Here is a 72,089-nt window from a genome sequence, read left to right on the forward strand (position 1 = left end):
CCCCATTCTGCTAGCACAGTCTGTAGTTGTTGGTCTTGAACCAGCTCATAAAACATATAGTCTCACTTGAAGATCTGTTGATCTTACATGAAGCTTATCCAAATAGTCCGCTAATTTCCAATGGCCTACAACAAATATCCTCTAGCTGTATAGTTTGTTAAACATTTTACGTGAAATATCTTACAGGAAGTACACTGGACTCTTATAGTGGATTCTTTGCATATATGTTCATTCTTGTCATCATCAGCCTATTTTGATGTCCACTGCAGGAAGAAGGCCTCTCCCTGCTATATCCAAATACTTGTCTTGGGCTAGCCAATTCCAACTTGCACCTCCAAGTTAGGATCAGCTTAAATCAAATATTCCATCTGTATTGGGTGGCATTCCCGAAAAGGTTACAAGGTCCGGAAAGTGCATGGTGCCACCGAAGAGACTGAACTTACAAATCCGATCACGGAAAGTAAGATCTAGTGCGTCATTGCATTTAATCCACGAGGTGCCACGAGCACAACTGACAACACTAATGCGGCTTACCCATCTAATAGAATGCACCATTATAGTGGTTCTGGGCATTTATGTATATATTGTGTCAATAAACAGCACCAGGCACTTCGTTCGTTGCCTGCCCAGCCGAAGGCCGTACCGTTCCTCTCGTCTCGACAGGTCTACAACTATCCTACAGGCTTACAGAGAGCTAAAAGAAAATATCAAGGGTCGACTTGGGCATGTTGGTAGTACATGTTCAAAATAAGAACACCACGAGAGACAGGGACAAATGAAGAAAGACACAGCACTGTGTTTGTCTTTCCTCATTTTTCCGGGTCTCACACGCTTCATTTTAAAAAAGACAATATGTTCAGAAAATTGTACTTTTTATTGGTGAATAGAAATTATGCACAGATGTACATCAACAAAGCATGGGCTAAACAATTGCCATGAGGTGACAAGGTACATTGACAAAATAGTTGCTTAGAGGTGAATAAGCAATTTTCTTAAAAACATCTAAAAAATGAGCAACATAGCCTATTTAAAATGCGCATCAGTCAGACCAAGCATTATGCAAACAAACACCGCAGATAATACAACATGTAAGCTAGCACTCAGTGGTAAAGTGTCATAAATGGGGATACAAGAGTACTTGCAAGGGTAGCCCTCCCCCCTATGTAATACCCTCTCCTGGAGGGCCTTTAGGGGTAACGTGAATAAACAAACTTGCATAACTGTGCAACCCAACAGTTAAGCCTACAAAAAATGCACCAATGTGTAGGTAAATGTCACTCAACCTTTGCAAGATAATGTGCATGTAGTGATATCATTGTTAAATTTTCTCACCACGCTTGTCTCTAAGTAAGCACTTTTTTTACATCAAAATCAAAAGTTATCACTCATGGTTCTCAAGTGCCTGTGCCTATAATTATGGATGCCTCAATGTACAAACGTTGCTGCTGAGCATGTTGAAGGGCATTCATTTTATTAGGCACTTCACGAAACCAAATAAATGCACAAGCTTGGGTTTGGATCACAGTGGTGCAGCAATGGGCTACAGCCCTACTGAGGAAGGAGAATGCCACATGCAGATTTGTACATGAATAGAACACATTAGCACGTTCAGCCTAGGCAGCAGAGTTTATCAACCACTCTCACTAACTATTGGTGCCATGGCTGGTCAATTCAATAAACAGTTGCACCTGACTGCTACCTCTCCTAAACCACCTTCACGGAATGGCGACTTCAGGCAACCGAGCCAACCATGCAAGCACAAGTACAGCCACTCAGTCACAGCAAGCGTGACGGCAGTCTTTCTGTACCAGCCGACTTCCCACAGCTCCACGGCCTCCAAGAGTTCTGCATCACCTAACGAGCCCTCTGGTTTAGCCAGCTGGACAGCCATTTCACTAACAATGTGACTGACTTACTGCTGCACTACCACCATGCATTACGGGAGCTTTCCGAGGGCCAGATTGTGGAACTGTGACTGCACCTCCTGTGCCAAACATCTGTAAGGACCTGCGGCACAGCGTAATCGGCTACTACACTTCGTCTTCCTCCCAGCACGCTGTCATGACCACTTTCACCCCATGACCAGTGGCCTCATTGCGTATTTTCACAATGCTTGCCCATGTTCACCCATGCTGGTTGTTATCGCATGCCAGTCCAGACCTTCAACCTCTCTTCATCCCATGAGTTGTCACACCAGCTCAGATAAGTCTGCACACCTGATGTTCCCACAAAAGGAAACTGAGCCAACCACAATTTCTTCCTTCCTTACAACCACAAATTCTTCCTTACACACTGCCACGGGCTCTCAGCCCAACCTGTCGTATCTGGTGACCTCACAACCATTTCAGAGGCTTTACCACTCGCTCTACTAGGTACACTTTCTCTACACGATAGTGCAAGGACCACTTTGAGCAACCACCACCACCGCCCAAAACTTTGTTGACATAGGAATTCTCCTAGCAAGCAGTAGCAAGTAGACCGTCTTCTGAAGAGCAGTGCTCTTGATCCCCACAGATGCCTGAACTGCAACAGTTTCACAGATGTAGCCTTGCCATGTATTCATTCAGCTTGAGTGTCAATTCTACCTCAGCACGAGTAAGGCACCACGCCACCATGCTGCAGCTGCAAGCCCTACACAACTGCCGCTTTTTCTGGTATCACTGCTGCCGCCAAATTCGTGTATCTCTATATTCATGTCCCCAGCAGCAAGTAAACCTGCTCTTGATAAATTGGGCAATGACAACTATCTGAATCCCTCACGAGACATGGATACTGCAGATACACCGAGATTACCACAACAAGACATCACTCCCGACGGCTTCTCGCACCAGCCACCTCCACCTGTCCTTCGCATTGTACCTGCACCTAAGCTTGTGAAATAGCATGAATCAGCTGCGACTGATCGTGCAGACACCAGCTTTTGCTGTACTACGCCAGTGCCATTAGAGCACCAATGGACAACACGGTCCTCAACATCAGCCCTTGCTGGACCCTTGCCCTCAGCATACACCTGCCCGGTGCACCTCGGCTCCGATTCCAAGATCCCTCACACTGGAAAAACAGATGTAATGAAGGCACTGAGCAGTGGGTATAGTGCTTGTGAAAGTGAAGACAACGAGAATTGCTGGCTTCCTCATTTCGCCATAGTACCGACCTGCTTAAGCCTACCGCTACAACCTAGAAGTGCTGCTAGGCAAACACCCCAGTTGTATTTGGTGGAGCTGCTGGGTTTCTCTTCGACATCCTGGAACTCCGCAGTCGGATGCTACCACCAGCTCTTTCAATGGATGAACCGGGACCGTCCCAGGCTGCTGTTCCCACGCTCCAACAAACACCATTGCGCCAGCGTCCATATCGTGTGTCAGCTGCTGAACGCCGTATCATCGGCCAGCACGTTGATGACATGCTGCAGCGTGGCATCATCCAGCCCTCTAACAGTCCATGGGCATCTCCGGTTGTCCTCGTTAAAAAAAAGATGGCTCCATTCCATTCGGTTCTTTGTCGACTATCGCCGCCTTAACAGAATAACACGCAAAGATATCTATCCTTTGCCGCGCATTGACGATGCCTTGGACAGTCTGCAGGGAGCGGAATTCTTTTCCTCGTTGGATCTGCGCTCCGGGTACTGGCAAGTGCCAATGGCCGAGGCCGATCGCCAAAAGACAGCTTTTGTAACACCTGATGGGCTATATGAATTTACCGTCATGCCGTTCGGCCTCTGCAACGCGCCTGCCACTTTCGAGCGAATGATAGACACCGTTCTTCGAGGGCTGAAGTGGAAAACGTGCCTCTGTTATTTAGATGATATTGTGGTTTTTTCCACCGACTTTCCGTCGCACCTCCGTCGGCTTGAGCAAGTCCTTGCGTGCCTCTCCACTGCAGGGCTGCAACTAAATCTGAAGAAATGCCACTTCGGCGCTCGCACGCTATTCTTCGCCACGTAGTTTCAAAGGATGGTATCCTCCCGGACCCCACGAAACTTAGCGCCGTATCCGAGTTTCCTAAACCAACCACCATGAAAGAGCTTCGCAGCTTCATCGGCCTTTGCTCATATTTCCGACGCTTCGTTCGTAACTTTGCCTCTATCATCGCCCCCTTGACGCAGCTTCTCACCGGAAGTTCTGACCGGTCAGCCTGGACCCCGGCGTGCAATGACGCATTCCAAGAACTGCGACGCGTTATCACCTCTCCTCCAGTACTGCGACACTTCGATCCCTCTGCTCCAACCGAAATCCATACAGACGCTAGCGGTGTCGGGCTCGGCACTGTTCTTGCACAACGCAAGGACGGCTTCGAAGAGTACGTCGTCGCGTATGCCAGCCGCACCATTACCAAAGCCGAGGCGAACTACTAGGTTACTGAGAAGGAATGTCTGGCGATCATTTGGGCTATAGGAAAATTTCGTCCTTATGTCTACGGGCGTCCATTTGACATCGTGACCGACCATCATGCCCTATGCTGGTTATCTTCACTAAAAGATCCAACGGGACGGCTCGCCCGTTGGGCATTGCGCCTACAAGAGTACGACATCCGCGTTGTTTATCGCTCAGGCCGAAAATATTCAGACGCAGACGCTCTATCCCCGTCACCCCGGCCCTCTGGTCCTGTCCACTTGTCTATTTCCACCTGCGGTGCCTTCGCCCTCAATATTTCCGACATGCCATCAGAGCAGCGCAAGGACCCATGGATCTATTTGCTTATTGACTTCCTGCCTAGACAGTTGCCACCGCCGACCTCTCGGACGCTCCGTCGTCAGGCCGCGCACTTCATCATTCGGGATAACTTGCTGTACCGACGCAACTACAATTCGAGCGGCCGCAGGAGGTTGCTTGTTATACCCTTTCGCTAAAGGAGTGTCGCATCATTCACCGCATTACCACGGCATATCATCCTCAAACTAATGGAATGACAGAACTTTTCAACTGCACCCTTGGCGACATGTTGCCCATGTATATTTCATCTGACCACTCGAATTGGGATCGCATTCTGCCTTTCGTCACCTACGCCTACAATACCGCCACGCAAAGCACCACTGGGTTCTCTCCTTTTTTTCTCCTCTACGGACACGTACCTTCTTTTACTATGGACACGATTTTACCTTACCGGCCGGACGCTTCGGAGTGGACGACTGTTTCTAGAGCGGCTGCTTACGCTGAAGAATGTCGCCAGCTCGCCCGTTCGTTCACATCCCAGGACCAGTGGCGCCAAAAGCATCGCCACAATTCATCCACTACGGCTACGTGCTTTGCTCCTGGCTCGCTGGTCTGGTTGTGGGTGCCCTCTACCCGTCCAGGCCTTTCCTCCAATCTGCTCTCCAAGTACCACGGTCCTTATCGGGTACTGAAACAAACATCCGCGGTCAACTACCTTATCGAGCCAATGGAACCGCCTTCCGACCAGCATCGTCGCGGCCAGGAAATTGTCCACGTCTCCCGGCTGTAGCAGTGCCATGACCCCCCTGTGTTCTCCTACCCTTAGGTCGCCAGGATGGCTCCTCTTTCGACGGGGAGTGATTGTACTGAAGGCACTGAGCAGTGGGTATAGTGCTTGTGAAAGTGAAGACAACAAGAATTGCTGGCTTCCCCGTTTCGCCATAGTACCGACCTGCTTAAGCCTACCGCTACAACCTAGAAGTAGTGCTGCTAGGCAAACACCCCCGTTGTAGTATATTCAACATAACACTGTCAGCGGGCAAGACTGCATGTTTCATGTATGGCCACAGGCTTGGTCTGCCCATGGCTATGTCCTCCTGCAGGCCCGCAGCTGACAACCTTCAGATAGCAACTACCACCGGCATGTACTTCCTGAAACGATGCAACACTGCCCATCCCCAGCACCACTCTCAGCCTTGACCTCTAAAGAACTGTACGTACCATTCACCCCAACATGAACTCAACCAGGACAGCCCAACTGGCCCTATGAACTGCCACCGTGTGTACGTACTCTCTTATTTGCGTGTTTCTTCAGTATATCTCATTCAATCACACTGCATGCTAGGGGAAGTACATTAGCAGGAATGCGCCAATCAGCTACGTTATTGCCAAGGATGAAGAAAGCTGTATGCAAATTCGTACATGTATAAAATGCTAGCACAACTGGCCTGTGCAGCTGCACTTGCGAAATGCTCTTAGCTTCAGGGCTGGTTGGCTTCAGCGAACCGTGACCGTGACATCTCCCTCTGCTCAAATCCCTCCACATGCTTTTCAACCCTGTCTTGATTAGCAGCCTATGGCATTATTCTACATGTCGTAAGAGGAGGGAATGGCTGCACTCTTTGCGTGCATCATAAGCGATTCATAATCCCATACAACCAGTAATGGCTTTCATGACATTCTCACACCCAGTTTTCTCATCTGCCATGGTCCCATTTGTTACATGTGGTGGCATAAAAGCCAGCTCTGCTTGCCATTCTAGACAGCTCACAATGAAAGGCATGGCACACTTGATGACATTGCTACCGAGCAGCCACTAGTGAACCTTATGGAGATGCATGCGCTCGCCTGCCTTACCACAAATTTGCATAGTAATAGAGGCACACAGCACCTACACTTTGCTGCACCTTTGTCAAGAGTGCTGGAACATAAGCTGCTACATTTGCCACCCCGATTAGGTCCTCTTGTCGAAATGCTTACTTCAAGTTTCTTTTATCCGACCACTCCAAGTTCCAAGGTGATTTCCGTAACAGACACTGACGAGGACACAGACAAAAAGCAACAAAGGCTTGATGAGGTCTTCACGCCCTATTACATGGCAAGCATGATGTATGGTGCTCACAGCTTGAAGCTCAACACTGCAAGCGTGTGGCCGCCGGTATATGCAATGACGCGTGGGAGCAGGGTGTTGCAGTGTGGTATACCGCGAGGGTGAGAGCGTTTTGTGCATAGGCTTACTGCTTCCAGGTGCCAATGAATGAGACTGTGGTTCCCCACAGCGCCCCACTAATGCTGCATGCCTGGCGCGCTAGAGTGTGCTGCCAATTTCGCGACACTGTGTGCTCGCATGCTCTTGTTACACATGCCCTTCCAATACGGCAGATATTCTGTGCACATAAGGCACATTTACATTCATCTTAATAAAATGAATGTCTGCACGAAGGAAGAGCAAATGTTATTCTTTCTTTTTTTTCTAGAAGGTTACATTCGGGAATAAAGTTTGCTATTTCTTTGTGCAGACGTTCGTTCTATTCAGATGAACGTAAATGTGCCTTACGTGGACAACACGTGTGCCGCACAGGAAGGGCACGTATAAGAAGAGTGCGTGAGCGAATAATGTCGTGAAAACGTCGGCACGCAAGCACGCTCCAGCACACCAGGCTTGCAGCACCCCTCTGGCACTGGAGAGAACCACAGTCCCATTATAGGCAGCCAGAAGCAGTAAGCATACGCATGCACAAAACACTCTCTCTCTCGTGATGTACCACAATGCAACACCTTGCTTCCACGAGCAGTGCTGCATGTACTGGCGGCCACGCTCTCACAGTGTCGTGTTTCAATCCGTGAGCACTGTACATATCTAGATAATTCAATGCAAGAAAAGAGGCATTTTTTATACAGGTGCAAACAAGAAATACAACTTGTGGAATATCGGTTAATATACATTACATATTGATCGATTCTCATTTTATAAACGGACAACTAGAAGTAAATGATACAATAAACAAAAAACAGCAATATAAAACTAGCTAGTCTGCAAAATCTCAGGACACACCATGCAATGCCGCATAGAAACGAAGTAGCAATACAGCAGTGCAAGGCACTGGGAAAAAACAACATTACAACAGTTTGGACAAAGCATACCAAGACAGGCACACTTCACTAACGACAGCTTTCACATGTCATTACTAGCACACAATAACAGTGAAAAATACATAATAAAATAAACAGTCCAATGGTTTGTGCAAAGTGTTCTACTATAGACACTTTGCAAACAATGTCAGCAGACATGACTATTGTTCAGTTTTGAAGCATGTTGATGACCAGATGCAAAATAAAAATAAATAAAAATGCCGCATCAGTGATCGAGAAAGGGGGAAGAAATTAATTATACGCTCACTTTACTTAAGCTTGCGGCCAGACCAACAAGCTCCAATTCAAAGCTATCAATGAGGTAGAAAAACTCAAATTTATGACCAGAGCACATGCACGTAACAAAGCAGCTCCCTTCTCAGCAGCAGTCTACAAGACTTGGCACAGAACCATTGCAATTAGATTCCTACAAGAACATGGATGTGCAGATGCCAAAAGAAGGACATGCCTGCCTCTAGAGCCACCAACATCAACAGTATACTGGGCGCAGTTTTCAAGCAATCCATGGCTGCATGGTGAAATAGAAAAGATTCCTTAGAACTAGAAAGGGCAGCTAAACTTTGGCCGTGCTAAAGAACTGCGCAACTGAGCATTGCACATAGCGCTAGCCAATAGCCATGACAGCCTGCCTGCTTGCCACTGCCAGTCAAAATAAACAAACTGTAATTCACCCACAATGACAGAAAACAGCACCCCTGACAGATAAGTGGCCAACATGCATGCAGCATCAGCGGAGAACATTCCTAACAAAAGCTGAAAATGCTTTTGCAGCTTTTAGTCTGTGGTGCTCTCCCAATTTTTGTTACATGGGAAAAATAAAGGCAATTTTCAATTTTCATATGTCACGATGTTAACCTTTTCACCATGTCCAAAAGAAATATATGCTTCGGTTATACCACTCAGCAATAAAAGCTAAGAGTAGAGCAGACGCCTAATAGTTTGCTTTCTATTTTTTTGCACAGGTTCACTTCACTTAATCTACGTGCCTGTAATGCCCACAATGGGCAAGAACAAACAGATTGCCACAAATAAATATTGCATGTGCAGGAAAAAATATGTGTGCTGGAACAAACGTAAGAGATTGTCCTCATTTATCATAAGATGGTTCCTTGTGCTTTAGTTTCACATGGAAGCAGTATTACAAGCTAGCCTAGCAATAAGTCAATATGAAGTGGGACACAAACAAAAGTATTGCTGTCATTTGCATCTACAGCTTCTAGACCATTCATGACAGGAGCTTCTGTGCAAACATTCTGGCAATGTCATTCTTGTCTACGACCTCCAGGGCAAAGTTAGCATAGAGGGTAAAAACTTAGTCACAGTCGTCTTGAACAACTTCTCGTGATCACTGGGGCCTGAATACTTAAGACTTAATGCTGTCGCAGCACTTCAGCAACATTTTTGTCAATATCACACACCAAAGCTTATGATGCCACATTGATAGCAAAATGGCATCTAACAGCAAGAATAATTAGAAATCTAAGCTTTCAAATCCGGTACACAGTCGACGGCGACTCCATTACATGTTGAAACCCAAGCACATTAACCTTGCGACTTGTTGACAATGTGCAAAACAAGAATATTAACTGATAAATTTTTCGTTTATTTTTTACTTTTTTTTTGCATGTGGCACACGACTGGGGCTCTCGGCCAATGGAGCTAGTTATTTGTATAAAAGCAAGCCACTGAAATTCTACAGCAAAGTAAGGGGCTCTTAAATGCAAAACAACAAATTTGCTATGACAGGCAAAATGTGTACTTTTACTGCGAGGGATATGCCCGTGCTTTACTTCACAGACAGGAGTCACTGCTTTATTCCTATATCCTTTATCCCAAGCCACTGTTTTAGTAAGGCAAACAGGTTTTGTCACATTTTAAGACTTCCAGAAGTGCATACACTGCCATTGCGATTTTTCTGCATAGGTGCTTCGACATGGCTCATAGGTGCTTCGACAGAGAGAGCGCTGCCAGCCTGGATTGAAATACGAGGGGGCACAGAAACTATACAAGAGACTATGGCGTAAATTATGCAGAATGAAGTCCCCACTGCTCTCTCAGTTCAAACATTGCTAGTGTTGATGCACACCAAGAGAGTTCATAGGATTAACTACTGCAGGCATGAACACTTTCAGCTAGCTGTACACATTTCATAACCTCGCCATTTCACTACAAAAGGATTCCTTTAGAAGATCAGTAGTCACTTCCCGTAGGCCTTGTACATCTACAGGTGGAATGAAAACTTCTCTACAGAGTTCCCAACATCACAGATGTAGGATGAGCTGCCTACAGTGAAGAATACACACTGTGCCTGCAAGTCGTCACTGCTGTACAGGCAGTGATTTTCTAAGGGTGGTGGGTGTTGGCAGTGCATAATGTGAGGTACATCAAAAGCACAAGCACCAATGAGCATGTGCTGACAATGAAAGTATATGGAGCTTGTGTCCGCATAAATTCCCAAGACATACACGTACTTCCTATCCTTCATACTGACATAATATGAAGAGGTTTTTCGCGGAACTAAATAGTCTGCAGCATGTACGACTACTGTGCCAACCTGTGCTCGGAAGTACCTTGAAACTTCAGGCACTCTCTCAAATTTAGAAATAAACAATTCCTGCAGAGTTTCTGACATCCCTGAAAATGGCTGGGGCACACCAAGAACGCATGTCTGAAAGCATGCCTTGTATTGAATTTCCATCTTCGCTTTCGCGGATGCTATGCGAGCAGACATAGTCACTGTTCTTTCCAAGTTACGATACATCTCTCGCATAATGCACCTCTCAGCCACCTGCATTGGCACGAACTTTGCTGCAGAAATAAGACGCAATACAAAGCCATTGCCATCTTCAAAGGGAAATGTCGATGTTGCCCAAAGTGGACCAAACATGCGGGTTGACTTCGGCAAGTGTAGCAGTTGGTGGACATTAAATGTCATTGAAGATTCTCCATAAAGTCTTGACATATGAGCAACAAATCTCAGCAACAGCTCTTCTGCCTCATTTATGCCGCTCGCAGTAACAATATCTTTAAGCAATAAAAAAACCGCTTTTGAAAGCAGAGAAAAATGGGCCAGGAAACTTTGTGCACGCACACCTGAAAGGCATGGAATACTGAAAAATAAAAGCCAATGCCGCCATTCAACAGCCTTCCAAAAAGAACGCTCCGAGAGCGGTCGTGGTGTTCGACCGAATGTTATTGGTGGCTTGATGCTACACAACCTCCCATCCAGCAATTTCAGCTCTCTGCCAATGTAGTAGGCAGATCCTACAGATGAAAGCCACAACTCAGTCAGCTGTTTTGTTACACCTTCTAAAACACAATGCATATAGTCTGGGGGCAAGCCCCACACAAGGTCTAGAGTTTTTAGCTTCATCAAAGGAGATGGCCCCTTAATACCGGCGACTGTAGTTCTCTGGTGTAAAGCTTGAAGCATCGCCTTGAAAACACCTTCATGCGTTCTTTCTGGGGCTGGCTCCGCATGGCACAAGTACTTCAGTGTTCCTGCAAATATAAGCGCACAAATGCAAACGTCATCTCCTGAACGCATCAGAATAAGCTATGAATTACATCATATGGCAGTATCAGCATTCAGCTTTAGTAAGTCTCCTCACATACATTGAGAAGTATTCCTGCAAAATAAGTGGCTCAGCAATCGGCCTTTGTCCATATAGCATAACTAAACCAGATAAAATATGCTGATTGTAGCTATTAAAATCGGTAAAGCATGCAGAGCATACCACCTAAACAGATATGATGTGATACCACTACTACTGGTGGCAGCACAGAGCATTGCAGCAATGGTGCTTTTGGCAGTACAGTGGGAAAATGATCAGCGATGTAATAAGAGGGTTAAATGAATGCTTGATGCACTCTGCAGTTAATCCACCACTGTTTAAACCAGAATAATTTTTATGTTTCTATAAGTGGTTTAGCACACTAGCTCAAAAAGACAAGCATGCACATATAAATTTATGTATGCTATTTAGGCAGAAAGCTACCATGCCCAAGTAATTAACCACTTATTTTTCATTTACATTTAAACCATTTAAAACATTACCCTTCAGTGCATTCCCACTTTAGTCGCATACATGTGGCAGCTAAATCTGCAGTAAAAAACTGTTAAAGGAAACAACAGAGATAGACTCCGATTCAGTGGCGCAAGCCAATGTAGTGCCTTTAGGGATGAGAATCTTTTCGGATGTCATGTTTGTAGCGTAGAGAAGTGCAGAGCCATGACAAAACCGAACCAGACCCGTTGCAAAGGCTATCCCTCTTGCGAGACCGCTTGCAGATGGTAATACGAGCACATTGCCGCAGTCAATGACATCAGACGCGATAGTAACAATGCTTTGATGGCAAGGAGGTAGTGCGGTATCTTCTGCAGCAAGCAAGTGAAGTGGAGCATCATTTGCATGAAGTGAATAGACCGTGTTGGTCGTGTGGAGAACGTGTTGTCCGCAGCAGATGGAGGCGGAGGCCGTAGAAAGAAAATCCCATCCCAATATGAGCTGCTGGGCACACGAACTTAGCACTGCAAATTGTACGTAATGCAGAAGTCTATCGATGGAAATACGAGCAGTGCACATGGCGGTAGGTCAAATGGCGGCCCCTTGAGCAGTGTGTAACGTAGGTCCATCATAGGGGGTCGTAACTTTTCGAAGTCTCGAAAACAATTCACGGTGAATAACTGAAATACTAGCACCAGTGTCTATCAAAGCTTCTGCTTGTACACCTTCTACTACAACCAATATCATGTTCCACGGACGCGATGGAGGAATTTCTGTCCTGTCGTTAGATGGAGCTTTTCCTCCAAAGCCAGACGACGCTCAGGGAAATGAGAAGCAGGTCCAAGTGGGGACGTAGAGCGGCGAAAGGGTGAAGGCGAGCGGTGTCTCGCAGGACAGTACGTCGGAGCAGTCTTGGATGCTACAGTAGGCGATGGAGAGCGGCCGCGCGGTGGAGCATAAGGATGGCGTTGGTCATGGAGGCTCCCTAGACAATGGAAAGTAGCTCCGGGCGAAAAGTCATCCCGTTCGTATACGTCATATCCGGGACACTCGTCTTGCTGGCGCTTGTGGCAAAAACGTGCTATGTGGCCACGATAGCCGCAGTAATAGCAGATGGGACGAGGAGGATGCCACTGCAGATAGCTGGTTTGGCTAGTTGCGCTGGTGGTCATGGAAGCCATGTGGGCCGGTGTTGGTTTTGGAGACATCGGTGGAACGATAACTGGAGTAACTGCAGCAACTTATGCGTACATTGGCGCGGCCCTAGGGTTTAGAGGGTCCGTGTACGCTGCACCAGCCATGGACGCCAATTCCTCCTTGACAACATCTCACAGATTGGTATCGGAGGCATGAGAAGGCATAGGCCCTGCGGCGAAACCAAGATACTGTAGCTCTTCTCGAATTATTGCCCGGATCATTGCTCATGACGTGGGGTCATCGGTGGTAGTGTTTGCAGTGGTGTCTGGCTGCAACCGTACTGATTCGAGCTCGTCAAGGCACTGGCAAGTAGCGATGATATCAGCGACGGTAGCGGGGTTCATAATGGCTAAAGCATTGAAAGCAATAGCTGCAATGCCTTTGAGGATGTGGCGAACCCAGTCTGATTCGGTCATAGCCATGTTCACACGTCGACAAAGGGCAAACACATCCTCAATGTACAACGCACACGAGTCCCCGAGTTGTTGCTCGCAAGTGTGGAGCGTCTTTTTTGCGAGGGCGGAATGAGCAGCCGGTGTGCCGAATATTTGGCGGAGCTGCTGTTTGAAAGTGCCCCAGTTTGTGAAATCAACCTCATGGTTGAAAAACCAAGTCTTCGCTACTCCTGTTAGATAAAACGCAATGTGACGTAGCTTGGACGCATCGTCCCAACGGTTAGCCGAACTCACTCGGTCGTAGTTGTCCAGCCAATCCTCAGCGTCTTCAACGCGAAGTCCAGCAAACAGATGGGGATCACGCTGGTGCCTACTGACAATCCAATACGGAGAGGCTGGGGTAGCCAACACCGAGATGGTGAAAGTAGAAGTGCCTGTTGGCTCGTCCTGCGACATGCTGGCGGACAGCTGGCACAATCAGCGACCTCATCGAAGCTCCAGGAGGTTGAGCGGGGAGTCAAAGGACGGAGGACTGAAGAGCACACTCCACCACTTGTGACGCAGCAGTTATCACAATGCTTATTCCACGTCAAAGATGCGGTGAACCACAGCAAGGATCACACTCAAGAGCAAGCCCCACAAACGATGAAGGGGAACCCCATATGAACCCCACCTAATGATGATCGTGTACAGATGACAAAGAATAGCTTATAAATACCCACAATATTTACGGATATGCTGCAACACTTATGTCACAATAGTAACAAATAAATAGATGAGCAGCATGCTTCAAACAGCTAATTGCGAACAACACTAGCCCAATTTTTACCTGTTTAGTTTTGCAAGCGGAAATCCAGGCAACCACATAATCACTACACTACTTTAACAATTTCTTTGTCTACTTGAAAGATGTTCAATTTTACTATACTTTTGGACTGCAGATTTATAAAAACCAACAGCGTCACAATAAAGGTCCCAACTACCACTATTCATCTTCAGCGTCTCATGTATGCAGTGCGACTAATCCAGGACTATATAGGGCCGACAACAAAACACAGCACAATACAAAATGAACACAGCGTATTGCTGTACTTTTATCACTTTGCTGTGCAATACCAACTGCTTTTCGTAAATGAGGGAATAAATTGAAAACAGACTGCATTACACTATAACCTCTTTGCGCAAACGAAATGAGAAGGTTGGGAAACAGTTTGGTTTGTCTACCACACACAAAACAAAGTGGTGTCCTTAAACATTTCACGGTCATCACTCAATGTCTGTGTGATGTTTTGTGGTCATGTTAACGGCAAACGAAAGTTTCTCTTTTGAGCTTATGAATAAGCACATGAATGGGCAAGTGATTGAGACCATTTTCCGGATGCCTGCAAATCTCAGAGGTCAAGTTTTAATTGAGATGTTTTTTGTTAAGTTTTGTTAAGCATCGTGCACCAATGCTCATGGTTTGAACTTGGTGAACAAAATAAAAATGATAGGCAACCCTAATCTTCGACTTGGATGTCTCTTAGTGGCACTCGCACCTCGGCGTTGGCGTCCTTTAGCGCAACTTTCGGTGAATGCAATGCACGAACCAAACTAAGAGGCAACCATTTTCCGTTAATCAGCCAGTTAAATATGCCACCTTCTTGTGTGTGACATCATTACTTCCACTATTAAATTCCGCGTTCCTAGAAATTTTGCCAAATTCATGCTCACATGACCGACCTCTAAAAGTCTGATTCTGTGCTTTGCTATGCGGTAATCAGTGATTTATAATTCATTCTAATTATTCGAGACGTTTCAGTAACAACTTGTTTCCAAACTTATGCTTTGATATATCTATAATTGAACCCATGAATTTTGTACTGTACCATGTTTTTTTCAATTTTTTTTATATTCAATTTCGTTCCCGGTCATAACAGGAGGTGACCGAAGTGCTGCACAAGAAACAAGAGTGTCACTCGGTGCTCGTGCTGCTAAAATGTATCGCTTTTTTTCCGCAATTTCTGCTTGATTTATTTTGACATTGCATAGCAATGGAAACGAGCATCAAGCACCAGCATATAAAGCAAAATATAAACAAAGTAATAAAACAAGAGAACCAATGTTCTGCTGAGACTCAAAGCTGGGTCTTTTTTAGTGGGAAGCAACCATTCAACCCAACAACATAACTGATCGCAGCACAACTATTGGCATTACCCTCTTTTGGCTTATTTTTTGGAAGTTTCTTCTGGATCACCCCAGCATGGCACATTGAAAACAAAAGTACAATGCATGAAGGAAGAAAAATTCAACGACGATCAGGATACTCCCTAATGCAGAATTGGAGCACAGCTCTATACGTGTTTTCATTTCGCAATATATTGGCTGGCACAGACAATCAGTCTTGTGCAGCCTACTGCACACAGTGTGAAGTATGGCGCGACTGCCTTGCTAATTTAGAGATTGCAGGAGCCAGCGTGTGTGTGTCGCGTGCACACGATAAACAGTAGCAGCGGCCGGCAGACCTCCTAGACGATGCGCACTACTTACTCTGTCACCGACTCGTAGCCATCATCGCTACACTACACTTTTCTTCTCATGCCTTCGCCATACCCTCCTCCACAGCCTTCCTCCTCACATCTCATCCCCTGCTGCAGTCGGTATACACTCTTTCATCCTTCGCTGCGGTCATTTGCTCAGTTACGCCAACGCCGACACTCGCCACAGAACAAGCGCCTAAGAGCTGCACTCTGCGATGAAGACGAGCCCTTCCTGAACAGAAACCATCTGCAACTTGTAGAGCAGTAGCTCCTCTATGCATGCCCTTTCTGATCTCCGCGCTAAGCACGCCTACTCCACGCTTTGCACCATGCCATCCAAAGCCACATCAGAGAGCAACCATTGCGATTTGCTGCATAAACGAGGGCAACAAGACCTAAAATTACATGCGAGTTTCGCCACACTTTTTGCAATGCATCTAGAATTATTGTCAGCTTACCAAGACCATTGAGCTTGTGATTGCAGCAGCACAGGTGCTCAGATGCATCAATATTGCAAGCGGCACTGCTTAAACTCCTGTTCCATGCACAGGCAAAAGCACTTATCTTTTCTACTGACCTACACACTAGTCCTAAAAAGGGCTTTCAAGTACCTCCTGAAAAAAAAATGGACACGGGAATTGGCTCAGGAATGCTAATGTTCCTGTGGCTTCATAGCATTCTGTCATATTGCCATCCCTGATGGGTTCAGCTGAACTGTATATTCTGCAAGTTATAAATTTGTACATCGTCTGGCTGACGCCACAAATTAATCCAGAAGACGGAGGCAACAGCATGAGCGCTTGTCCCGTTGTCTCACTCAAGTCCGTGTCCTATAGCGCTATGATTCCCATTGATGCATCTAACCAACTAGCCCAAAGAACCATACTTCTAAGCCACAAATAACTTGCTCATACAGAGGTAAATTATGTTAAATTCTGCTACCAGTTCTCTAAAAGAAATTTTCTATAGAAAATGTCCTGTAAAAAACAATATATACACTGCTTTGAGCAAAACTAGTCAAAAATTTCCCAATGTGGCATAAGAACATCGCAACTATCCAGACCATTTAGTAGATGGGAACATACGCAACAAAACTTCACCCACCCAGCTTTTCCATCTGTCAAGACATATCTCCAGCTCTAGCATTAGTGCTGGACAAATAAATACACTTTCTAGGATAGATGTGTAAACTTAAGCTTGCACTCAATTTGCCCTCCACTTGCTGGTTCATAGTACTCACTTAATATTTTTGCTTCTGTTGCCAATAAGAGTTTGACAACAGCAATTCAAAGTGCTTTGTAGGTATGGGCACTAAGTACCATGAATGCACTCACCTTCTACAGCTGTGCCTCTCTCCAAACACCAACTGCAGCCAAAGTAGCCGTTGAATTGCTTCATGTTCAGAACTGCAGCTCTAGCTGGCGAATCAACACAGCAAGTAACTACATGGACCGCTGATTTAATTCGTCTTCCACCATGGGACCATGTAAGAGTTCTGATTTTGGCAAGCTGTTCAACAAATTTGCCAATGAAAAGATGCATTGGAGGGTGAACTTTTGAAAACCACAAAGCGCCAATTGCTATATTTTGCCACCGGACTTGCGCAGGAAGCTCGTTCAAAAGAATTTGAATTGGCCAAATTGAATATTTACTCGATTCGAAAACTGGTGCACCATCTGTATTGAAGCACAGCGTCAAATCTGACCAACTCATATTAAACTGTTTCCTTATGCTTCTATACAAATCACCGTCGGTGATGTGACTGTATGTTCCTGGTATACAGCGTCGCGATGCCAGCAACTGCAAGTTTTGAAGCAGTGCACCACCAACATTCTTCAATATATCCAGCATCCGCTGCCTCATATCAAACATCAAGAAGAAATTCCCAGAATGCTTCAGGCTCTGAAGCGTCTTCTCTGTGCCACATGACTGACAAGTCACTGATACATTTTCTTCAGATTTTGAGAACTTCCCCAAATATTCATGACAAGTTTGACAAAAAAAATGTAGCTTTATCAGCTCTTTTTTGTCTTTCCAGAGCTTTCGGAAGAAATATGTGCTTCCAGGCACTACACTGCTTCCTAACAGGGCATTTATCAAAATTAGCAGACCTCTAATTTGAGCCCACGTCAGTCCAGCACTGACAACATAAGCTAAGATGAGCAACAGTGCCTCTGCCTTTGTCGTCGACTGCGAAGGGAGCGTTTCCTTTGAGAGCTTCAAGAAGTACTGCTCAGAGGCATCATTCAAACCGAACTGTTCTGTGTCACAATCTTCTTCGGCGGCACTGTCACCTTCACTGTCATGTTGAACCTGTCTATGGTCGGCCTCTTCTTCAGTTTCAGAGCTGACATCCTGCATGGCAACACTGGGAGCAGGAACAGAGCATTCATCTTCGTCTCTCTCATCTCTTTCACATGTGTTGCTGGCATAAGGCATCGGCGGTTCATCATCAAGGCAACTAGAAGCCATGTCTGGTGACATGCTCAGGTTGCCATCCCTAGATGCATTTTCAGAAACACTGGCTGCTTGATGATCTGGAGAGTCCTTCGCGCACACAATGGTCGCTGCCTGCTTGTTTGGTGCAACAACCTGGGAAAAAAGGCCTTCCAGTTTTAATTAAGTGGCAATAAGTTTTACTGCAGATAAATTACTGTGGCAGTGATGTGTAATAAACAGAAGTATCACCGACTGGTAATAAACAACGCAAAGTAATATAATTGATGTCCAAAACATTAAAAAGGGGTCACACAATGGAAGGCTCGCTCCGTGCTGAGGCGTCCCTTGTTCAGCCATTATTAGTAATTGATATCACATTATGTGTATACTACAACATGCCTGCCATATAATCAGTTGCAAAATACTCAATTCAGGTGGTTCGTAGGGCATCTTAGAAGCAGAATATTTTAATTGCACTGTACACAGAATTGTATGAGAACACGGCACTTAAAATAACCTGGATTAATTTTAATTGCTGCGCTGAAGTTTACAGCAACATGAGCAAAGGATGAAATTATGACAACACAGAGAAAACATCCGGTCATTGGAAGCAACACAGTGATGCTGTTTTGTTGCATCATGTGCATTAGTTTAATAGACAACTAATCCTGTTTTCCAGTAATACAAATGGCTGCTGACAAATCTCAATGCCAAGGATACAGAAAGCTCCCCTAAGCTATCAAGCTAACAAAATGCAATAGATTATATTCCATCACAATTGTGTGCTTATTTATTTGTTAAATCAAGGAGTGCACAAGTGCTTAGAAATGCAAGGATCTGACGGCAAGGGAAAGAATCCAGCGAGTTGGCACAGTTCTGAAAAAAGGAATTGATACACTGGCCTCTTGGGTCGATGTGGCAGTAGCATGTGAAAGAAATGTATTATATTTGAGGGCAACAATTACCTACATTGTCACATGCTCAGTTATTGTTTATGTTCATTTGCCTACACAAGCAATCGAAATAACTTTTGGCCAGGGATAACTTTTGCAACTGCGTTGTCCATTCTAGATTTGTTACCTGAATATAAGGCACAGCAGTAATTCTTCTGTGGTAGTTCAACGCGTTCACGCCCAGCCTTTTGTTTAGAGCTTGAGAAAAAGCGACGAAATTCGCTGCGGCTCAGCTACGTCGTGCTTTTAAGTGACGCATTCTCTCTTTTGACCCTGGTGGTCGTCTGATGCTCTCGCAGTTGCTTTCACCGTTCTAGACTAGAGCCTTGATCGAGCTCTGTACGAAAAACTACACAGGACGGTTTTTACTTTCTGCCTGCATCGTAAAGCGGCGCCGCGGCAATCATCATGGGAGGCCTGGATTAGGGGCCCCTCCAACAGTCCTCGTACTAGTCAATAAAGATGTTTACATTTATCTGCACAGAACTCGATCTTGTGCTCGGCTGCAGAACGCCACAGCCACTAAACCAAAGTGGCATGTCAAAAACTGCACCCCCCACTAAATAAAAAAATAATAACTTGTTATAATCACCGAATTATCAGCATTGTACGTACCTTGCTAGCGCTCCGTGTTTTCGTTCGCTTGGCAATGCTGCTGAGGGTCTGCTTTGGCACTCCATCAGTTGAGTTCGGTTCCAAGTACCGCCTGTAGCGGCCTCGCGTCTTCTGCGACATGCTGAGCGCGCAAACAGTAGCAGAGAGCAGGCTGGGCGTGAGGCACGCTTATTAATGCTGCTGCAAATACTTGCGGGAAAACACAAGAATCCAAGTATTATATTACTAAGAGCTAGGTTCCACCTTGGGAATACCACAAACCTTAGTCGAAACCCCAAAAGGAGGCATGAACAAAGCAAATCGCGCGGCCGACTATCCAAGCTTATGGAGCTATGCGTGAGCAATGGATATATATTGTGTCTTGTGAGATGGAAAACATCGGTGGTCGCCACCTGGCCGCTGGTTTTTTTTCTTTGATGTTAAACATAAACATGTTTCGCGGCCTGCCGTCAGCTCTAGAAAGCAGCGTTTCAGGGAGGGCTTCCGCATGTTTCCCGCTCCTAGGACAGGCGAATGCCCTCCTTGAAAAGCTGTTTTCTGCAGCTGACGGCAGGCGGTGACACAAGTTTATGCTTGCACAGTCACGTCAACAGCTTGCATTCTCATATGCGCAGCATATTTGCACTTTTTTCATGAAAAGCAAATAAGTAAATGTGCGAAGTGTTATACTAAATGAATTCGATGCAAAAATGCGATCGCTCTGCGAAATTTGAGCAAGAACAGTGCAAGAGTGAGCGCAAAACCTTTTTGAGAACACACGCAGCGAAATATTCAGGACCCTGTACTTAGGCTGATGAGGCCACTTAAAATAGGCGTTTCTCTCTGTTACGCTCGTCCAGTATACCTGTGTTGAAACCAACAATCGGCATGTCGTATAAGCTCACGTCGACTCAACAGCCGGAATAGAAATCATGCCGTTGTCGGCACGCGATGGTCGTCACCGTCGTCTTGCTGATGTCGTAATACGCACGCTCCTGTCAGACACAGAGTTATTCGTATAACACAAATATGTACCTGGTAACGCTTTGCGTAATCACAAACGAGTCCGCTACATGCAAATGTTTCGCATGCCATTGATTCCCACAGTGCGTGGGATGAACCAGCCCGATTCAGCACACTTGTGGATATCAGTGTAATTATCCACACTATACCGAAATTATAAGTCATCCTTTATAGTTTTTTACATGACTTTTGATCTGCGTCCTGTAGATTATACGATGTTGGCGGAAATCCCAAAAGTCGAGATACATGTGCAGGGTACTCTAAACGCTTTCCACCACTTTTGCCGATCGTCATAAGTTGCAGCACTCTAATACGTACATATCACTACAGCGCACACTCGTATAAGCAATTCTCCCCAACACAAGTTCCATCATTAAAGAAATAGGGGGAGTCGGAACCGGCACAGCAGCATATGCATTGCTATATCCCGCTGTATAAACAGCTTCCTGAATGTCCACTTGTATAAGTCGTAGGACATATACCTCCGTATCACACAGAAGTATTCGCATGTTTTGTGCAAACACTCAAGCATAAAGCACTATGCATTATTGCTCTTGGCTTGCAAGAGTTAAGCTTGGTTCATATTTTGAAATGTTAGTTGTTCGCTCTAGAATATTGAATATCTCTTAAATATTGAACCCTTTTCAAAAAATAAACCAGTTGTCAGTAGCGTTTCCTCGTCGTCGTGTCGTCTTTTCACCTTGTGTCCGTCCTTTTTAGCGCTAACATCAGTTTTAAGGAATCGCTCTAGAAGCTTGTGCAGGACCATATATGGAAAAGTTACAGGTTATAACAACCGTCAAATCCCCGAAGCTAGACTAGCCCGTGCGCTGTAACTACAACCGCGGGACTGGGAATTAAGCCAGTGTTTTTTCGGGAGGACAACGAACTAGAAGACCGCAATATCAATTAAGGAAATTAAAAAAAATATAAGAAAAAAACGCAGGAACAAGAAAGAAAGGAAGGGAAGCAGGAAGAAAAGATGTGTTTGAGGATGGCAACTGGGCGCATCCAATGCGGCGTAGGTCGACAGTCACTCGTGCTTCAAGCGCTGCACGCTTCACAATTAAAATATTTCGACGATTCACCATCGAAACACCATGCAGCTTACCAAAGGTGAAATAATGCAGAAAAGAGCAAGCAAGTTGTGACTGCAAATGTGTGCCAAGCATAAAAGTTGCCTTCACTTTTGTGTCCAGCTGCATCAGTGTACACGCGCAGCGTCCTAAAAAGTGTTCACTGCCAGCTTTCAAAGGAGTAATTTCACGACGTGGCACTTCCACAGAATAATTGCATTTTCCCTATTATTATTAGCTATTGTCGCTGTTGTCAATTGAGATAAACTTAAAAGTATAAAAAAATCATGGGATATATATATACAATGCCATATATACAGAAAGTGACCCGTTATGCAATATGATACGAATACCGAATGTAGAAAAAAATTTCATCTCGCATTTATTACACCCACTCAACTTGCATTTTTAATCTATCTTGCATGTAAGGCTCGGAAACTTCCCGTTCGTTATGCAAAATTAACTTTTGACGCAGATGTAATGAAAATCCGCATTAAGAAAAAGATAAAAAAAGTGCAGCCAACATTTCCTAACCTTATAACGGCATCATGGTGGCTCAATTAGTGGGGGCACCTGTTTCACTTTATTTAGCACGCGTTTTGAATGAAAAGGCTCTTTTGTGCGTCCTGCAAACAGTTACACTAGCACGAAATCAGTGTGGCGCTTTCGTATGTTCGCGCCTTAGATCACATGACATGGATAATGTCGTCAATACGACGTCACATCTCAAGCACGTGGTATAACGTGAACACGTGGATTTGACAAGTGCTACTCTCTGAGTGACAGTTCGCTTGGTTCGTTCGTGCCTCCTAGCTAGCCGCCACTGATCTAAGCTGCGTGAAGATGTTTGCGTACGTGCAATACATATTCGATGGCAAGACGGCTGTCGTGAAGCACTGCGCGATAAGCGACTTCAAGCCCAAGAACGTTGCCGATTTCCAGCCCACCAAATGTTACAGCGTTTACTGGCCTGGAGACGACAGCACAGACGGCGATTTTTATGAAGCGCGGATCCTGCATCTCACTGGTAAGTGACACGTCAAGCTCCTTTCACCATGATGTCATGGATCAAAGAACGTGCGTTGTGTATAGGCAGCGGCCGTAGCGACATAATTTAAGTCGGGAAGCAGCTTATCTAGACCTTTTCACATAGTGTGTTATGCCTCGAAAATGGCGGCAGCATTACCTGTATTTGCATTCACTTGGAGCCTTTAATTTTCAATGTACGCTATCGCACAATAATTGCATCATGAGCATTTCATGTAGGCGTGCTTCAAAACGGCTGTAGAGTCTCCAAAAGGCGGCGTCTTTTCTTGGATTGCAATGGCGTTGTCATGCTTGCAGGAACATTATGCATTAGGCCTTGTAGGATATTTGTGTCTGCGTGTGCTTGGGTTGCATCCCACATCGTTATATTATCTGCAGAATCGATGGAGGAGATGGAAGCATACATGGAAAAGCGCCCCAGGAAGGTTGTGGTGGACTTACCAAAAGGACGGAAAAGGAACAAAGAAAAGGTAATGCCTTGTTGATAATTGCATTTGCTGCATGCAAGGCAGAAGGCTAGAGCACTTTATGTTATGTGCTGAACTGCCTTACGTCTTGAAAAAGTAATGACAGTGATGTCCAACCTGCACGGAAGTCAATGTGATTGCATCACACATACTACAGTGAAAAGAATGGTAAAATAATTTAGGAACACCTGCAAGCATTCCGCGTGCTAATTAGTGATAGTGGAATGAGTCAGTAAGTGATGCACCACCATTCACTTAAACCAAGCACTTTCCACCTTCATAACACCCTGTAGATGTACTGCAAGCCAATTTCAAAAGCTTAACATCACCTCTAAGACAACAGTGTGCTGATAAGGCAAAAGCAGACAGTTGGGCAAGTTTGCATGATGACAAAAGAAACAGCTAGTAGAGATAAATGTGATGAAAGCGACAGGGTGGGGTGCCCACTCTGAACTTATAACTGTTTCAAAAGCTTAATTGTGACGTCTGCAGGAGAAAGAACAGAATGCAAACACAATTTTATTCTTAACGTTTAGTTGCTTCGGCAGCTGAGATTGGAACTTTTTTCATGGTAGGTCACAGTCCAAAGCCTTCACAGAATAATTTTACTATGTAAACTGCAAGCCGTTTTGTAATTGAAGCCTTATATATAGCATTGTGCATACATGACATACTCCATATTACCAAATAGTTGTCTAAATAGTAAAAAAAGGTTTCATGTTATGGTCCATGCAAGTTCTACCACATAAGCTGCTGCATGCACAGGTATATCAAAAGCAAAAGCAGTGATGAAAATAATGATATTTAAGATGCGCCACATACATCTTAAAACAGTTCTGGTTGAATCTGTGCTGCAAGTTTCAGTAACATTTAAAGTGCTTTATCTATATGTATATACATCATCATCATTAACCTATTTTAAGTCCACTGCAGGACGAAGGCCTCTCTCTCCGATCTCCAATTGCCCCTGTGCTGTGCTGATTCCAACTTGCACCTGCAAATTTGTTAATTTCATTACCCCACCTAGTCTTTTGTCGTCCTCAATTGCGTTTCCCTTCTCTTGGCACCCATTCTGTAACCCTTATGGTCCACCAGTTATCTAACCTATACATTACATGCCCCACCCAGCTCCATTTTTCTTCTCTTAATGTCAATTGAAATATTGGCTACGTCCATTTGCTCACTGATCCACACTGCTGTCTTCCTGTCTCTTAATGCTACACCTATAATTCTTTGTTCTATCGCTCTTTGTACGGTCCTTAACTTGTTTTCGAGCTTCTTTGTCAGTCTCCAAGTTCCTGCCCCATATGCTAGCACCAGTAGAATGCACTGATTGTACATCTTTCTTTTTAGTGATAAAGGTAAGCTTCCAGTAAGGATCTGAGTATGTGGGCCATATGCGCTCCAACGCAATTGTATTCTTCTGTGTATTTCTTTCTCATGATCGGGGTCCCCTGGGAGTAATTGTCCTAGGTAAACATATTCCTTCGCGGACTCTACAGGCTGACTGGCGATACTGAAATCTTGTTTCCTTGCCAGGCTATTGATGATAATCTTTGTTTTCTGCATATTAATTTTCAACCCACTATTGCAAACTCGCTGTTAAGGTGCTCAGTCATTTGTTGTAATACGTCCCCAGTGTTGCTGAACAGGACAATGTCATCTGCGAGCCGAAGGTTGCCGAGATGTTCGCCGTTGGTCCTTACTCCTAAGCCGTGCCAATTTACTAGCTTGAATACTTCTTCTAAGCATGCAGTGAATAGCATTGGAGAGATTGTGTCGCCTTTTCTGACCACTTTATCTTCCTACTCTTCTTGTGGAGAATTAGGGTAGCTGTGGAATCTTTATAGATATTTTCCAAGATATTTACGTAAGCCTGCTCTACTCCTTGATTAAGTAATGCCTCTATGGCTCCTGGTATCTCTACCGAATCAAGTGCCTCTTCGTAATCTATGAAAGCCATGTAGAGAGGCTGACTGTAATCTGCAGATTTCTCGATTACCTGATTGATTACATAGATGTGGTCCATTGTACAGGATCCCTTCCTGAAGCCAGCCTATTCCCTTGGTTGACTGAAGTGTTTCCCTTATTCTATTGGAAATTATCTTGGTTAATATTTTATACAATACTGGAAGTAAGCTAATGGGCCTGTAATCTTTCAATTCTTTAACGTCTCCTTTTTGTGGATTAGTATAATGTTGGCATTCTTCCAGTTCTACGGGACCCTTGAAATTGTGAGACATTTCGTATAAAGGGCCAAAAACTTTTCAAGCATGTCTCCTCCATCTTTGATTAAATGAACTGTTATTCCAACTTCTACTGCCACTTTCCCCCGTTCCCTGTCTTGCAAGGCCCTTCTAACTTCCTCGCAAGTTATAGGAGGTATGCACATGACGTCATCCGCTAGGAGCGCTAGCGGCATCCGCGGAGGCCGCCATAACTACGGTCGTAAGTTCGCGCTGCCTACGCGAGCAGGCCTGCGTCGCCAAGTGGCCCACCGATACGCACGAACCGTCAAACGACCTTTTAAATGTGCCTTTCTGACTTGGCTATCGAGTAGTTCGTCTAGGTCAAGGATGGGCCTAAGCACGTACGTGCGTGGGTTGAGTCAACCAGAAAAATCGCGTTATGAAAACTAAGTGCGCTCATGCGACTGGGTCGACGAGCTCGAACTCAAAGATCATCAGCTTCGGCGCGATGTCGGACTACTGCCTCGTGTGGACGTCGCAGACATCAAGGATTACACTGCGTATGCAACGAGCTCCGCGACCCGCGAGCAATCGAAGGCCTACAAGTCGATGGAAGGCCACAATGATTTGGCGAGCGGCTGGGTGCAGCAGCCGCACGTCAAAGTGCTCGCGTAACATGGTCGCCTTCACTACGGAATTTACTCCGCGTTGTCCACTTGCGTCTTCAAAGGATAGCGTTAAATTTGCTTTCATGAAAAAAGAAAAGACCCCCCCCCCCGAGAACCAAACACTGATTTTACACAGCCTTCGTAATTTTTATGCTACGTCAATTATTCTGGTCTTGCCAAAACAGTCTTTCTTTTTTTTGCCCTCCCAGGTTTGTCGATCACAGTCATTCTATGAAAAGCCACTCGCCCCCCCCCCACCATGGCTTCTCTCAAAAGAAAACGGCGAGGTGCTGGCGGCACACTGCGCCTGCAAGGCAGGCCTGGCCGAGGCGTCCTCGCACATAGCTGCTCTGCTCTTTTACATAAGGTTGCAGTTAAGAAGAGAGATAACCACGTGTCGAGAGGAACCCAATCTGAACGTATTCCTATCACCGAGTTTCTTTCTTGTGTGACTGCTGCGTCTGAACATAGCACAGTTCACCGCGACACCGAAGCTCAGTTGACGCACGGCCACGCCGGAGCGTAGTCAGTCCGGATACGTAAACTTTGTACGTAGACGTAGAACAGCACTGCGCACGAGACACTGCAACGTCCTGCTTATATATCAGTGACTGGATAAGAAAACAAGGCGAACGGCGAGCAAAAAGATAGGGATCAGATGTTCGCGCGAGTAAGACCGCTGCCATTTTTTTCGATGCTCCCGACCACCTTCCTCCGTGCTACCGACCGTCAATATGGCGCGGCTGCCCCAGCGACACTGTCGCCGCCTCGCGGGTCAAGCTCAGTGCATACCTCCTATAGAAGGAGCCTCTGTAACCTGATCATTACTACTGTCAATGGGAGCATCTTGGCTGCTCTGGGTATTGTATAGGTCGGCATAGAATTATTCCGCTGCATTTACTATATCTTCGATATTGCTGATGATATTACCCTGCTTATCTTTCAGTGCATGCATCTTGGCTTGTCCTATGCTGAGTTTTCTTCTCACTGATTTCCAGCTGAGTCCATTTATTCCTGCTTCTTCAGCCTTTCTTTTGTTATAATTTCGAATATGCTTTTCCTTGTAGATCAGTCTTGACAATTCCGCAAATTCTATCTGATCTCTTGAGTTGGACTGTTTCATTCTTTGTCATTCTTTTATTAGGTCCTTCGTTGCTTGGGAGAGCTTACCTATTGATTGCCTTAGTGCGTTGCCTCCCACTTCAATTGCTGCTTCTGAAGCCAGCCTAGTTACGGTCTCATTCATTACCTCCGAGTCATCTACATCTCGCTGGTCTAAGGTTGTGCTGCAAAAATAGGTGTAGCTGGGCTGGCAATGTAACGCGCAGGGCAAATAACCGGTATATATTAGATAACCGATAAATATATTATGAAGTGCCTTTTCGAAGTCATCACCCAGTAGCATGCTCACTCTGTTTATTCCAAATCTACCGTTAGCCCTCAATGATTTGCAGAAATTATTTTGTGTTGTGGCCATTTTGGCAGTCGTTTCGAGCAATTGGGTTCGTGGACTAGAACTTTGCTATCTGCCACACACGGTTTAAATAAAGTTCTTGTATAGTAATGGAAACACCTGGTGTATGTGAATTAGTTAGTTATTATTGGTGTTATGAGTGTGCCATTGAAATCCCAAATCGTCATCATAATAATATGAACATCTTTAACGAGCATGCAGAAAAATATGGAGTGCAAATTCTTGCTTTCTACTGTTTGTGAGTGTAACAACATCTGCACCACATCTACAGAAATATGATTCCAGCTTTGTTTTTATTGCTTTTCACATTGGGTTGATTTTTGTATATAGCTTTGTTTGTGTTTTACTTCTATTCTGTATTATGAAGGTAAATAAAGTCATGTGCTGCATTACACTTAACTTTTACATACTGTGCAGAAAGTGGTGTGCGTTCATTTTGCCAGGGCATCTATTGTGCCTTATTGAACTGCAGGTGGAGCAGTCCCAAAAAAAGTTGAGGACTGATGCACGCAAGAGGTCTGAGCTGGAGCTGGCGGACGAAGTCCTGCAGGACGACGAGTCCGACTTCGTCACCAGAAGTGCTTATACAGCTTTACAGCTGGAGCTGCAAGCTGTGCAGAGTGAGCTTGACAGCTTGCAAGAACAATTGAAGGAAAGCACTCATGTAGTCTCCTCGGCGCAGCAGGTTCCTCAAGATCAAAGCAGTGCCTTGCTAAGAGGCACTTGCATATGTGCCGAGAAGCACTATAAGGAGCTGAAGGAAGAAATGCAGCAGCTTCGTGCCATGAACATGGAGCTGCAAAAGACGCTCTCCTACAAGCTTTTTCAGAGTGGTGAGTGTTTTCATTTCTTGCATTTTGGATCATTACTGTACTGTTGGGAAGTTCCCACACCAAGGATGAAGTTGATCCCATTAAAATGTTTAGGGCCCCATGTGACATCCAGCATAAACAAATGCAGGATATTTCATAATTGTGGTTTAGTTGAGGCTATTGGTTCCTGTCTGTGTTGCCTGGTTCACTTCAGTTATATTTTCCCTGTATTATTGTTTTTCATGCTTTACTGGTTGCAGCTGTCTGGTGGCATATCACCCTGAGCAATGTCGGTCTGCCATGTGCCCAGGGTCGAGTGTACTAGAAAAGGCGTATCGACTAGGCTACTTCACTTAGTTAAGCGTGGTGTTGGGTGTGAGTAGTATGGGTAGCTCAGGATGGCAGACATGGCTTAGGGATGAATATTTAGGTTGGGAATTTTGTAGCAGTACGAGACATTGCACCAACGTTACTGCTTTCAAGACTGGACCATGCTTTAAAGTGTAGAATGTTGCATTTTAGGTGGAAATTAGTCATGACAGACTCTGCCATTGGTAGTTTTGCACTCATTTGACTTTTCTATGAAATATTCTTTCCATTGCGAAATTCCTGAAAAATACTTAAAAAAGGCAAGCTTGAGTAATTTGGAGCACTTTCATTGTGCATAGTGTGTAGTGTGACCTGGGAGGAGATATTCTGTAAGTGTCCACCTATTGGACATGTCCATTTCTTCTGCTGCTGAAGTTCTGATTGGCCAGGGGGCGCCTGTCTCCTTTTGATGCATAGCCCAGCCCAGCCAATCAGAACTTCAACAGCAGACACAACGGACATCTCTAGGTGGACACTTAGAGAATACCCCCCCCCCCTCCCCAAGCAGTATCGTCAAACCTCAATGTGGACCTAGTGCTTACTCCGGAAGGAAAGTTGGAACACAGGAATTGTAATTGATATTCAGGACAGTCCTGCGAATTCTCGGAACTGACATCTGATCACGCTAATGCAGCAAGAAGCACTGAAGCAATGTTTGAAATTTTGGTCAAGTGGAAACACGTAGGAAATGCTTGAGATCCTTTTGCTATGTGATCAACAAAAGTCGGACAAACGCTCTTATTATGGATTTGTAAAGTTTGTGCTTCTGTTGTTGGCAATATTTGTCAAACATTATATTCCTAAATCAAAATTTGTTTCCTATAATCATTAGAATTTTAACTCTCTTAAGTGCAGCGAATTTTATTAAAATTAGCCAAGCAGATGTGTCATCAAAACATATTTGCATTTTGCATGTATTTCAATAAAGAACTTGGTGTTGGCCACAAGCTAAAGTTTCTTCTTACGACTTAATCTTTCTGTGAACCTCTCTCTTGTTTAGAGTGCTGGATAGAAGAACAATACAGAGCACAATGGTAAGGCGATATGCCTTCTACAAAGAAGCTAAATGCAGCAAATTTGTGGTACAGCTGTGAAATTTGGTGCATCTGCTATGCACATGTTGCACCAGCCATGCTCTGTACACAGAAGTCGAGCTTGTTGGCATTTGCAGTGTTCATTGCCTTTTCAAGTCTAATTTGTTTCATTGTTTGTTCCCCAAGTGAAAATCTGAACAAAAAGAAAAGTACAGGTCGTTTTCTTCTTCAGTTTTCTTGGTGTCTCATAAAGGCAATTGCAAGTGGTTGTAAAAGTATATCATCTAGAGTTGGTGCCTTTGCAGAGAAAAAGCATACAGATGAACTGCAATAAATAAGTGCTTCAGTTAAGAATGTACTTTTCAAAGCATTGCACTTACACCAAAAAGGCACTGTAGGGGCAAATTTATTTGAATTATGAAGGATTAATATTTTATGACCAGAAACTTTACCTCCATGAAACAAACTATGCTAAGAGAAGAAGTGAAATTGTTTTGAGCTTTAATGCTGATTGCTACAAATGCTAGAAATGTTTGTGTTGCCACCACTTCAGTATAAGAGCTTCTAATAGGTTTTGACACTGTTGCGCAAGCACAGTCACTGTTATTGGAAGTTATTGCTCTGCAGATATGTTATTTCCTTGACTCATGTCAATACTGCTTAAACAAAGGAACATAAGGGATCAACTGTGCTTCCCGAACGCAAAAGCTGCAGCAGGAGAAATATTTGTGTTCATTGCTAGCATTGGCAAAACAAGCAGGAACAGCTGGCAGCATGTGTTGCTATGTTGTCTTAGTTTTCTACTCCATTCTCTGTTTTTGACTTGTGCTGTCTTGTCAATGGCTACCCGCCGTGGTTGCTCAGTGGCTATGGTGTTGGGCTGCTGAGCACGAGGTCGCGGGATCGAATCCCGGCCACGGCGGCCGCATTTCGATGGGGGCGAAATGCGAAAACACCCGTGTGCTTTGATTTAGGTGCACGTTAAAGAACCCCATGTGGTCAAAATTTCCGGAGTCCTCCACTACGGCGTGCCTCATAATCAGAAAGTGGTTTTGGCACGTAAAACCCCAAATATTATTATTATTATTCTTGTCAATGGGTGAATTAAACATTATATGTCTTTGTGGGGTACATATTATTTCATACAGAAGTTATCATTTGTCATTTACTGGTGCCAGTCGTGATAAGTTATGATATTTAGGTACTGGTAAATTGTTGACAGCTCAGATGCCTCCTTCAAAAACCTTTCAGAAAGCAGAGTTGTGTACGCCACATCATTTGATGTGTCGGTACGGGCGCAGCCGGACCCTGTCACCCCTTTGAGCATTGGAGGCAAGTTCTATGTTCTGCTGTGCGATCTAGTTTAATCTTCATTACAAGCATTATTTTGTTTTCCACAGTAAAGTGTATTGAAAACAGAACAAAGAATGACTCAAGAAAGTATTTTTTTCTGTATTTGATGTAGCATAAGGGCCATTAGGTATCATTATATTGGACTATAACATTCCAACTGGAGTGCTTGTATAGCATGCAATTATTACATCTTCAAAGCATCATTCAGCCTTATTTTATACCCTGTGCATATGTACTGTTAAAGAGACCGGGAAAAACTGTGTAGAACTCGGGAAATGCAGTTGAAATTAATATAGTCTATTTCATGAATACTTTGCGTTGAAAGAGTGCTTCAATGCGTTCAGTGGAAGCAGGCCTATCGGCATTCAAAAATCACCATTAATCCCCTTCGTGGTCCTTGTGCTCCTTCAATGCCATGCACTGCTAAGGCTATGCCAAGCACACTTGTGCTCAGCGAGCTGCAGTGAGCTCAGCTAGTGGGTTCATTGCAGTACCCTGGGGCAGCCGCAGTATCTACGCTATGTAGTAGATGCAGCAACATGTAATGCATATATGCAGCATTTGCTGCATGTACAACACTGGCTGGAATGTGCACTTGTGCTCATGTTCTCCAATCTGGCTGTGCAATGTCGCGTGGACCGGATTTGTCCTGAAACAGCTTGACCAAATAATAGTACCACATCGAACTTGTGCATTTTTAATTGAGCACTATCAATAGCTCAGTAGGAAGCGATGTCTGCCAAGGCATCTAGCCAGGAGGGGCCAGGAGTGAGCACGCGCTGCCAAACGCACGTGGGGTCTGACTCTAAGATTAATATGATCCAAGGCTAGTTCAATATTCAAAACAAATTGAGAGTAATGGGTTTCTTCATCAAAACTAATAGCTGGGTGAGTTGGTATGGTTTCATCTTAACAAAAAACCACTATGCTAAAGATGCGGACAAGCAAAGAAACAAGAGTTCCAAAACAGTCCTGTGTTTGTTGTTTCTTTGCTTGTCCATGTCTTTTTCATGCTGGTTTTTTGTGAAGATGAAAGTAATGAGACTGAGCGGCTACGACACTGACATGCTCAAGGAGTGTCCGAAAAATCAGACGAGAGGTTGCAAGGTGTCCAAACTTTTGGCAATTGTTATACATTATGGTCTATGGGGAGAATCTGGTAGTGCCTCGAAGCAGACCGAATAATCGAGCGTGTCCGAATTTTTGGAGTCCGGGAAATCAGTCGGCGACTGTATTTGCAACAGAGTCTGTAGATGCATAATTAACGAAAATTTGTTGATTAGATTTTTTTGTCACGTTCGTTGTGTACATTTACATTGGAAATTTGAAGACGGTCATATTTGAAGACAACTACATTTTGTTTGGTTCTTATATAGTACTTCTGTTCCTTTATATTCATAATGAAATTCGGCTCTCTCTGTGTGAATTTCGCATTAAAGGAGAGGGAGGAGTCGACACAAGGCAAACCCATCATGTGACATAGCTTATTGCGTATATCATGCCAGTGTAAAAGCCAGGCAAAGCTGATAACAGCTGTGCTCCTGGTCCCAGAATGCAAAAGAAGTTTTTGCGTCAAGCTACATCATATGCAGTCTTTTCCCTATCTATTAAGATTATCTCTGCCCCTGAAGGTAAGATTAGCATACTGAGTATGAAATTGATATCCGGGAACACAAGCGCTTTAGTAGAATCAAAGTGAAGTTCCCTTCACATACTATTGCCCGGAAATTTCTAACATAAGTATGTAACACAGTTGCAAAATAAAAAAAAGTTTACAAACTTTCGTTAACTATGTATTGGTTTGCTGAAATTGTGTCTGCTGTGAACGATACAAACCACTTCTGCAAACATTTGGGTAGCTTGTGTAAGGTATTTGTTAATCTGCACTTTATCTTCGCAAGCACTGTAATGTTAAATGCAATAAAGGCACTTGCTTTGTGATCACTTGAGTAATGATTTCGCATTGCAGGAATGTATTTGTAATAAGTGTTTGTTCCTATATGGTCTTTCAGCAGTTTGTGTTATTTTGATATTCTAGGGTCCACAACCCGTGTTGTGCCAGCACCAAGGGTGCACTGTCAGACGGGTAAGTCATTGTCCAATAATACAGGTGATTTGCATTATGCAGTACTCATACTGTTATGTAGTGTTCACTCAAGCCATGCATGCCCAGCACACTGATGGTACTTAAGCTACTGTAGAGGAAGGTTTTTTTTTCCCACGGGCGTCTAATTTCTTGACGTAACTCACAAGTATTCCCTTTCTGTAGGACGTGCAAGACTCCCACTTCAGAGGACCACCGTCCCAGAGGAGTTGGCCCAGAGAGGTAAGTAACGCCCATGTTTTAGCTTGGAGCTTACATTGTATTATGCAATGCTGAAGTGGTAGGTCAACATGGCAGACCAAACAGGCAGCTGTTTACTACTTTTTTCCAACTTTTGTGTGTCGCAGTCTCAACTTGTGCACATTTATTGTTTTTTGTGCATCCGTTACTGTTCTGCTCTTGTGTAAGGTTACTTGATTTTCCTGACTGCGAGCACAAAGGAGGAATCCGAGTGGGAGGCAGTTGAGGAAGGAGGAATGAGGGGCACATGCTATTTGCAACAAGTTTGCACTGTAGTGTGCTATATGTTAGTTTTCAGTGGTTACTTTTCCTTCCCTGGAGGGACACATATAGTACTTGCAATTCGGGGCACTTGAAAGAACTTTGGATGCCTACCTGCCAACTCTGCCTAATTTTCTATAAAGGACAGCTGCCATGCACAACTTCAATTTGTATAGCCTTGTACAAGTGATGCTCAGGTTGTGTGCTTTTCTTCCATTGGTGGCAAGTTTTTCGACTTTCATGTTGTTCTTTTTTAAAGGGGATGAATATTGTAACAAAGGCTTCCCCTTTATTTTAACTTTGCTTTTCAGTTCTAAATTTCATATGTTATCTGTATACTTTCTTCGTAGGGCTTTTACTAAGATGCAGAAGGATTGAAATTTGGGCCAGTTGGTACATAGTTGAAGGAAAAAAACAGTCACAAAACATGAAGGACGAGAAGAGAGGTTCACACCACAACGGCTGGACTATCAACTGAGCTTTATTAGAAATGGCGTAGTCCCAGTAAGGCCAGCAGGGTATGCACAACAGGATCACTAATCACAGAGCATGAAAAGTCAAGTTATCGCATCTATCCTGACCGACCTAAGAAGGCTTATTCTTTTTCAAGTAAGCGCACCGACGTTGTACTAATGACGGCTGCATTAGTACAACCTCGGTGCGCTTACTTGAAAAAGAATGTGCCTTTTTGGGTCGGTTACGATAAATCCGCAAACTTGACTTTTCATGCTCTGCGATTAGTGATCCTGTTGTTGTGCATGCCCTGCTGGCCTTACTGGGACTACGCCATTTCTAATAAAGCTCAGTTGATAGTTCAGCCATTGTGATATGAACCTCTCTTCTTGTCCTTTGTGTTTTGTTACTTTTTTTCCCTTCAACTAAGATCGAGCTGCATGGCTTAGCTGTACTGTACAAAATATAAATATCAGGAATATATTTCACATAAACAGTAGTGATGAAGCTATGGCGGAAAATTCAACATTCTCTTGTGTGAAAAGAAAACTACAGTGCAGTACATATTCTTTTTACATTTATACCTGTAATGGTGCTAGGTGTTTCTGAAATAAGTTTGGTAGCATATGCCACGTCATGTTACAGCTGAGCACAACAGCAGCACCATTGCCAAACCTGAAGGAAACTGTTGGCAGTGTGAAACACTGATGCACTTGTGCATTGATGTTTTGCATGCTTGATGATGTTTGTAAGAGGTGCTTGCTTATTTAAAGCGCAGCAGTTTCACTTTCAATGCACTCTTTCACTTTTGCAAGTCACACCATAATTGATCATGGCAAAAACATCTAATAACCTTGTAATTAGAAACATCTGTGAGGTACACCAAGAAAGTGCTTGAAATTTCCCATATTCAGTGCCTAACTTTCCCAGCTAAGAAAGTAAATATAGTAGAGGTAGCTTAGCGTGAATAGGCAAGTGAAAGCCATCAAGAAATTCGGCGATATGTTTAATGTCAGGTGAGTAGAGAAACTAAGGAAAATAGGCAACCATCAGCTAAATGGCAGGTGTCTGTAGTTGTTGAATATAAGTGCTATAATTATGCGAACATTTTTATTCCTCAGAATCTGCAACTGTCGTCCAAAAGGATGCTGCTGCTGCTGATTCTCCAGAATGTGGAACTGCTCAGAACTATGATGCTGCAGCATCAAATTTTGACAGATTAGAGGAGTTGGGTAAGGAATATGTATACGTTAAATGATTTGTTTCTACTTGATCTGTCTTCTGGTGTATGGGTACCTTTTTGTTTGATGAAATTGGGTGTTTGTGGCATTGTCATCATATTTGTTAGGGGAAATCTTACAAACAGTGTGTACTTGAAGGGAGTTGCAAGGTTTTTATCAATATGTATTGGTGGCTTAGGTTCATACAGGGAAGCAAAGGATAAGGGGTACTAAGATAAATATTCACATTCATTTATTTCTCATAGAAAGCTGGAATTCAAATTCTTTATGCGTTTTGTAGGTTTTACTCATTTAAGTTGATTACTGCTCAGATATGGGCTTATTGGTATGTCATAATGAAGGTTTTTTTGGTGTAGCGCAATTAGTACATGGATGTAGAGGAAGAACAAGACTGACTGTTTGTGGGTTCTTTTTGTTGTCTGTGCACTAGTTGCACTACACCAAAAAAGCACTCATGCAACTGCTAGCTTTTTGAAAAAAGGTTCTAAACAGCTTTCATGTATGTTACATGCTTCCAGTAGCATGTTCATGTAAGGCAATTGTGTATGAGGTGCTAGCGATATTACAATCCGTGCTGCCATGCATTGTATTTGACTTAGCTTTACTATGTTTGCTTATCTAACCAGTGTTGCAGAGATGCTTGTGCATAAAGCAGTTGGCATATGGCTCTTGAATGAATAACTTAGCTTTTAACCGGTATGAAATAAAGAAGCCACTGCTTTTCAAGCATGGTTCATGGGGACTTGTTTTTTCTAGGATGTAATTGAGGTAATTTTCATGTACGTTGCCTGTATTTTACAGAGCTCTCACACTCGGTAGTGGTGAATCTGCTGCATCGTTTTGTCACAGGTGCTTGCGAGTAGGTGTTTTCACTGCCAGCCTTCTAAAAAAAATAAGTAAATAGCACTGGAAGCAGCTGATTTGATAGAGATCATAATGTGACTGAGTTATTCATTCATTCTTCTGAAGATGCCGCCACCACAGCAATCTCTCCACTATTTCAATCTGTTTGAATGAGTGAGACCGGATCAGAGTATGGATTAAACTTTTGTTGTACATGCAGGCTGTGGAGTGAAAGGAGATGAAAATTCGTGGCATGTTTACAGCCTGGTGGAATTTTGTAAAGCCTTAAAGGAGTACTGACACAAAAAATTTCTGTCCTGTTTTTTCTGGTGCAATAAGTAGCTAATGACCCAGTAATCACGGCACGAAACATCATTGGTCTGGTGCAATAAGTAGTTAATGACCCAGTAATCACGGCACGAAACATCATTGGCTTCAGAGCGCGACAGGCAATTGTTTGGAGTCTTGTCTGTAGCGACCAGTCCAATTTTTGGTTTCAGAGAGCTGCAAGATAGGCCAAACAAGGAATGTAAAAACAGCTGGACACGTGATCGCACAAAACTGTGTCATGCTCGCGGGCGTGCGAGATTCATGATGCTAGTTGGTCTGATACGCCTGCACATGCTTTGCGAAGTCCTCGCTATCGTTGTTGTTCTCATTTTCATTGTCGTCCAGCGATGACTATTTCCTGGTTGCGGGAGTCGTCACCGTATCAGACGTGGTCGACCACTTTTGATTGGCTCCACTACAAAGCAGCGACTCGGAAAGTGTGGCTAGCAACAGCTATCATTATGCATACGCACTGCTACAATAAGTACGAAGCATTCGTCGAGGGCGCTTTGGGAATGAAGCATATTCCGGAGCACGAGACAAGACAGGATAAAAGTTGGCACAGCGTCAGGCTTGGGAACATAGTCTTGGCGGAAGATCATCGAACAGCTTTGGTTTTGTTTATACCAGGCATGTTCGAAATGAAACGAGCAAATCTCGCTGCTCTTCAGTGGGGTACATTCTAAGCGTCCAGTGGCATGCACAAACTTGGACCACTTCTGCGACTTATCACACCAATGGTACAGCAAATGAGCAAGCCAGGCGAGCTGGTGACCGCTGGCAAACGGCATATAGGCCTAGCTCCCTGGCTGTAGGATCCGAGGCCGATGGCCCTTGCGACCCCTTTGTAGCTTGTAATAAAGCAGCTATATTCGTCAATAGAATCAATGCCTACACATTTATGCCGCTCATAAGTGACAATACTATTAGTTTTCCCGATGCCATTGGTAGCGATGAGAAAACACGTTGGCCAGGCGAGCCGCTTTACAGAGACGATTGCTGTGGGGGTCGCGCTGACTGCTTGCGAGTCAAAATCACGCCAGTGATTTACTCTATTGCGCATCATTTTATAAGGTGCACACTTCTGAAGTCACTTTACTGCACGAGTTACTTTGTGTCGGAAAGAAATTTTAGCTGATTTTTGTGCCGCTGTTAGCGGCAAGAGATGTCAATGTCGCGACCAGGGATAAAAGAAGACACTGGGATGTTCAGAGCGGCGAGAAACTTGCTTGCTGGAGCCGTCGCGATGGCATCGCAAATTCGTAACGTAACATTTTCTCGGTTGTTTACGATCCTTCCTAGATATCGATGTCGCGAGGTGCTGCGTTTTGCACTTGGCTTCGCACACATACTGTAAAATTGGTTTTAAATATGTTCTAAGCTGTATTCGCCGGTGATATTTTGCAGGCGATGTGTGTGTGCCCACATAAATGAATCTTGCACATTAACCAGACTTGAAATTTTGTGTCGGTACTCCTTTGATGTCTGAAGCTGCTTAGGTCCCTCAAAATGTGTGATAAATTTGTGGTTATTTTGCAGAGTCTGTGGAAACCTTGGCACCAGCACCATCGGAAAATATAGGTAAGAAATAGTGTGCTACTGATAATGTGAAGCAAAAACATTGTTCAAGTTTATATCTTGTGTAGAACCTAGCTCAGTGCAGAGGATTTAACAGCTTTGTCTTCCTCGTACGAATAGGAAACACATGTTAGTCATCATCGTCATGATCAGCTTATTCAGGTTCTACACCTGGACCACCCTTCGTACCGGTGCCCAGTTCGCACTTGTCTCACCTCAGCCAAACCCATGTTGTGCTTGAATATTTGCGAATATCATTGCTCCAATGATTGGGAGAATAAGAAATGAGGCAGTAACACTGATCTGGACACCCTGCCACCAATAAGGGAATGGCCAAATTGCATTATATGTCACCTTAAAAGCACATTTCAATACAAACCATTCTGTGCTTCTGCAAGGTACATTCCTGGAAGTTTCTGTCTTGCCTTGTTTGGGGCCTCTTTCACAAAAATTGTCTAGTGGTGGTTACCCACTAGGGTTACCCAGTGCAACAGCCTGATGGTATATCCATTATGTTACAGGCACATGCATGGCATTAGAGAATAATTATGGGGTTTTAAGTGCTAAAACCACTTTCTGATTATGAGGCTCAACGTAGTGGAGGACTCCGGAAATTTCGACCTCCTGGGGTTCTTTAACAAGCACTTAAATCTAAGTACACGGGTGTTTTCGCATTTTGCCCCCATTGGAAAGCGGCCGCCGTGGCCGAGATTCGATCCCGCGGCCTTGTGCTCAGCAGCCAGACACCATAGCCACTGAGCAACCACGACGGGTCATTAGAGAATAGCCGCCTACCACAATTCCTCACATGTGCAAGCTACTGCTTTAAAATGCTTGGCATACATCGCATTGCATAGCAAGTTTGCTCCATCATGCAAGCATGCACCACTTTTTTTGGTCCTTCCCTTGCCGAAGCTGACGCATGCCGTGACATTGCATCACTTTTGTGATTGCCGCAGTTCATCCACCTGTGAGGTTATTCTTGGTCGTACCGGAATAAGTTGAATGTTTCATCTCTAGAGAGCAAGAAATCAGTTGCCTTGCCATCCTTTGCTGTTGCCACAAACACACACCCTATACAGACATTTGCACCATTTTCATGGAACCCCAAATGATGCTCTGCGGCCCTAAAGTTGTTATGGAGGTTGGTTGATACTTGAAACCTGCCACGGTGGCGTTGTGGCTTTGGTGTTGTGCTGCAAAGTCCGAGGTTGTGGGATCAAATCCCAGCAGTGGAGGCTGCATCTTGATGAGGGCAAAAAGCAAAAACACCCTTGTACCAAGCATTGGGTGCATGTTGAAGAACCCCAGGTAGTCAAAACAAACCCAGTCTCCCACTATGGCGTGCCTCATAATCTGATCATGGTTTTGGCACGTAAAAGCACTACAACCTAATTTTCTTTTATACTTGAGGAAGGTGGCATGGCATTGCATGGCAAATAAAATGCAGAGAACATATGGTGGGGCAGCATGGGCACTACACTTGCTACTGATTTATTGCAGTCTTGCTGGCATGTTTTTTCTAGTCTTGTAGGGGCTGTGATGAATTGGTTGTGGGTGGCGCCTATGCTCTCCAATGTGTTCTTTGTTCCATTTGCACTACATTAGTGTCCCTATATGCTAGATGGCTAGTTACCTAGCTGTGTAATGCTTTGCCTAACATTGATTCACACAATGTGTGGGATCTGTATAATTGGCCGCCTCAGAGGTCTGTAAAGATTAGGACACAAAGGACAGAAAGTTTATGTACTTGAGCATCCTTGGTTTTATTAAAGGCAAGCTTTACGAATTTATTTATCCTTTAGGCCCTGAAGTGATGTGAAAGTTTCGTTTCCTTATTTCTTGAATAATTTTTAGCTTCAGTTCGTTTAATGTTTATTAAAAAATTGTACACTTGGTAGGGTAAATACTCTGCTGACTGTGACTGCTTCCATTTTCTTACCACCCTTTGTATTACTACAACAGGGTACTAGTTATTTGTTCTATGCAATATATTATTTAGTCCTAGGAATTCTATTATACCAATTTCTTTGTTCTAGCTTACACTGTTTGTAATTTGTGCGTTGGAAATCTCATTTTGTTGTGCAGGCCATCTTCATTGTGAGGAGGTTGCAGATTTTGAGTACGGCAACTCGGAGTTCGTAATAGGCTCCAGAAGAGATGACGGAAAGGTAATCACACCAAATTTATTGGCTGCAGATATTGCCTGAATGTTGTCACAAAGTGATAAATTGACAAAGTTATAAATTATTCTGTGACAGTTCGCAGGTATGCATTTGAAAGTCCTACCTGTATCTGCCTCGGTAAGACAGTTGTTGGGCGATTTTCAACTACTGCACTGCCTAGCTCAGTGGTTGCAAGCCATGCAGTAAACTGTGTGCTGGTCAGCCAGACCAGCAAATGCACTAGCAGTTTGCAACCGCTACGTCCAATTTTCGTAATTTTCAATTTTTGTGAGATAACTTAACGAAACTCTATGGCCAAGAAGCCACACTCCCTTCTGTGTGCACAAGGGATTTTTCGTGCAGTCAAGGAAATCTGGCACGACACTGTACTTATGGAGTTGACAGCTAGCCCTCTGATAAAGCAAAAATAAATAAAAAAGTGATATAGAACTGTTAGTGCTTCTAATTTGTGAGTGATTATTTCTTTGTGTAATGCAGGTTTATGCAGGCAGCGGCTTCTGGTTGGACCAGAAAGCCTGGGACTGCTTGTTTAGTGCCTCAACGGATTCTATGTTCTGTAGAAGCGCTGCTACCGTGTTGTGGACGGCAGAGCAATTAAAGACGAGGAGTGTCACGGGGACACTTTCAAACAAAGCCCGTTCGCTTGGCTACACCGTGGCAAAGCCACCGCTCACGCCAGAAAAAATTTCGTCTCTAAATGGTATATATCTTTTTCCTGTGGCCTTTAGAAAGTTTACACGTTGATGTTGGGCATGTTTTATATTTTTATTATAATGTGGTTTATTTTACATAAAACTGGCACATCAATTTTGATTAATCGCCTTGTGTTACGTTCTACCATTGAATGATGGAAACAACAAAGTATTTTAGCTCTGTTATTTATGCATGTGATGGCGAATTCAGTATTTTTGCAGCAAAAAGAAAGTTGAAGGCTTATTTAATTGAGTTATTGTTACCATGGTCTTTCAGCAGATAGTACTTGTCTGGCAACTGTTTGCCATATTTTGCTATTACAGTGAAACCTCGTTAAACCGTAGTTGGCCGGAGCTTGGGAAAAGTACTTACTAAACAGCAGTACTGCTTAACCGAAATAGCATGAGATCGCTCACTTACCTGTCAAAAACTGAACTCTGAGAGAGTGCGATTAAAGGGGGAAAACAAGCAGTATTTATTCACTTCGCGCAACAAAAGTGTTATTTTCGTTTGATGCCGTGGCGGCCTAGCAGCGACAACAGCAGCCTGTCGTCGGCTCAGTTATAATTGGCTCATTTGCGCAAGATGCGTGAGGCAGCCAATCGCAGTCGAGAATTCTGATCAGCATCGGGCTTGATCGTGATCAAAAGTGTTCATTGGTATACTGAAGCTGCGAGCCAGCTTTTTAGCCAGCCCCCTTTTCTCGCCAAGCACTCGCATGGCACACTTCTCATTGACATTGCATGTTCTCTGTGCATGGAGGCGGTAGCGCTGCAGAAGTCGCGGGGCGCATTTTTCATTGCAGGGTGCTGTTTTCATCGCGGCAATTGCATTCATGAGGCTGACGTAACGCGTAGCTTCTGCCATTGTCGGGCCTGAATCGTCCGTGCTGTAGCTTTCCATGTCGTCCTCGTCACTGTCGCTCGTTGACACTTTGGAAACAACAGAGGCAACGATGGCGAAAAGTCGAACCTTGTAGCTGACATCTCTTCGAGGTCGCAGCAGCTCTGCCGAGCAACTTCGCATTCTAAATGCCACACACCATAGCCAACAGTAAATCCTTGTCGTGTGCCAGTGCCGACTTCTTCGTATCACGTTCGATAGCACAAACGATGCCTATTTTTTCTTCTATGCTGAGCCCTCGGCGTCTTTTTTATCCGAGCTTCGATATCACGCAAGTCCTTTGCAAGATGCCACAACGCTCTCTAGCATGGCACCGAAATGACGTTGATGTGGCTTCACGCGCAAACGCACAGGATACTTGGAGGCCGTTCTGATTTCTGAGGCTTGTTGCTCTGCTGGGCTGCTCGATGGAGACGACACACTGCTGTGATTGTGCGATGAAAAGTGGAAACGCTACGTGGTAACCGATATGCACGCAATAAGCTGGTATGGTTTATGCGGATACAAAACATTATTTTCAATGGGCACTGAGCCGGCGATTTCACTGTACTACTTTTAAAACGAAACTACTGTTTAAGTGGGTACGGTTTGACGAGGTTATACTGCGCTAGATTTCCGACTACAATTTTGCACAAGAACGCAAGCTGCCATCACCGGTGAATTACTGAAATTAGGGCAGAAACTTGCTGCACTCGCATAGTTAGCCATATCTTTATTTCTCATCACTGTAGGTATATTAAGATGCTCATTATGGTCAGGTGTTAACAGTGCTCATGCAATGCAAGTCATATGGAGCAAAACATGGTACCATCGGCGTCAAATAAAATGTGAACAGTGGAGAGCATAACTGAAGGTTTAGTGTGCACCGTCCGGTCATCACAATTGGCAGGCGTGCTCATTCGGTATGAATATACTGCATGATGATGCTCCCCCTTTTCGTTTCTGTTCTGGCTCTTTTATTTGAATGTGACAGAAGAAAAATAGAAGAAAACAGAAGCTAAAATATCAAAGTACAGGGTGAGTATTATTGCCCAGTGCGGTGAAACCGTATATGCCATCGGTGTCAAATGAAATGCAGTGGTACAGTTTGCACTTTCGTCATTACTCCGCCATAACCTTTCGCTTTCAAATAAAAGAGAACCGGAACAGAAACTAAAATATTGCAGTATAGAGGGAACATCATTGCGTAGGACAGTCAAACCGGAAGTATGTGCACGTCAATGGTGTCGACTGTTCGGGTGCAGACTCTACTTTCAGTTAGGAGCTCCATTCGCATTTCATTTCATGTCGATAGTACCTCACTAGCAGTAGTGTAACAGCTTTGATGCATTGATGCTTCATATTAACTATGAAGTAATCAAGCACACCACTATTACACATGACCGTGCATAACAATTATAGTGCACATATTTTCTAAGGAAATTAATTCATGCGTTCACAAGCAGTAGTGGCTTGCTTTGTAAATTAAATTTGTCTTTGCCTACATACTGTGCTTCAGTGACTTCTTGAATGTACCCATGGAGTAGTAAAAAACTGTGCTTAGTTCTGTGTTTCCTTTATGAGGTTAATAGTTCACTTTTTATGCAGCGATGCTTGCCATCTACATGGGTGATGTTACAAAGGAGGTGGCGGACAAGCGGATGAAGATGGTCCGTAAACATCTGTCGCAGAAGCTTGGCGATGTGCAGCGGTGTTGAATTGTGTGTCACAAGTGTCTTGAATAAATGTATTTGTCAGAGCCTTCAGGTTCCCAGATGTCACGGCAATGCGTACTCTCATGCCATGGAGGAAGAGTACAATTTAATGAAGAGAAAGGAGGAGAGGTCGGCCTGGAGAGCCTGCCTCTAGCCTGCTACTCTTCCCTGGGGAAAGGGGAAACGGTAAATACAGGGAAGGGTAGGTGGCATGTCATAATGTTATGGTACAATGAGCTAATATATACACATCCAATCCGCGGATGCGCACTGTAGACGCAATACACGCAAGAGAATCTTGTCCACAGAATAAGTTATCATGCAAACCCATTTTGCACTGTCTGCATGTCTTGCAGGTTCTAGAGGCAATCGTCTAAACCAGTCTCATGTAGAAAGTTCAAGAGACTTCATGGCACGTTGGGCACAGTCAACTCTTCACCACGTGCCCAGAATCTTTTCTTCCTAAAAGGGGCGATAGCCCAAGCTGTCAACACTAGACTTAAGTGTTCTTTGTTCGCCCGCTTAGTGAGGGCACGCACAAAGTACTTGAGCTATTGTCTCGGGAGTGTGACAGACGCTACAGTGCTGAACATGAAGGCTGTGATGTGAAATTTTGCCTTTGACCCTCCTGTTGCTTGTTGCCCAGAAAGAGTAATAGAGCACCAACAAGATGACATGGGATGGGACACACTCAAGCACAAGTGTGTGTTACCTATTGTGTCCTTGTTTTGTTCTTGCCCTTTTACTCTTCTGTTTGTGCTGTTTTGTTGCAACTGTTACATTCGTTCTACAAATAAAATGGACTGTGCTAAAGCTGCACCAACCAGAGATGTGGTCAATGCAAGTGTGGGAAGGATTTATTTATTTTTATTTATTTATTACCAAAGGATACTGTTGCAACTCTTCTAACTGGTCACAACTGATTGTGATATAGAATCGTCACTTACAGCGCATACATGGACGAGGGACCTCGTCTATGTATGCGCTGTAAGTGATGATTGATACCATGGAATACGAACTAGCCCTTAGGCAAACCTTGCTGTGATATAGAAGTTCCTAAACAGGAATAAAGTGTCTCGGAAAGGCTGGCTATTTTTGAGCAAGCAGGTGGCAATTAACAGACCGGCCTGTTAACAAGTTTTTTTCCAGGCTGCCTGACTATATGTATGTTTTTGTGATCCACTCCGTTGTCTGCCGCACCTTTGTTAAAGTCGGCTACTGTATATATAGTACAGCCCTATTTGTTATGTGACAGTGGTTATGCTATATAGCTTTTGAAATCTATAGTCTGGCTTCTGTGTTACCTGTAAAGTGCATGCCTTTGTTCATTTATCCAGTGACAATATATTCTGGTCAGTTATCTTTTGTTTTCTGCATCCTCAGGGATTTAATCTTGCTATGACAACAAGGTACTTATATAATAATCATAGTGGTAAGATATTTGCAGCAAGAGCAGTCCTCTGTGCTGCCACCCTGCTACAATACGGCATTTTAGCGGAACATTTCACCGAGCCTGTGCCAAAGAAAGTAGAAGAATGAAAGCTTCATTCCATTCATGCCGTCTTCGGTTAATACAGGAAGCATCTTTAACAGCAGTTAATGCGGCAGGTTTTCAGGTCACTTTGTTGTTATTGAATGATTGCGACTTTATGATGAAGCATTTAGCACAATATAATCATTTTAATTATCTCTAATACTGTAAGCCTGTATTCTTGCCCACATCTAATAGGTTTTCTTCCCTACAGTTCCGTAAAAGTACCCCTTCTGAAAAATATGAAGGGTGTATATCTTTAATTAAGACAGTATTCTGCATTTCATGTTTTTTCTCTTCCCATCTGCTTCAAAAGGGGAGGCAGCTGTTCCAGAATTTTCTTCAAGACAGTTGCTCTTTTGCACCACTGATTTCATCAATGTAACGACAAAACCGAACTGCTCATGTCGAGTGCAAATAAAGCTTCAATTTCCTCAATTTTGTTTGTCCTGTTAAAAATGGAGTGTGAAATGCGCACACGCCTGCCTACTGACTGGCATACAAGCTGGTTGAGACGCACAAAAATGTTAGTCCTCCAGCCTGCGTAGGAATAGCTGTGCCAGTATGTCTTAAAATTGATGCAATCATGCATTTCTGCCATTAACCGACAAACTAATAGGGACCGATAGACTGGTAGACTGGTAGAGACCAATAGACTGGTAGGCCGTCAGACTGGTAGCCCATCAGACTGGTAGACCATCAGACTGGTAGACCATCAGACTGGTAGCCCATCAGACTGGTAGACCTTCAAGGTCCGAAATTACGTATAGTCATCAGACATGCAAGCCTGTAGCTTGATGGAATTTTTGACTGGGGCAGGTCCTTACAGATGTTTGGCACAGGAGGTGCCAGTCACAGTTCCACAATCTGGGCCTCTGAAAGCTCCCGTAATGCATGGTGGTAGTGCAGCAGTAAGTCAGTCACATTGTTGGTGAAATGGCTGTCCAGCTGGCTAAACCAGAGGGCTCGTTAGGCGATGCAGAACTCCTGGAGGCCGTGGAGCTGTGGGAAGTCGCCTGGTACAGAAAGACTGCCGTCACGCTCGCAGTGACTGAGTGGCTGTACTTGTGCTTGCATGGTTGGCTCGGTTGCCTGAAGTCGCCATTCCGTGAAGGTGGTTTAGGAGAGGTAGCAGTCAGGTGGAACTGTTCATTGAATTGACCAGCCATGGCACCAATAGTTTGTGAGAGCGGTTGATAAACTCTGCTGCCTAGGCTGAACGTGCTAATGTGTTCTATTCATGTGCAAATCTGCATGTGGCATTCCCCTTCCTCAGTAGGGCTGTAGCCCATTGCTGCACCACTGTGATACAAACCCAAGCTTGTGCATTTATTTGGTTTCGTGAAGTGCCTAATAAAATGAATGCTCTTCAACATGCTCAGCAGCAACTTGTGTACATTGAGGCATCCATAATTATAGGCACAATCACTTGAGAACCATGAGTGATACTTGTGATTTTGATGTAAAAAAGTGATTACTTAGAGACAAGCATGGTGAGAAAATTTAACAATATCACTACATGCACATTATCTGACAAAGGCTAAGTGACATTTACCTACACATTGGTGCATTTTTTGTAGGCTTAACTGTTGGGTCGCACAGTTATGCAAGTTCGTTTATTGACGTTACCCCTAAAGGCCCTCCAGTACAGGGTATTACATAGGGGGGAGGGCTACCCTAGCAAGTACTCTTGTATCCCCATTTATGACACTGTACCACTGAGTGCTAGCTTACATGTTCTATTATCTGCAGTGTTTGTTTGCATAGTGCTTGGTCTGACTGATGTGCATTTTAAATAGGCTATGTTGCTCATTTTTTAGATGTTTTTAAGAAAATTGCTTTGTCACCTCTAAGCAACTATTTTGTCAATGTATCTTGTCACTTCATGGCAATTGTTTAGCCCATGCTTTGTTGATGTACATCTGTGCATAATTCTTATTCACCGATAAAAAGTACAATTTTCTGAACGTATTGTCTTTTTTAAAATGAAGCGTGTGAGACACGGACAAATGAGGAAAGACAAACACTGTGCTGTGTCTTTCTTCATTTGTCCCTGTCTCTTGTGGTGCTCTTATTTTGAACATGTACTACCAACATGCCCAAGTCGACCCTTGATATTTTCTTTTAGCTCTCTGTAAGCCTGTAGGATAGTTGTAGACCTGTCGAGACGAGAGGAACGGTACGACCTTCGGCTGGGCAGGCAATGAACGAAGTGCCTGGTGCTGTTTATTGACACAATATATACACAAATGCCCAGAACCACTATATTGGTGCATTCTATTAGATGGGTAAGACGCATTAGTGTTGTCAGTGGTGCTCGTGGCACCCCGTGGATTAAAGGCAATGACGCACTAGATCTTACTTTCCGTGATCGGATTTGTAAGTTGAGTCTCTTCGGTGGCACCACGCACTTTCCGGACCTTGTAACGTTTTCGGGAATGCCACCCAATACAGATGGAATATTTGATTTAAGCTGATTATAACTTGGAGGTGCAAGTTGGAATTGGCTAGCCCAAGACGGGTATTTGGATATAGCAGGGAGAGGCCTTCTTCCTGCAGTGGACATCAAAATGGGCTGATGACGACAAGAATGAACATATATGCAAAGAATCCACTATAATTGAAAATATGTTGCGCCAAAAAAAAAACAACACACACCAGAAAGACGACGACACCACGGGTGTCTTTCTGGTGTGTGTTGTTTTTTTGGCGCAAAATCTTTTCAATATGCAAGATCACCAACTAGCCCAGCAGTTAACTCTTCTAAAATCCAGTATAAGAGTCCAGTGTACTTCCTGTAAGATATTTCACGTAAAATGTTTAACAAACTATACAGTTAGAGGATATTTGTTGTAGGCCATTAGGAATTAGCGGACTATTGGGATAAGCTTCATGTAAGATCAACAGATCTTCAAGTGAGACCATATGTTTTATGAGCTGGTTCAAGACCAACAACTACAGACTGCTAGCAGAACGGGGATGTAAGGATAAATGTGCTAAACTTGCAGCAAGTAGTCTAAAAGAATCGGTATGACAATTAATGAAGCATCCTTCATCAAACGTGTGACAAGGGAGATGAAAAAAGAAAGAAAAGAAAATGATATTTTCCCTGAAGAAACAAAAGCAGCTTGAAGTGATCACAGAAATGAAAGATGAACCTAAACAAAAAAGAGAGGCAGTTGAATAAGCTGCCAGAAGCAAGTGTTTGTGAAATATTTTTGTTCAAAGACTATCAGGTACAACAAAAGTTCTTGCAGTTAACAAGGAGAAAGACTGATGCAAAATGAGGCTTGATGCAAATGAGGTGTGCAATGGAATGATTCTAATTTAGCAGAACCACAGTTGTATAGAGACACGAGTTTCTGGATAAACACATCCAGGGGGTCACTTATGCGTAATAGTTAATAGCCCTTGAGTAAGCATGTCTTGCTTTAGGCTGTTTATAATTTCACTGTCTCGATTTAGACACCAATTTATTATTTGGGAAATCTTGCCACATTTGGATTCCTTCAAAGTGATGCATGCTGCTTTATATTGCACTTAGCTCTCAACGAGAACTACACACTAATATGCATATATGCATCCGGCATGTGCTGTTCCTTTTTCCTTGACTAATGGGACTACATGTATAAAATAATGTGAACAGGCCATTTATTTCTGCACAGACTCCATGGAACTTTTAAGTTTTGTTTATACATTGGGCCTCTCTGATACTTGAAGGTGGTTTTTCTTGAATATTTGTATCTAATACAATGATATAATATTGCTCTTTGTACACTATTAGTTAAAATGAAAAGCATGAAGCCAAAGGGAAAGCTCATACAGTATATTGCACATGCTGCAGCGACGGAGCTGAAGCCATCTAGTGTTTGAGGCATGCCTGCCTAATAGCAATCCTGTCTATATCTGCTGCTGAATTCAAACATGAAGCCTGTTTTTCATGCACTTATCACCTTCCCAAAGTACTGTGGGGCAAAGCTGTTGCTACATTAAGCACCGATTGACATTGAAGCAGCACTTGTAACATCTATGTTAAATTTATTTAAAAAGCATGAATTGCTGAAATTCTGCAGGCAATCCGATCAGGCATATTGGTAAGGTGCCGTGGTATCAGGCAGCATGAAATTGATGAGTGCACGGACTAAATGTAGATGCAAGCGAGCACCGACTTCAACCAATTTTAATGCACAATAGTAAAATGCTGAAATCTTGTTCACCTAACTGATGATCTATATACAATTTCTGGCATACAACACAGCTAAAACTACCAGCAAAAAGAGTTTGTCGCAGTCTTTGCTAAAACATCGAACACGTTTAAGATTATGCATTAATTGTTTTGGTGCACTTTTTTTGGTGGCATTGACATGGTCACTCACAAATAATACACTTGATAATAATGAAGCACCCTGTACAGGTTGCTAAAATTTACCAGGAGATATAATTGTGGGCTGCATGCATAGATAACAGCCTTTATCATGGAAAAAATAAGTCAGCTAGCTGTTACAGCATTTGCCAGTGTATGTGGCATATGGCAGATTCTTCACGCTCACATATTCATCTTGGGGGCTATAGAGCATATTTTCCCCGGCTGGCTGTGTGTTATATGTTAACCTTGCAGTTTACACATTTTGTGACAGTTGCATTGCGTGGGTGTGCTCCATGTCTACCAATAATCAATTGATGCACTGACTCAAAGCTAGACTTAAACACACAATGTCTGCAGGAACATTGAGCCTTCTGCCTGAAGATAGTTCGGTGCACCCACAGCAACGATATGAGAACAGTATCCAATTGCTGTATATCCTAATGAAAATTTGTTAGCTGTTAAATGAATTGCTGTGCTGATAAAAATTTTGTTAACTCGCTTCAGAATGAAAGGCGTGCAATGGAATTCTGTTGATGCAGCATTTAACGCGCATGCATGCAGAGCTATCGCATACGCTATAGTAATGATCGGCGATAGCATATATAGCCCAGTTAAGTACATGCAGACATTAGATTTCCCGTTTGTAATCGAATTGGGCCGCACGCAACATACGGCAGTGCGTATACATTGGGAAAGCTCTTCGTTTTCCTAGCGGACGTATGTTTGGTGCATGAGGTATACATCACAAAACTGCACAATCGCTCGCGCTCAGGGAGGTCGCGTTTCGACCACGATTCTGCTTGTGAAATGCGCGCCGCAGCTGTCGCAGCGCTGCATTCAAATGGTGCATTCATACACTCGATTCGCTGTGAGATCTCGACAGCCGTTTACGCCAGTTCTGGACAGTTTCTTCTCTAAATGATGCCTTGCCGATATACCCTTCTTTGCCGTCACGGAAATGCTTTGATCCTTTACTGAAGACGTGTTTGTTTAGCTGCCAAAGCTATAGGAACGCGCCGCCGCGGCCTTATTGCACTGTGTATATATTGCGCAGTGACGTTGTAAGGGCCCGTACATGGTCAGTCCGCCCGTCCGTTCCGCCCTCGTCCGCCCGCGTGCTGATGGCTCTCTACTGGTGAGCGAGGAGCGGTCGCAACTTTCACGTCCGCACGCCTGCTCGTCTCTCATTGGCTGGTCCGAGGCGGACGGTCGGCTGTCGTCACAGCAAACATGGCGCGTGCTCGAAGCGAGGCGAAGCCGGGACGTAAGGCCTAAGCTACAGCCGCGTCAGAAACAGTCTATATTTTCTCTTTTTTGTGATTTTTACAAGAGTTATCTGGCACCCACGGAGATAGTCATCGAAAGCAGCAAGCCGGTGTACCCATCCAGACCTCATCAGTGTGTGCGATCGCGAACAGAAACAGACGGAGCGCAGGAAGTGTGTGTTGTGTTTACGAGAGCGTCTGAAGAAATATTTGAAGCAGTCTACTTCGTGATTTCTTGTGCCATGCTTCGTGTGTGCGTCGCAGATGAGAACTCCATCACATACACGTGCATTCTGAGCAGCACACACGTTCAAGGCGCAGCGAAATAAGTAGCGTCCGATTGGCGCACCCAGCGTACACGTTTGGTTTCTGCTCTGTGTATGCGGATCGTTGCCGCGGAGTGGTGAACGCCAGCCCTTCGCAACTTTCAGAAGTAATGATACGATCAGTAGCGATAAGTTTTTATCGCCTCGTTATCGCTCCCATTCTGCGTGTGCTATACTGCGTGTGAGCCGTTTTGCCGGCTGCGATGCGCCGTGGTGACCGCGACGTTCGAGCTGTGCTCTTGCTGTCATGAAGTGCGTTTGCAAGCTACAAATCGTGATATATATGTGCGATGTGTTGCAGCGTTACTGGGTGTAGAAGTGGTCGTACTACGCGATGTTCGTGTGCTCAGAAGTGAGCTGAGCATAAGTGTTGCCGATTGCATTTTGTTATGTAGTAGCCCGATAGAGAAGCCCTATCACACCGGCCTTTTCTGCTTCGTACATCTATCGTTTGTTTCAAAAGTTGTTACTGCACGGTTAAAGATGCTTCTATCGGTGGGGGGAAATTAGGGAACAACATTATAATTGCATACGTCAAGACGTTCAGGGCTGTCGTGAAATGTGGACGCGCCTGAGAGCACTAATCTCATGAATGCAATTAAAAATTCCCAAGACAGTGTTAAGAGAATGGTTAAAAAAGAAAACATATGAGAAGGTAGGCACAGCAGCTTGTGAACCCGCTTCTATAATACCTCTACCCGCGTTTGTTTGTAAATATATGTTTTCTTGCGTTTGTCAATTTTTTTTTCTATTTCCTACATTTCTTTATATTGGAGTTTCTCTTAGTTTTCGCGTTTGTGTGTAAATGCGTGCCTGCTTCCATGCGTATTTGCGCTTACCCTTATTTCTGTCCTTTTATATTATATTAGCATTTGCTTTTGCTAGTTTTCTTTCAGCAAAGTCATTACACATTTTCATTAACCAATCTCATTCAAAGCACTAACTCATGTGCACAGCAGGGCTGGCCTCTTCCATCTCATTAAAACCTTTCTCACTGGTCTACCTCGTCTTCTCAATCTGCCTTGCTTTCCTTGCTTGTGTTGTTGTTGCAATGTGATTAACCAACTTGCTCAAAACAGATTTTGATCGCCTATGAAAACAGAAAGGTTTAGAGATAGATTTTCTTAAAAGCGTCATGGGGGGGGGGTGTGTTGCACAGCAACTTTGCCTCTTACCTCTGTTCATGTTTATGCGTCAGTGAATGTGGCAGCTCGCCGGAAGTGCATATGAAAGGATGCCATATTGTGAAACTACACCTTCCTATGCTGTTGCATTTTTTATGCAATCAGTCTTACTAAACGGATGGTTTCGCTGCCCATCACATATGATGGCAAAAAATTTCAACATGATAACATTGTGCATTGGGGTGTCATTTCCTCTCTGATGCTTTCGTCATTGCAAATACATTTTTCAGTGAATGGAGCCCAGCAAAGCAGTGCACTGGTAGCTTTTGCAACTTTCACCATTTATTACTTCACAAATTTCATTGTCTGAACCTGGCTGTCCATCACTATGCCGGTGGCTTGTCAATTAAATAATTGCCTGTATAAAACACATTCAACTTCACTCAGCATTTTTTAGTACAAACAATGCTAGCAGAGCTATTCAGGGTGAATAATTCTGCTTACATTGGTGTTACTTGCCCGGTCAGATAAAAAAATACAGCAATGGCTGTGGCATGACTGTGATTTGATGTGCAGACTGCGAACGGCGTCTTTCAAGCGTGCCCTCGACTACTGCTATAAATAGTTACCCGAATGAGTATATTGGGCCTAACTAAGCTAATGATGTTTGATAATTGTTCTTCGCAAAACTTGCCTGGGCCAGGTAACCAAAATAAGCAATGCCACCACATGAATGTGTTTTTGCATGCAAGCTGCCAACAGTGGCTGTCATTTTCGCGTTGACTGCTGCCGTTTCACCAACAGTGGCGACGACTTGACTGCGCTTTGGCATGCAGACTGCTAATGGTGCCTTTCAAGCGTGCCCTCGACTACTGCTATTAATAGTTACCCAAATTAGTATTTTGGGCCTCACTAAGCTAATGATGTTTGATATTCACATTAGTTGCCTGGGCCAGGTAACCAAAATAAACACTGCCACCACATGAATGTGTGTTTGCATGCAAACTGCTAAAGACGCGGTCAATTTCGCATTGACTACTGCTGTTTCACCTACAATGGCTACGACATGGCTGCGGTTTGAAGTGCAGATGCTAAAGGTGCCTTTCAAGCATACCCCGATGACTGTTATTTCATCGTGTACTTGATGTACACAAATGTGTACAGCTATTTTAAAAATTGAAATAGCATTACAACATTGGCTCATGTCATTTATGACATACTCAAAAATTTTTACAAGTGGAAACAAAGTTTCCACTTACCATATGCTCATCGGATACAAAGGCTCAACTCTTTGTATCCCATCTGCAACACATGTTGCCATTAGGAAGTGCTGCACCACAACTTCTGTGCGGTAGTTAGACCTCACTGAAACACATGTGTTACATCGGTGCTTTGATACAGCCACACAGATAGCACAACCTGAGGAGCAGTTACCCGCCGTGATTGCTTAGTGCTTGTGGTGTTGGGCTGCTAAGCATGAGGCTACGGGATCGACTGCCAGCCACAGCGGCTGCATTTTGATGGGGGCGAAATGCGAAAACACCCGCATACTTACATTTAGGGGCATGTTAAACCCCAGGTGGCCCCAATTTTCAGTCCCCCACTATGGTGTATCTCATATTCATATCCTGGTTTTCGCACATAAAACCCCATAATTTAATCTTTTTCCTGGAGCACTCATTATTTGTGAGAAAGAAATTATAGTGTCTGACAGGAAGGAAGTATATCGGTACATTGGTGGTTTAGTCTGCATTTTCTTTTTGTTTCATAAACATGTCAGTTTACTGCACCCATACCACAAGAAAGCAATTTATAAATGTGCCTTAACACTGCATTTTGAAGTAATAGTGCAATAGCAGTTCTTTGTAGCATACTGAATAAAGTAAAGTTCACATGTGTTACCACTGCAAAGGTCAGCATGTCACGTGCATTAGGCGAGCTCAAAAATGTAATGCAAAACCTCCTGCACTGCAAAATCTAGAAAGGCCTGATGTCCAAAGGACTTGGGATGTTTTATTAGCATACAGAGAAGAACAGAGCTCTTATATGCACTACAGGGCCCACCTAAACACAAGTCATGCAGAGTAGCTGTGGTAGTTCTCAATATCCTGGGTGCAAGTGTGTTGTCACAATTAGCAAAGGAAGTTATTTTACGAGTGATCACTCTGTCTGCATCACAATCAAAGCAATATTTTAGTGGTGCAATACTACACTTATTGGCTCCTCCTAATTGTATGTGGTGACATGCTGTGCCTTGTTTCATTCTACTGTCATTTACACGGAACATAAGGTGAGTTCAAGCGGCTCCTCGAAAACATCCCATCGTAACTTGTATTATTTTTGTTTGCCAGTAAACACCCACTACCTCATGTAATGTCTCAACAAGGGACTTTTCAGGAAATAAATAAATAAATAGAAATGACTAAATGCAAAACGCTCCGATTTCTTATTCTAATGCTCTTCAGTTGTGATTGGCACTGCAAGCGCGAATATATAATACCTGCAAATAATTACTGGCTTCTTAACACCAAAACACTTGATTTTAACTTTGTGTTTATGTGTTTCGAAATGAGAAAATATTTGGTATTCATATCGATGCCTTCCAGAAACTTCGCTACTTACGCAAGTGTACATAATTCGTGATTTGCTGGGCAGGCTCAAAGCCTGCCTACAGCAGACCGATATATTTTTCGGAGCCCGCAATATGCGAAGAACCAAGCAGCGCTGCTTGGTTCTTCGCTTGCCGCATTAATCGCTTGCATAGCGCCGCTATGCAAGCGATTAATTCGGCAGCCGTATGCAGAAATAGTCGCAGCACCTTTCGATTTGAGGCTGTGGTGTTCCCTGACTGCGGAGAAGTTTTGTTACTGTTTGGAAAAAAGCGATTATTCCGACATGGGAGCAGCCAGTGGCGAGCCGGGCGCCCCAACGGGTCTCCGCCGGCTAGTCCCTCAGGACCTGAATAAAAGTTCATTGTCTGTCTGTCTGTCGTTCCTAAATACACATGCTTGGAAAAGCTTTGTGGTCGATGTTAATTATGCGCGATTAAAGCAGGATTCTGTTATGCCTCATAGTTGCGCGTCCCACTGGATTGTAGCGCAAATGCTCGGTGCAGCTAGGCAGTGAATGTTCGGATTCGTAGCAGAAGACACGCATTGATGTCTCAGCCACGGCTATTCGTATTTCGTTCTCTAAATACATAAATAGATGCATAGAGAAATTAATTATAGATTGAACTTGAACTTAATAAAGGGGGTAATTACGCAGAACTATTACGTCAAACTTGAACTTGCATCCACAAAAATATGCCAGTGTCGTCTGCTGTCAAAATTTGTTGCCAACCTTGAACACGTTTGCTCCGCCGAATGGTTGCCAGATGTCAATAGACCGCGTCGTCCAATAGGAGTGCGCCTGCAATCCGCTCGTGCGGATGGAGCATGGCTGGTCCGAGGCGGGCGGACGGTGTCGGGGGTCGTCACAGCAAACATGGCGCTTGCTCGAAGCGAAGAGAAGCGGGGGACGCGAGGCGTAAGCTACAGCCGCGTCAGAAACAGTCTATTTTTCTCCTTATGATTTTTACTAGAGTTATCTGGCACCCACGGAGATAGTCACCGTAGGCAGCAAGCCGGTGCACCCTTCCAGGCATCGTCAGTGCGTGCAATCACCGAAAGAAAGAGACGGAGCGCAGGAAGTGTGTTGTGCTTACGATAGCGTCCGAAGAAATATTTGAAGCCGTCGACTTCGTGATTTTTTGTTCCATGCTTCGCGTGCGTATCGCAAACGAGAAGTCCATCACATATACGTGCATTCTGAGCAGCAGGACACATGTTCAGTGCGTGGCGAAATAAGTAGCGTCCGATTAGCCCACCCAGCGAACACGATTGCTTTCTGTTCTGTGTATTCAAATTATTGCCGCGAAGTGGTGAACGCCAGCCCTTCGAAACTTTCAGAAGTAATGATACGATCAGTAGCGATAAGTTTTTATCGCCTCGTTATCGCTGCCATTCTGCGTGTGCTATACTGCGCGTGAGCCGTTTTGCCGGCTGCCACGCGCCGAGGTGACCGCGACGTTCGAGCTGTGTTCTTGCTGTCATGAAGTGTGTTCGCAAGCTACAAACCGTGATATGTATGTGCGATGTGTCGCAGCGTTGCTGGGTGTAGAAGTGCTCGTTCTACGCGATGTGCGTTTGCTCAGAAGTGAGCTGTGCAGAAGTGTTGCCGATCGCGTTTTCATATTTAGTACCCTTACAGATAAGCCCTATCACACCGGCCTTTTCTGCTTCGTACATCTATCGTTTCTTTCAAAAGTTGTTACTGCATGGTTGAAGATGCTTCTATCGGTGGGGGGAAATTAGGGAACATCATAATAATTGCATACGTCAAGACGTTCAGCGCTGTCGTGAAATGTGGACGCGCCTGGGAGCACTAATGTCATGAATGCAAATTTCTGGCAGCCTTGATTTTCATAATGTGGACACTAGTTGAAGATCAATAATTTCTAGATTTCATGAAGTAAATTGCTTTATATCTTGTGATGCAAGCGGCTTACATAGCCAAAAATCTGAGCTGCTTGTTTTTGACTAGTGACTAAGCACAGAGTCTGTTTGTGAAGAGACCAGTGGCAGGGTAGATGAATATGTTATAGGTAAGAACTGGATATTTCCTTATTAACTAAAAATTTTACATTTGCTGACAAAAAGCAATATGAATGTAAAAATGAACACGTAGGACGAGTAGTAACAAGTAAGTGTCACAGGTATGGTGTTATATAATATTCTGCTAGCAGCCAGCAGAACTGCGTGAAAGAAATTTTGCCCAGAGTTCTTTCTTCCTCACTGGCCAGCCATGGTCACGTTACTAATGCAGGCAGAATTGGGTAAGCGAAAGTTCGTGGTTACTTTGTTTATCCACCCTATTTGATTATCTGGTTTGTGTCGCCTGTTTTGTCACGAGCCTTCAGTTTAAAGCGAACAATAGCACAAGTACCAGCATTATATGCCTGATAAGTGCTTTATTTTATTTTATCGTGTTCATTCTGCCGACAGTCATTAGCAAATAATGTGCATTAAACTGACTTGGGCCTGTAAAGTATGTTCATTAAATGTTTTTCTAGTGCACTCTCATCTGCCATTAAGTTTACTGCTACCTATCATTCATGGGTGCGGGATGGACGCTATAAGTGGCTATCTGACTGATCTTTATTTTGAATAGCCCACGGTTCCACTCATTAACTGAATCGTTTTCAGCTACGCGGCCAGACTATAGAAAGGGGCACCTCGCCTCTTGTCATTCTTTAGCATGTTCATGGCCACAGTGCGTTGTCCCTGAGAAGTCAGCTGCTATCACGATATAAAACGTGCCTACTGGCTGCTATGAGTTTATCGTGAACACGAATTCTCACAGTTATGTAAGCATTAGTTATGTGACCGAAGCCAGCCAATGAGCATGAACTGCTGGCAGAATTTTCAAGTGACTCTGCAGGCAGAGTGTCTGCTCCCTATATTATGTTAGCCACACTGTTTTGTCAGTGTGCTGAATTGTTCTTTTTTGACAGAAATTTACTGCCCAGCCAGACAAGTATTGCCAAACCATCAATTTTAGGCCCGTACACATGGTCACTTCCTTATTTTATGATATTCTGGGCATGACACCCATGGCTTAACTTATGCATGGAGTTGAGTTGCTGCATGTGAGTAAAGAAAATCACTGCGTAGCTAATAGGAATTAGACTGGTACGAAAAAATTATTTATCTTTATGACGTGTAGTATAAGTGGTGCTGTTCATTTGATGCACACAGTAACACGTGAACACAAATGTATGTGTACCTTGCATTTATATGCATGTGTGTGTGAATAAAACAGCACAACTTCTAATATCAAGGCACGTTGCACCAACTATACCCATTAAAGATGTTCTATGTGGTATTCAGCTGATCTTATTGAAATTTTATCACATAGTGCAGGTACATTTCATACCTGTATGTAAACCAATTTAAGAAATGTATTCACTGCATGTGAGAATCCATATTTTAGGCCAGTGCAGTACCTGGGGTAGCAGCTTTTTTGTTAGCTTTTGCCACAGCTCATTAGAGGGATCTTGTTGATTATGCCATCCAAACAACTCATATAAAGGTTTGTGTTTAGTGTACCAGCAGTGAAATACTGAATGCAGCTGCAATTCTTTGTATACTAGTGAGATTAATTCCACTGCTCATTGTTCTGTAACGTGTTGTTCTTCAGTCACACATGGTGACAGTATTTGGCGTCATGAGTTCTAGGCTAATTTTCACATGGGCCTTTCGATGAAGTGGAAAGCCACCACTGAACCAATAGCTCAAAGACCAATTCCTGCACGCTTTTCGCCAGTTTGGTAGTGCGCGGAAACTATGTGTGATACATCACTTCAGCTACACCAATAATCACACAGCTAAACCTGCCACATATAGTTAAGTCATTGATATAGGCAGAGGAAGATGATTCACGTATGTAACAGTTACTCATCCCTTGAAATATGAATGACCCAAACCTTCGCGAGCATATCAGTCACAACCATCCAGCAGCACAAGTGGGAACACTTGTGCTATCACAAACGAAAACAAGTAGAATAGTAACACCGTCTCAGCTGGTTTGTCGTGATTACCTTGCCTGCAAGTTTCTTGTTTATATTGGATAGGCTTCCCACTTCCCACAAATAGCGTGTATACATATTTGACCTGCACCACAAAGAGCAGATGTCGCAAAAAAATGCGTACACCTTAGTGTTATGTTGCTTTTCATGGTGTCTCAGTTTACTTAATACAGTTTTGAAGTTACAGATTGCTTCACATGTTTATAGCTAAAAACCACAGAAAAGTACTTGCGTTGTGACTGCGAGGTCACAACACGAGGATTTGTGTGGTGTCCTTCCTGTTCATCGGTGTGTCCTTACACTATAAATGTAAAACGTCACACCTGCAAACCTGAGCATCCACCCTTACATTTCAAACACTTTTTTGAATGCTCGGCAGTTATGCTTACAAGCACATTGTGACAGCAAATCTACACCACCTTAACTTAAGTGCGATGTAAAGGGTTGTTTGTGCATAGCCAAGCTGTTCTAGCGTGCCTGCAGGGATACAGCATTGTCCAGTGGCACCGTATAGTTCAGGCGTAACAGTGAACTAGTAAACAAAGCGGTTGATAATACTAAGCTGACCCATCTGTAGGAGCATTATATTATCTAACCCACACGCAAAGTTGCTTTCAGTGTACTGAATAACCATAGCTTTGATTTACCAAGTTATATTACTGCACACACACAGCGCTGAAACAAAGTCTGTACAATGGTGAGAAATGTGCCAAGGAATGAAAGATTACTTGTGATGTGTGGATTTGAATAGATGTGAATGCATACCCAATTCACCAGTATGCATGTTTTCTTTTGGAACAATTTTACATTTGGCACAGAGGCTGAGCCACTACGGCCTCTTGACTGCAAATTTCTGTGCTCTCACAGTGCTAATGGGAGTATCGTTCATTTGGCAACCTGAATAGTGAATAGGTAATAGAGTACTACAATCTTTCAGTTTTACGCAGAACACCTTGTGCATTATTCACAAAACTGAACCTAAGGAACTATTCGCTGGTTTGTTATGGAAATAAAAAAATGACAATGAATGTTTCCTCGCTTTTTGTGTGGCCCTGTCTTCTGCCCTACGTGCCTTCATTTCATTGTCATGTGCATGTTAAAACAGCAACAAAGTAAGAAAGACAAACACAAAACTACTAACTACATCAACCTTCTCACACCGTAAGAGGTCACTGAACTCACTGCTAAGCTACATTTGATAATATCGGTTTGCTTTCAAATAAATACAGGCACTGGCCAGCTGTTTATGTTATGCTATGCATTTTTCATTTTCTTAAAATATGGCTGTGCATGAGCTAGCAAGGTTGTCACTACATAAATACATTAACAACATGCAGCCCATGCCAAACTAACTCGTATAACCTCAGTAGAGCTTATTTTTTATATGTAGAGCAATCAAAATAGAACATGCACGTATGATGCCGACAGTATCAAACAGTCTCAAGTCGAACATCCTTGTTTGGTGCCATGGGTGAGAGAGGGAGCATGCCTCTCAAGGTACTGTTTAATATTGTGCGCTTTGGTAATGTTTGTACATTGCTGAAATGTTAAATTAGGTATGTTAAGTAGTAAGGTGGCAACATATTGGCCACCCAGGCTGGCAAGAAAGAATGGAATTGTTTGATTTCACTCAAAATAAGTTTTGTTATCAGCAATGTAAATTATATGCTTTCAAATAAATACTTTCCTTTGAAACATATCTCATGAGCATGCATATACCTGCATAAGGTCACCGCTATACATACATATTTATTTAAGCCAGTCATAATGAATTGTACACTCACTGCTTAACCTTCAGTTCCTTGCTGCATGAAGTTGACCACTTATGCACAACTTTTTTTGCACACGGTGAGAACTTGTCATCGCTGAGCACATCATTTAAGGAAAAGGCATTCCATGCATCCAACTGCTTTAAGCACTCTCTTAAATTTGGCAGAGTGAAAAAAAAGCACGCGCAAGCGTATCAGCAAGCTGTACTCGGAGCCTCACACGCGTGCTCAGTGGTAAAAAGGTGCGTCTTGGCGACCTACGCAAATGCATTCCGCGACAGATGTGCCTGTGTTCCGTATTCTTGCAAGCTGTCACTAGCACTACAGGAACCGCGCCACCGCGCTTCCGGCGACACTATCAGTTTCGCGTGACGCAGAACGCAGCTCGTTGGATAATTAGAGAGGCTTTGTTGAACCAGCCAAGGCAGCGCGCACTGAAAGTAATCATCCGAGAATACGTCGCGTGCTGCGACGTGATGCGATTGCAATACATCTGTAAAAGGTGGCGCAGATAAGACGACTGTGCAATGTTTCGAAGAAGGATGACGGTGCCAATGCAACACATACGGCTGCAGAACAGAATGTGGCAGCCTAGAGTCGCATTTTCACCGGGACGCGGAAACTTGAAATCACATCTGCAAAAATATGTCAGTGTCGTCTGCTGTCAAAGGTCGTTGCCAGCCTTGAACACTTTTGCTCCGCCGAACGGTTGCCAGCTGTCAACAGGCCGCGGCGCCCAATAGGAGTGCGCGTGCGTTCCTCTCGTGCGGATTGAGCGTGCATCGAATTTTGCGACACCTTCAGCCTTTTGGGCTTCCGCACGCGGGCGGACGAGGGCGGAACGGACGGGCGGACTGACCATGTACGGGCCCTAAGAGCGGACGGTTCGGAAAGACGCGCACACGGAGAAAACAAGCGAGAACGCAGGCACAACGCATGGATGCATGGTGTATTACTCGGCAGCCACAAAAATAGAGTACGAGATCTTAATTACCCGCTGAGCTTATGAGTTGATGACAAGTCACCGAAAAAATTTGTAGCGCAGCCTTCATTCCGCTTCTAACTGGCCCAAGTTTGTGATGTCGCTTATATATACTATATATACATAATATACTCACGTGGTAGCTGTGCTAAAATAGCGGCAATTAGTTTCTGCTCTCCTCGACACTCTTAAGGTAGCGCAACTTATGTTATTGTGTAACCGTAATTAACATGAGGTGATGAAATATCCTTCACCGACGTACTGCGGAAAGCCACTCGGTTGCGAGTTGCCTCATGCATCTGCCGATTTCGGCACCACAAAGGGTAAATAAAAGTAAAAGCACTAAACAAAGACTGATCGCGGATTTGATTACTGCAGATTTTTCATGAGGTTTTACACGGTCAACTCGCTTAATCGGCTGCGCGGACGTTTTCGTTCCGGACGGTCATGACGCCCGTAGAAATCTATTTAACCTTTAAGCGCCCTATTGGTGTAGGAAAGCTACATGTAAAGGATCTCCAATAAACAACAAGACTCTTAGTGGCATTGGAGGGTTGCCTGTAAGAGTTTTTACATGACCTTTAAGAGTCCTGTTTGTATTGGGAGGGTGCATATAGACACTCTTGACTGAACTTTAAGAATCCTATTGGTATTGGGAGAGTACCTGTAGGAATCCCTGACTGACCTTTAAGAATCCTATTGCTATTGGGAGAGTGCCTGTAGGAATGCCGGACTGACCTTTAAGAATCCTATTGGTATTGGGAGAGTGCCTGTAGGAATCCCTCACTGACCTTTAAGAATCCTACTGCTATTGGGAGAGTGCCTATAGGAATGCCTGACTGACCTTTAAGAATCCTATTGGTATTGGGAGAGTGCCTGTAGGAATCCCTGACTTACCTTTAAGAATCCTACTGCTATTGGGAGAGTGCCTGTAGGAATTCCTGACTGACCTTTAAGAATCCTATTGGTATTGGGAGAGTACCTGTAAGAATTCCTTACTGACCTTCAAGAATTCTACAAGTCCATCAAGATAGCCCTGATGGATTTTTTGACCGGGACTGGCTTTTTACATAAAATACAGATTATTAACACAGCCCTTTCCTTCACAAACTGGATTTTAAAACACCTCGTGTTTGGCGCAGCATAGCCTTAGCCGCTTTTGCGCCGTTAAACCCCATTTAACTAACTAACTAACACACCGCACTCTCAACACCACCCGCGGTGTTGTCTCGGAAGACGATTTGCTCCAGCTGACAGAGGCTGAGCTCCTGGAGGGCTTCAGTGAGCAGAATGTTGTCAATGGGAGAAGAATTAAGATGAGAAGGGATGGAAAAGAAATTCAAACGAAGTACCTAATCCTCACATTTGCTTCAAGTATTCTGCCCGAGTCTGTAGAGGCCGGGTACATCAAGCTCCGTGTCAGACCATATGTGCCGAATACCCTAAGATGTTTCAAATGCCAGCGTTTCGGCCACAGTTCGCATAGCTGCCGGGGCCGCCAAACATGTGCGAAATGTAGTGCCCTTGAACACGCCACTGAAGCTTGTAAGAACTCTCTCCACTGTGTTAACTGTGACGGGGATCACGCCGCGTAATGGCGGTCGTGCCCCTCCTGGAAGAAGGAAAAAGAAATTCTAACGATAAAAGTAAAAGATAATATATCGTTCAAAGAGGCACGAAGGCGGGTAGCATAGCTGCCAGAGAAAAGCTTTGCCGAAGTGGCGCGTCAGAGGACAGCGTCACAGTGGCCTCCGGCGGCTGTCCGACCCGCAAGCCATGAGTCGGCAGTCACGCCACCTGCCCCCGCGGCGGTTGCAGCTAGCGCTGCTCCGTCAACCGAGGAGAGGGCACCATCGACCCCGGAGGTGGGCGCAGCCGAGGCTGCCTCAACTTCCCAGGTCCCTTCCAGCGCTGGCAATAGCCGGCGCAGCCAAATCCCCCAGGGAGCACCATCCACCTCCGGGCTGGTGGGCGCAATAGTCTTGCCCTCCAAGGCGAGACCGTCCCTGACAACATCTCGCTCGCAAGAGCACGTGTCCGGCGCCTCACAAGAGGCAATGGACACTACACCTATCCACACGGCGCGCCAAGCGTCTAAGGGGCGAACGCTGCAGAAAGGGCAGAACCCCCGTTACAGGGCCTCGAAAGAGCTCTGTTACCTAAGGGATCACTTCCGTTTCCGTAAACACAGCACCAATTTTCTTTAAATATGGATACACAAATCATTCAATGGAATGTCAGAGGTCTTATTAGGAATCTTGATGATGAGCAAGAACTCATCCATAAACACAATCGAAAAGCGCTGTGTTTAGAGGAAACACACTTAATATCAAAATACACAAACTTTCTTCGACAGTATGTTACCTTTCGCAAAGATCGCGATGATGCTGTCGCATCATCGGGCGGTATTGCATTTGTAATTCAAAAAAGCATAGCGTGTCAACGTTTACAGCTACGAACGGCCCTTGAGGCAGTGGTGGTTCGAGTTGTTTTGCTAAACAAACTTATCACTATTTGCTCGATTTATATACCCTCCCATTACAAACTAAGCAAACATGAATTTCAGTGCTTTATAGATGAATTGCCAGAACCCTACGTTGTTCTTGGCGAGTTCAATGCACATAGCTTCCTGTGGGGCGACCTTGGTATAGATGCGCGAGGGCGAGTCGTTGAACAATTCCTATTTTCTTCTGGTGCGTGCCTTCTGAATAAGAAGAAACCCACATATTACTGTCTTGCAAACAATACCTTTTCTTCAATTGATCTGAGCATAGTTTCCCCGTCCGTACTGCCTGAAATCGAATGGGAAGCTACGAACAATCCTTACGGAAGCGACCACTTCCCCAGACTATTAAGAACACTTAAACAAACGAATATCCACCACAGGCTCCTAGGTGGAAGATTGACACAGCAGACTGGGAGAAATTTCGAACTCTTACTAGTATCTCATGGCATGACATTTCCTGGTTAGAAATTGATGCTGCTATGGATTATTTTACAGCACTCATAATAGATGCCGCATCTAAATGCATATCACAAGTAAATGGCTTGGCAGGTGAACGGGGTGTCCCGTGGTGGAAGGACGATTGTAGGATCGCTCGTAAGAATCAAAACAAAGCGTGGGGGTTGCTACGCGCCTCTCCCACTGCGGAGAATCTTGTTAAATTTAAGAAAGTAAAGTCGCAAGGCAGGCGAACCCGCCGACAGTCTAGAAGAGAAAGCTGGCAGAAGTTCTTATCGGGTATCAACTCGTACACAGATGAGGCCTAAGTCTGGAACAGGGTTATTAGGAAAATAGGACGACAAGCACAATCACTCCCTCTGGTAAACACACAAGGCGATACCCTGCAAGATCAGGCAAACTCACTTGGGGAGCACATTGAGAGCGTGTCCAGCTGAACCCAGTATTCTCAGTCCTTTCTCAAATATAAACAAACAGAAGAATGTAAGCCAATAATTAGAAAATCCAGACAGAATGAAGCCTATAACCGGCCTTTCAGTATTGTCGAGTTGAGAGCTGCCTTGTACACATGCTTAAGCGCTGCCCCGGGACCTGACAGAGTCATGTATGACATGATCAGAAACTTACATACTGACACACAAATTACACTACTTACAGTTTTCAACACTCTGTGGACTGCGGGATACCTCCCATCTACATCGAAAGAGGCGATTGTGGTTGCTGTCCTGAAGCAGGGAAAAGACCCCTCCTGGGCCGCAAGTTACCGTCCGATAGCTCTAACAAATTGTCTCTGTAAGCTTTTTGAAAAAACGATCAATCGCAGACTTATACATTTCCTAGAGCTCAACAATATGATCGACCCTTATCAGTGCGGCTTCCGAGAAGGGCGGTCGACAACCGATCATCTTGTGCGGATTGAAGGAAATATCCGCAATGCATTTTTACATAAACAATTTTTTCTATCGATATTCCTCGATATGGAGAAGGCATATGACACGGCATGGCGTTACGGGATCTTGCGAGACCTGTCGGAAATTGGAATCCGTGGAAATATGCCGAACACAATTGAAAGCTATCAGTCAAATCGTATCTTCGGAGTAAAAGTCGGCAATGCACGATCACGTCCTTTTACGCAGGAAACTGGTGCACCCCAGGGAGGCGTGCTCAGCTGCCCTCTCTTTATCGTTAAAATTAACACGCTACGTCCTTCACTGCCACCGGCCATTTTTATTCCGTATATGTAGACGATATACAAATAGGCTTCAAATCCTGCAACCTCACAGTATGCGAGACACAGGTACAGCAGGGCTTGAACAAGGTTTCTAAGTGGGCAGTCGAAAACGAATTTAAAATCAACCCCCACAAACGCGCTTGTGTTCGTTTTACTAGAAAGAGAGGCCTGGTTCCAGATCCTTGTGTTCAACTGTGTGGACATCAAATACGTATCAAAAGAACACAAATTTCTACGTATTATGCTAGACCACAATCTTACTTTTATACAGCACATTAAATATCTTAAAGAAAAATGTCTAAGGACAATGAACTTACTTAAAATTCTTTCGACTAAACATGGGGTAGCGACAGCAAGTGTCTGATGAATCGTTATAAGAGCGTAATTCGATCACGATTGGACTTTGTGCCGTCGTGTATAACTCTGCCGCTCCGAGCGCACTAAAGATTCTAGATCCTGTCCACCATCTAGGTGTCTGCTTAGATACTGGCGCTTTCAGAACAAGCCCGATTGAAAGCTTATACACGGAAAAAATGAATGGTCCCCCCACAGGCGCGTCTGCGTCAGCAGCCGTTTGGTGTGTTGCGAGACCACGAACCCGAGCGCACGAGGGTTGGCCTCTCCCGCGTGTAGCCGTGCGCGGCTTAGCCGTGTGCGGGGAAAAGTGGATCCTGGAGTTTGAGCCGATGCCGGGTGTTCGCACCTGTAAGGCCCCTCGGCAGAGGCAACACACCTCTTATGCCTCTACTTCATGTAGACGGCACCCCCGGACTAACCCATCCGGGGGAAATCGGCAGTCGCCTTTTCCTGTCGTCCTCTCCAATCTTCGTCTTTCTCTCTTGCCTTTTCCATCTTTCCTGTCTTCTCATGACTTCTCCTCACTTCCTAGTTTCCCGGCGGCAAGGGTTAACCTTGTGTAGCTAGCCAGCCTTGGTTATGCTGTATTTGGTTATAGCAGCGATGTACGGCTGGCATTGGCAGGGTTTCTCTAGCAGGAACTCCTGTCACATCCTCCTGTTGGGCTCCATGGTGGGTTGTCGGCATCCGGGCCGAAATCCCAACTGTACTTATGGAAAACGCTTTTCCTAAACTCCCTGATCGCCCTCAGAAACGAGGGCGCACCGAAGAGATCTTTCAGTTTTTCTGACGCCAAGTCCACAATTTTCCTCGTTTTCGTGTGATCCACGCAGAAAAACCAGCTAAACAAGTGCGAACAATCTCCCCGTTCCTTGTATCTAAGTCTCTTACCGAAGTTATTGGTCCAGAATATAAGGTGTCGAGGATTGCTAGCGGTGACCTCCTCTTGGAGCTCTGCGATCAAAAGCAATTTGAGAAACTGCCTCAGCTAGTATCATTTGGGGAGACCTAAGTAATAGTAACCCCGCGCCGCTCGATGAATACCTCACGCGGCGTTGTCTCGGACAATGATTTGCTGGAGCTCACTGAGGCTGAGCTCTTGGAGGGCTTCAGCGGACAGAATGTTATAAATGTCAAAAGAATTAAGATGAGGCGAGTTGGAAAAGAAATCCAAACAAAACACCTGATACTCACTTTCGGTTCAAGTGTCCTCCCGAGTCCATCGAGGCCGGTTATATCAAACTTCGTGTTAGGCCATACGTGCCCAATCCTCTTATATGCTTTAAGTGCCAAAGATTCGGCCACAGTTCACAGAACTGTCGAGGCTGCCAGGTCTGTGACTTCCGAGGTCCCTTCCAGCGCTGGCAATGGCCGGCGCAGCCAAATCCCCCAGGGAGCCCTATCGACCTCTGGGCTGGTGGGCGCAGGGGTCTTGCCCTCCAAGGCGGGACCCTCCCTGACAACATCTCGCTCGCAAGAGCACGTGTACAGCGCCTCACAAGAGGCAATGGACACCACACCTGTCCTGAAGGCACACCAAACGCCTAAGTAGCGGCGAGGCTCCCTCGAACGCTCCAGAAAGGGCAGAATTCCCGTTACAGGGCCTCGAAAGAGCTCTGTAACCTAAGGCATCACCTCGGTTTCCATACACACAGCACTTACTTACTTTCAATATAGATACACAAATTATTCAATGGAACGTTAGAGGTCTTCTTAGGAACCTTGATGACGTGCAAGAGCTTATCCAAAAACACAATCCAAAAGTGCTGTGTCTACAGGAAACCACTTAAAACCACAACACAAAAACTTTCTCCGACCGTATGTGAAGTTCCTCAAAGATCGCGATGATGCTGTCGTATCATCAGGCGGTGTTGCCATTTTTATTCATAAAAGTATTTCCTGCCAGCGTTTACAGCTACAAACACACCTTGAAGCAGTGGCAGTTCGTGCTGTTCTGCTAAAGAAACTTATCACTGTGTGCTCGCTCTACATACCCCCCATTACAAATTAGCTAAACATGAATTTCAGTCCTTCATAGATGTATTGCCAGAACCTTATATTGTTCTTGGCGATTTCAATGCACACAACTACCTGTGGGGCGACCCTCGTATAGATGCGCGAGGACGACTTGTCGAACAATTCATTTTCTCTTCTGGTGCAGGCATTCTGAATAAGAAAGAACCCACATATTACTGTGTTGCCAACAAAATCTTTTCAATAGATCTCCGTATAGTTTCCCCGTCTATACTGGCCGAACTCGAATGGGAAGTTGCCAGCAATCCTTACAGGAGCGACCACTTCCCCATACTGATAAGAACACCTAAAGAAAACGAATATCTACCACAGGCTCCTAAGTGGAAGATTGATACAGCTGACTGGGAGAAATTCCGAACTCTCAGTAGTATTTCATGGGATGACATGTCCTCGTTAGGAATTCATGCGGCTGTGGAATATTTTACAGCCTTCATAATAGATGCCGCAGCTAAATGTATATCACAAGTAAATGGATCGGCATGCAAACGGCGTGTCCCGTGGTGGAACGACGATTGTAGGATCGCTCGTAAGAAACAAAACAAAGCGTGGGGGTTGCTACGCGCCTCCCCCACTGCGGAGAACCTTATCAATTTTAAAATAGTGAAATCCCAAGGCAGGCGAACCCGCCGACTGGCCAGAAGAGAGAGTTGGCAGAAGTTTTTATCGGGTATCAACTCCTATATAGATGAGGCCAAAGCCTGGAACAGGGTTAATATGATTAGAGGGCGGCAAACATATTCACGCCCTCTGGTAAACACACAGGGCGATACACAGCAAGACCAGGCAGACTCACTTGGGCAGTATTTTGAGAACGTGTCAAGTTCAACAAATTATTCGCAATCCTTCCTGAAATATAAACAAATAGAAGAATGCAAGCCACTCATCAGAAAATGTCGACAGAATGAGCCTTACAACCGTCCTTTTAGTACTGCCGAACTGAGAGCTGCCTTGAGCGCATGCAGGAGCTCCGCATCGGGATCTGATCGAGTCATGTATGAAATGCTTAAGAACTTACACTATGAAGCGCAAGTTGGACAACTCACACTTTTCAAGACCATCTTGGATGCACGGTACCTTCCAACTGCGTGGAAGGAAGCCATTGTAGTCCCTGTTCTGAAACAAGGCAAAGACCCTTCCTCGGTGGCAAGTTACCGCCCGATAGCCCCCACAAGTTGCATTTGTAAGGTGTTAGAAAAAATGATAAATCGGCGACTCATTCATTTCCTTGATCAGAGCAAAATGCTCGATCCTTATCAGTGCGGCTTCCGAGAAGGGCTCTCCACAACTGACCATCTCGTACGTGTAGAAGCAAATATCCGGGACGTATTTGTACACAAACAGTTTTTGTTATCCATATTCCTCGATATGGAGAAGGCGTACGATACAACGTGGCGTTACGGAATCTTAAGAGACTTGTCAGAGATGGGCATCCATGGGAATATGCTAAACCTAATAGAAAGCTATCTGTCCGATCGTACCTTCCGGGTAAAAGTCGGCAATGAACTTTCACGTCCATTTACGCAACAAACGGGTGTTCCCCAAGGAGGCGTGCTCAGCTGCGCGCTCTTCATCGTGAAGATGAACACGGTTCGCGCTTCATTACCACCGGCCATCTTTTACTCTGTCTACGTGGACGACATTTTATTTATTTATTTACATTACCCATAAGGGCCCTCACACGAGGGTATTACATAGGGGGGTTTGCAAACACGTACAGTTGGAAGATAGCTTTCAAATGCTGTAACCTCGCAGTGTGCGAGAGACAGGTACAGCATGGCCTGAACAAAGTCTCAATGTAGGCAGACAAGAATGGATTTACGGTCAATCCTAACAAAAGCTCTTCCGTTCTTTTTACAAGAAAGAGAGGAATGATCGTAGACCCTTGCATAGAACTGGGTGGACAACAAATAACTGTACACAAAGAGCACAAATTTCTAGGTGTTATACTTGACTACAGACTCACTTTCGTCCCCCACATTAAACATCTTAAAGAAATGGCTAAAACGATGAACATAATGAAACTTCTATCCCAGACTACATGGAGTAGTGACAGGAAGTGTTTATGAAACTCTATAAAAGCCTCATTCGTTCACGACTAGACTATGGTGCCGTGATTTATCAGTCTGCCGCCCCGAGCGCGCTAAATATGCTAGACCCAGTCCACCATCTAGGAATCCGTCTGGCCACTGGCGCTTTCAGAACGAGTCACATACAAAGCTTATATGCAGAATCGAATGAGTGGTCACTTCATCTCGAGAGAATATACATCAACCAAACATATTTTCTGAAAGTCCACTCTAATCCTCAACATCCGTGTTATACTACCGTTAACGACATGACATATGCTACACTCTTTCATAACCGTCCTCCGTAAGACAGCCTTTCTAGCTACGTGTGAGGGAGCTTAGTCCTGAAATGCATGTCCCACTCCTCGAGCTTCGCCTAATGCATCCAGCCAAGCTGCTACCTCTTGGGAGTGGCAGCTGATACAATGCGATATATCTTTCATGCAAGTAACAAAACACGCTCCAGAGATTGAAATCCAAATGCATTTCCGGGAACTCGAACACAAAGACTCCTGCACGGAGTTCTACACAGACGCATCGAAGTCACACGACGGGGTGTCCTATGCAGCCGTCGGTCCATCCTTCTCGGAATCCGACGTACTGCATCCGGAAACTAGTATCTTTACGGCTGAGGCCTACGCACTGGTGTGGGCCGTAAAGCATATAAATAAAACACAATTCCAGAAATCAGTTATATATACGGACTCCCTCAGTGTTGTGAAGGCCTTGATGTCTTTCTGTAATCACAAAAATCCAGTATTTAATGAACTCTACTCCGCACTGTGTAAAGCGTATATATCTAACCAACATGTGATTATATGCTGGGTGCCTGGACATAGGGGCATCGAGGGAAACGGTCTAGCCGACCAGATGGCCATATCAACTTCATTTCATGCAGTTAATCGTACTGCTTCGGTCCCTGTCACAGACCTGAAGCCTTTCTTAAGAAGGAAACTACGAAACCACTGGCAACGCATGTGAGACGAAGAAATAAATAATAAACTGCATGTGATAAAGCCACAATTAGGTTTCTGGCCTCTTGTAACAAAATCCCGCCAGACAGATGTCCTATTCTGCCGTCTAAGAATAGGACACACTTTTGGCATACATAACTTTTCACTCACGGGAAACGAGCCTCCAGCCTCTGGTAGATGCGGGGAGAGGCTGACCGTCCTCCACGTCCTACTGGAGTGTCGGGAAGCCGAATCTGAAAGAAACATTTTCTCTTAGCATACCGGCAGCACATCCCCCTTCATCCTGTCATGTTACTTGGTCCATAACCACTCTTTGACACCAAAGCCGTCCTTGGTTTTTTGAAAGATGTTGTATTGCATGTTAGTAGCCCCACACGTTCGTAGCGCTTCCCCTTTTCAGAGGATGCCGCTGTGATTATTATTTTGAATAGCACATGCCTCTAGGCCCTTGTGGTTCAAGAGCTCTGGCAAGGCAGTAGTGCTGTAAGCAATTTAACATCTCGCATATTTTAAACAATGCATCATTT

At 44.3% G+C, this 72,089-nt stretch overlaps 1 protein-coding gene across 1 annotated transcript; it reads left to right on the forward strand.

The window, feature by feature from the left end:
• The first annotated feature begins 22,766 nt into the window (after positions 1-22,766).
• LOC142568110 (uncharacterized) lies at positions 22,767-43,950 on the forward strand. Its single transcript, XM_075678189.1, has 9 exons — positions 22,767-23,035; positions 23,434-23,525; positions 28,326-28,686; positions 31,320-31,419; positions 33,434-33,507; positions 33,691-33,747; positions 35,601-35,711; positions 38,433-38,474; positions 43,841-43,950. Exons 1-9 carry the CDS (start codon positions 22,852-22,854, stop codon positions 43,948-43,950), a joined length of 1,131 nt encoding a protein of 376 aa, XP_075534304.1. The 5' UTR covers positions 22,767-22,851.
• The last annotated feature ends 28,139 nt before the right edge of the window (positions 43,951-72,089 follow it).

Source organism: Dermacentor variabilis, unplaced genomic scaffold, assembly GCF_050947875.1.
Source record: "Dermacentor variabilis isolate Ectoservices unplaced genomic scaffold, ASM5094787v1 scaffold_16, whole genome shotgun sequence".
Classification (NCBI taxonomy): Eukaryota; Metazoa; Arthropoda; class Arachnida; order Ixodida; family Ixodidae; genus Dermacentor; species Dermacentor variabilis.

Bases quoted from the DNA above. Each gene is read 5' to 3' on its own strand.
- LOC142568110 (XM_075678189.1), top strand. From the start codon at position 22,852: ATGTTTGCGTACGTGCAATACATATTCGATGGCAAGACGGCTGTCGTG. The intron at 23,036-23,433 runs GTAAGTGACACG...TATTATCTGCAG, and splicing joins GCGGATCCTGCATCTCACTG to AATCGATGGAGGAGATGGAA. The intron at 35,712-38,432 runs GTAAGGAATATG...GTTATTTTGCAG, and splicing joins TGACAGATTAGAGGAGTTGG to AGTCTGTGGAAACCTTGGCA.